Source organism: Bubalus bubalis, chromosome 4 (assembly GCF_019923935.1).
Source record: "Bubalus bubalis isolate 160015118507 breed Murrah chromosome 4, NDDB_SH_1, whole genome shotgun sequence".
Taxonomy (NCBI): domain Eukaryota; kingdom Metazoa; phylum Chordata; class Mammalia; order Artiodactyla; family Bovidae; genus Bubalus; species Bubalus bubalis.
The window spans coordinates 53,337,579-53,398,526 of NC_059160.1; the positions used below are offsets into that span (position 1 = coordinate 53,337,579).

General features: G+C 44.3%; 1 protein-coding gene, 1 long non-coding RNA gene and 1 pseudogene across 2 annotated transcripts; 1 reads left to right on the plus strand and 2 right to left on the minus strand.

Moving 5' to 3' along the window:
* Nucleotides 1-6,136: 6,136 nt before the first annotated feature.
* On the plus strand, nt 6,137-6,398 carry LOC102402839 (annotated as a pseudogene).
* Nucleotides 6,399-48,334: 41,936 nt separating this feature from the next.
* On the minus strand, nt 48,335-50,665 carry ASCL1 (achaete-scute family bHLH transcription factor 1). The gene is made up of 2 exons (XM_006058815.4): nt 49,820-50,665; nt 48,335-49,476 (listed from the first exon to the last, which is right to left on the minus strand). The coding sequence occupies exon 1, from the start codon at nt 50,525-50,527 to the stop codon at nt 49,868-49,870; it is 660 nt and encodes a 219-aa protein (XP_006058877.2). The 5' UTR covers nt 50,528-50,665; the 3' UTR covers nt 48,335-49,476; nt 49,820-49,867.
* A 1,300-nt stretch (nt 50,666-51,965) lies between these two features.
* LOC112584532 lies at nt 51,966-58,407 on the minus strand. Its single transcript, XR_006550459.2, has 3 exons — nt 58,290-58,407; nt 55,281-55,639; nt 51,966-54,601 (listed from the first exon to the last, which is right to left on the minus strand). It is a non-coding gene; the product is annotated as an uncharacterized LOC112584532 (long non-coding RNA).
* Between the last annotated feature and the right edge of the window lie 2,541 nt (nt 58,408-60,948).

The window sequence follows — 60,948 nt, forward strand, 5'->3', positions numbered from 1 at the left end:
GTTAACATCTTCATCATCTCTTGTTTTTCTAAGTGAATTTACAAATGTCAATATCATGTATATCACATTTATCCTCTCTTCTATGTGTACAAACCACCCTTATGTCATAAAGAACCTAATTCAAGATTGTTGAGCCTTTCGTTTTAGCTATATTTTCTCTAATATTGAATTCTATTACAAATTTAAAATTAAGCATCATGTTTTGTAATTTTAAGTATTTTCATTAAAATAAAACATGAAAGAATATATTCGTGTCTTTTTTTAACTTCTACTTTGTATTGGGATATGGTTGATTACTTGAGTGTGTGTGTTCATGGTCAGTCATGTCTGACTCTTTGCCACCCCATGGACTGTAGCCCACCAGGTTCCTCTGTCCATGGAATTTTCCAGGCAAGAATACTGAAGCAAGTTGCCATTTCCTACTCCAGGGGATCTTCCCAACCAAGGGATCAAATCTGTGACTCTTGCATCTCCTGTATTGCAACGCATACATCTCATGCCTGAAGAATCCCATGGACAGAGGAACCTGGTGGGCTACAGTACATGGGGTTGCAAAGAGTCAGACACAACAGAGTGACTTGGGCTTCCTCGGTGGCTCAGATTGTAAAGAACCTCCCTGCAATTCAGAATACCCGGTTCGATCTCTGGAAAATATAATTATTAAATATATAAATACATTTGTAGTTCAGTTTTTTTAAAAAACAATCTTTACCATCTCTTTCCTTCTAAATCTCCTTACCCTCTCCAGACCATCCTCTGCCCAACTGCCAAAGCGACATTTTTTTTTTTTTCCAAAGCAAGAGACTTTACTAGGAAGGGGCCCCCAGGTGGACAGCAGGGGGATAAGAGAACCCAGGAGGACTGCTCTAAAAGTGACACTTTTAACACAAAAGCCTCCTCATGCCATTTGTTCCCATGCTCACCCTCCTCCAACGGTCCCCTTCCTAACCTCTGTAGTTTGCCTTGACATTTCAAGGGTTTAAAAAACAGTACTCACTTGAAAGGGGTCAAAAACAGACAGAGATCAAAATGGCAGTTTTATTAATGAAAATACAGTCAAAACCAGGCTTAGGTTTGGGGAAACAATAGCTCCCTAACCCTGTGCCCCAGAATTAGATTGCCTAACAGCTGAACACCCACAGTTAGGTTTTTCCATGTAAGGACAGACTTCTATTACAGGTGGCTGGGAATACATCAGAGGGGCTGCTCTATACAAGACAGAAGAGAAATGAAGCCCAACTCCCTAGGCTTGACAGGAGTGAGGGAAGAGACAGAGAAGCCAGGAGAGTAACGCTAATAGAAGTCCCCACTAAGGGAAACAAGAGGCCAGCAGAAATGAGGTTTCTGCTCATCACCCCAACCTGGAGAACAGACATAGCCAGCAAAGCCCTTTATGTTGTCACCAGTTACTTCTCCCATACCTCCCCACCCCAGTCCTCTTGACAGCCTTCTCTGTCGGACTCCCAGATTCTGAAGCTGCTCTTGCTGAAGGACTTGCAAGCTCCTGAACACATCAACTCTTCTCTTGTTTCTCTGCCCTTGCACAACCTCTTCTCTCTGCTAGGAGTGTCCCCTGACTAGGTTTCTGCTCACTAAAATGTTCTCTCTTTCTCAGCCTTAAAGTCACAGCTGGCTCCTCTTGAAGTCTCCTTCACCTCACTCTGGCAGGATCCCTCTCTGGTGCTCCCAATATATGTGCCACCCACTCACATCCAGCTGCCTGGTTATCTTTCCTTTGCAAGGTTAGAAGCTCTTTGAGGAGAGAGACCTACAGTTTGATCTTTGAATTCCCAGGACCTAGAACAGCGCTTGGCACACAGAATAACCTCTAATAAATATGTGATGGCTGAATGAATATATACTGGACCTTCATTATTTTGCCCCTTCATCATTCCATTCTCCCATCTTATGGAAACAACAGCTTGATTTTCTCCTTGGGGAACTAACAACTTCCTCCCCTGCCCCATACAGGGGCAAGAAGATCCAATTTGAGTCTGGAGCAGAGGGTCACAGAAATCAAGAAGGGTGGTGCTTAATAATTTTGATAAAGGTGCCCAAAGGCAGCTAGTTGATAATGAACGATGAATGTTTGTTGAAGTAAAGAAGGGAGTGAAAGGGAGAGAAGGAGGGAGGAAGGGGAGGAGGAAGGACAGGGGAGAGAGGGGAAGAAAGGAATAAGAGAGGGAGGGAGGGAGAGGGAAGAAGCAGCTTAGGATAGCGCTCTGGTCAACCCTAGAGATCATTGGAAAGAATCTGCGGGGCTGAGCTGCAGTCTGGGAACTGTAAACCCTGGGGTCTGGACTCCTCTTACCTTCTCCACTAAACAGCCCTGTATTTAAATGGCTGCTTTCTCGCCTGGACTATTTTGGTACATCTATTATTGGCTCCCATTTAGTGTCTGTTTATTTAAATCTGCTTTCAACTGGAACATAATTCTCTTGATGATCCGTTGATGCTGCGACACAGTAGGAATACAGATAATTGTCACTGTGCACATTCTGCTGGAAATATAAAATTATTATCTTTAGAGCAGTGGAGTAGGGTGTTTGAGCACGAATGCTAGGCAGCGCGGGCACGTGGGATTTGCACAGTGCTAATTTGCTGGCTGCTCTGCCGGGCTCCGCGGGGTGTCATATGAGCCTCCCCTACCCCCCGCCCCGGGAACTCGGGAAGACACCCAGCTCCCCAGCACCCTGCCATCACTCCGCTGCCAAGAGAATGCGGGTAGCCACTCTCTCAGAGACTTGAGGATTTCTTCATGGTCATCACGGAACAAAGGGCGGGAGGCCGGTCACCGTCTCAGGCTCCACGGCCTTTTGGAGTGTTGCTGGAACCAGGGGACAAAGTCTGAGCCGCACAGCCCAGCAGAGAGCAGCCTGAAGGCGTGCAATTAGAGCCACGACTGGCTGGGGTGGAGGGCTCGCCGCTGTCCACCCCTCCACGACTCCCTGGCCTCCCGGTCCCCTCACCCATCCCACGCCTCACCCCTTCTCCTCACCTGCTCCCATCACACACCCCCCAACCTCTTACCGGCCTCCGCACCTACCTTCAGCCCTCAGCTCCCCACCCCCAGCGCGCTGCCTCCATTTACAAGCAGCATCACTAATTGCTTTTTAGGGTTCCTTTTCTGCTCTCTGTTCAAAATTCACGGGGCGTTCCCCGGCCCTTTTATGCTACTTTTCTGAACCTTTTCAGCCTCTTTTACAAACTTAGCACTTTCTGTGCCTCTTTTAGTCTTTTCGAGAAGAAAGAGACTTGAGAGAGCTTTTTTTTTTTTTTTTGGCAGTAAAGCTCCTTCTCCTGTACCCCCTCCCCCGCCTCTCCCCACCCCCCAGTCCCACCGCCACCCCCTCCAAAAGCACACGCATTGACCCTCCTCCCACTGAATGGGGCTTTGTGCAGGGAATTTCCGGAACATAGCCCAGTGCCCAGGCCTCTGTGAGGAGAGGAGGGGCCCAGCCGGGCAAGGAGACCCTTAAGCCCACCCCATTACCACGGTCACTGTTTGCCCTGGATTCTCTAAAAGGCCTATTGTTGCCGGTTGCCAGGTATTCCATAGCAACACTTAAGCCAAGCTGCCTACCCTATTTAGGCCCAAAACTTTTCAATGGCCTCCAAAACCCGTGCTTGTCAGCGCCGCAGACCGCTCCTCAAACAGCCTCAGAGGGGAGGGCGAAGCCAAACCATCCCCCAGCCGTCTCTGCCTTTCAAATATCCGTGTTTGAGGCTGCTTGGGGGCTCCTTGTCATTTGCCTAGGATCAGCAGGCCAAACAATCGCAATTAAAATTTCTCTCTCCCCCGACCCTGGCATCTCCCCCTCTCTCTGCCCCCCGGCCCAGTTGCAGACCTCTCTCTAACTTAATATTCAGCTGGGACTGGGTTTCATCATTTTCTGCAAGGGCCTCCTGACTTTCCTTGTCAACCATCTCAAAGGAAATTGCTTTATTATTTTAGGAGAGTTTGGGTGCACTTCCATGCACGGTTTATGCTCCTTCTCATCTCTGGTGAAGAGGAAGATAATAGAATCAGAGTCTATGTTCTAGAAGGAATCTTAATCATGGTCCCAGATGAGGGTCTGGAGGCCCAGATCCAGGAAGAGACTGGCTTGTGTCACAAGTTATTTAGAGTGGGGGTCCAGAGCCCCAGGTCCCTGACCTCCAATCCCATGCTTATGCTCACTAGGAAGCTCCAATGTAACATGAGGAGGAGATTGGCAGAGTGAGGAAAAAGTACTCGGTGCATCTCAAAAATGAAAATGGGAGGAAGGCAGGTTCCACATTCAGAGGAATGCATGAACCAGCCCTTCTTGCTCCTTCCTTTCCAGGTGAAATGTGAATTTGCCCCAGCCCAGTTATAAGCAAGCAACCCTGGAGATGTCAGTTCAGTTCAGTTTTCAGTTCAGTTCAGTTCAGTCGCTCAGTAGTGTCCAACTCTTTTCGACCCCAAGGACTGCAGCACACCAGGCTTCCCTGTCAATCACCCAACTCCCAGAGCTTACTCAAACTCAGGCTCATTGAGTGGGTGATGCCATCCAACCATCTCATCCTCTGTTATCCCCTTCTCTTCCTGCCTTCAATCTTTCCCAGCATCAGGGTCTTTTCCAATGAGTCAATTCTTTGCATCAGGTGGCCAAAGTATTGGAGTTTCAGCTTCAGCATCAGTCCTTCCAGTGAATATTCAGGACTGATTTCCTTTAGTATTGGCTGGTTGGATCTCTTTGCAGTCTAAGCTTTACCTGCTACCTTACTTTTCTCCCACTGGAGATTTATGGCATCTCTCACAGGTCCTGAATTAGATGAGGCTCAACTTAGCATTCTAGAACATTCAGCTGCTCCACCCCCACCAACCCCACACTCATCGTTTGACAGAAATCATCAACTAATTTGCCCAGAGTCACAGAGCGCTTAGCATAAAACCAAGCTCTGTCCCACAGCCTGCGTGGCCCTGCATGATCTGGACTGGCCCATCTCCTGTCCACCTATTGTATTTATTACCATCATAATTATTATTTATAGATATTTGGATCTTATTTCTTATTTGCTCCATTCTCAAACATAACCTCAATTAGAACTCTACATCTTGTTTATCTTGTACCCCCAGAGCTTAGCATAGTGTCTGAAACATAGAAGGTACTCAATGAATATCTGAATAAATAAATGAAGATATTTGCTCATTGGTGGTAGATATGAAAGTTAGAACTCAAGTCTTCTAATTCACAATGCAACATCCTTTTTCCTGAGGGCATTGTAAAATAAGAAAAGGAATAGTGTTCATGTGTTTTTAAGTCCTTCCTTATAACCCAGTGTTTCCCAAACTTTAAAAAAATTATTATTACTGCTCCACTAAATGAGTTTTAAAGATTGTCTTTACCTCATTGTCTCCTATGAAATTATCAGAGATATGTTCTATATCTAATAATGTACTGTGGTCCTTTAAAGGGCTGTAAGTCAGTGTAATGTTTAAGATTTCCCCACCCTAAGGACCAATTTTTGCCTCTTTCAGAGTGATGTCACCTCCCTTGAGAATGCATGTGATAACCAATGACAGTCACTTGGAGTAAAAGCTTATAGATATCTGATGGTGCTATAAAATCAGTGAATTAATTCTGTGCCTGATGAAAATGGAGGAGGATTGTCTCAGAGCTTAGGTATGGAAGAATTCTAACCATTGAAAGTGACAAGAATGGGCAGAAAGGATGGTGGATGTGTTAACTTTGGGCTTCCAGCCCAGCCCTCATATTACATACTTCACAAAAGTTTCTAAAAGGATCTTTAGAAAAACCTTTTCAGCTTAGGTAAATGTGGTGTTAAACCACTAATCGTTAACCCCTTTCCTCTTCTTATTCAGCTCTTAATCAGATTATACAAAAGCTTTCAGACATTCTTGGTTTCCAGTGCCAGTGTGTGAGGATAAAGTAGATTTTCTAAACTACTGCCTCAGAAGTCAAAAATTTTAAACTTTTACTGCTGGGTGTAGGTCCACAAAATAAATTCTTCATTAAGAAAAAATGTCAGCACTGGGAGCACCCGTGCAAGCTCAGTCTTCCAGACAGACAAATGGGTTCAGCCATGGAGCCTGTAAGGAAGTCATTGCTCTTCCGAATTGCTCTCTTCTAGGCTCAGTGTGGTGGTCAGCATGGCCTGTGGAAATCAAGGAGAAGTTGCCCATCAGAAATATGTAAAGAAATCCCAGAAAATTAGTAAGGGGAAAAGGAAAAGCAGGTAGTTTGATACCTCTCAGAGGAAACAGAAGGAATCTGAAATCATACAACAAAAGCAGAAAGCAGCCAATGAAAAGAAGACTATGCAGAGAAGAGAAAAATGATGACTATTTGGAAAATCTGGGTGCTACTGCTAATTAGGTGTATCATAAGTTCTATGATGAAGATTTTGTAGAATGAACAGCCATACATGTGTTATATCCTTACGAAACTATTTTAAACTTAAAAAAAAAAAAAAAAACCCAAAACAGCACTGCCTCCTGGAAGCATCTGTAGATTAAGAGCTGGCATATCTATATGCTTCCCTGATAGCTCAGTTGGTAAAGAATCTGCCTGCAATGTGGGAGACCTGGGTTCGATCCCTCAGTTGGGAAGATCCCCTGGAGAAGGGAAAGGCTACCCACTTCAGTATTCTGGCCTGGAGAATTCCATGGATTGTATAGTCCATGGGGTCGCAAAGAGTTGGACATGACTAAGTGACTTTCATTTTCACTATCTATATACAGTATGTTCATTTATGCATTCATTAATTCACCAAGTATTCACTGAATCCTTCTTATGTCCCAAGCAGTGTGCTAGGAGCTACACAGATATATTATTTTCACAGCATTTTATATGAGTACCAGATACTAGGGAGCTTCCCAGGTGTCTCAGTGGTAAAGAATCTGTGTGCCAATGCAGGAGAAGCAGGAGATTCAGGTTCAATCCCTGGGTCGGGAAGATCTCCTGGAGGAGGGCATGGCAACCCACTCCAGTATTCTTGCCTGGAGAATCCCATGGACAGAGGAGACTGGTGGGCTATAGTTCATAGGGTTGCAATGGGTCCGACATGACTGAGTGCCTGTGCACGCATACATGCATGGACTAGGTTCTAGAGAATGGACTGTACTCTTTGTAGGTTTCATGATTAAAGGAATGATTATTACTTGGCCTTGCTGATACATATTATCTAAGCATGGAGTTCTTGATGATGCTACATGAACTCCATAGTCTCCTTAATAGAAAAGTTAGAAGTCTATCCCCAGTATAGTGGACATCTGCTTTGTTGCCTGCCCAGCATCCTTCCTTTCCTTCTTGTCATTATAGCAACCTCCTCTTCTTAGGGGAAATAGCTCTCTTATTCCATGTGGTCCTGCAATTATTGCAATTCCGAGTACCCTTCTGTTCACCTGGATGGAAGACAGATATCCTAGGCACAGACAATCCCTGGCCAATTCATTGCACCTGAGATGGAGAACATAGCACCAGAGAAACAGAGAACAGCCTTCCTGTGAGTGCTTCTACCTTTTTAGAGATCCAAGTGACACCTCTGGAACCCAGGTTTCCACTTCTACTCAGGAGCCTGAGGGAAGGAAGAATGAATTTTAGAAGTTGAAGGTCCCCAAGACTCTTGAAAGCCACTGTTACTCACTGCTACCACATTGAGAAACAATGAAAGCAGAGGGCAAGTCAGCCTGAATTCTGAAAGGAAGGTCAAGGACCACATTTCTGAAAATCAAGTCTAGAGTTGTATCTGAGAGTCAAGTTAGGAGTTTGGGGTTGATTGGAGAAGGTCTGGAGAGCTAATATATCAGGAACTGGCAAAAAAGGTCCTGGATGATAGAATCATATCCAATTTGGTGCTTTTGCTCATTTTATAGGTCAGCAAAAGGTAAATCCAGTGACTAGGAGATCCTGATGCTGGGAAAGATTGAGGGCAGGAGGAGAAGGGGGTGGCAGAAGATGAGATGGTTGGATGGCATCGCTGACTCAATGGACACAAGTTTGAGCAAACTCCAGGAGATAGTGAAGGACTGAGAAGCCTGGCATGCTGCAGCCCATGGGGTCACAGAGAGTCAGACATGACTTAGTGACTAAACAACATCAACAGGAGGCTTAGAGGGTCTGAGGAAAGATTGTCAGAGAGTTTTAATTCTTTCTTTTAGAAATTTCTTGACTCATTTTTTTTTCCTGAGAAACACTTATTGTCCAGGTATTTCTTTCTCTTTCTGCCATTGATGTGCCCCAGATATTTGCATTCAGCCCTTCTATTTCCTCATTCTATTGCTTTTTTCTCATCTACCCTGTGGTAGGTTGAAGAATCTCCCTCCAAAGTTGTTCACATTCTAATCCCTAGAACCCATGAACACGTGTCTTTCTGTAAAAAGGGGATTTTTCAGATACGCTTAAGTTAATGTCTTAAGTTAAGTTAATGAGAGAATTACTCTGAACTGTCTAAATCAGAAGGGGAACCAGGATGCGACAACAAAAGCAGAGAAAGCAGACGTTTGTTGATGGACTTTGAAGATAGATAAAGGGGCCATAAGCTGAGGAATGGAGGCAGCTTCTAGAAGCTTGAAGGGATAAGGAAACAAAACCTCTCGCTAAAGCCTCCAGAAAGAAGGCAGCTCTTCTGACATCTTGATTTTAGCTTTGAAAGACTCATTTCAGGCTTCTGAAAGATAATAAGTTTGTGTTAAGCCCCTGAGTTTTAGTAACTTATTACAGCATCAGTCAAAAGCTAATATAACCCCCATTTCACTCAAATCCATTAATCTGCCATTCTGACCTCTATCCTGAGCTCCAGTAGTCATTTGTAACTCGTGGTTTGGACATCTCCACCTTGGTGTTTTCCAGGTACTTTAAATTCAACACATGAGTGTTGTCTCCCACTCTTGCTCCTCTACCTGTGCATACTCTCATGTTAACAGCATCACCACCTGCCTGGAAGAGGCTTATTCAACCAAAGAATTCTTTGGTTCTTCTTTTGTTCCTTCTTTTCTATGAAATGTTGCCCCATCATGTTCTCTACACCTGCCTTCCGCTCCAACTACTCTAGTTCAGACCTCTACAATGTAGATTATCCTGACAGCCTGCTAATAATCTCCTTGCCTCCAGTGTCTCCCAACAAGTCTACTCAACAATCTTCAGTCTTCTACTTGAAAACATAAATTGGTTATATCACCTGGGACCAATACACCTACAGAATAAAGTCCAAACCTGTTATCATAATCAAATACCCTTGACATTTTGCTCTACCCTTTTTGGTCTCATACATTATCATTCCTTCTCCATCGTATGCACATGCACACATGCGTGCACACACAGACATGCACTATTATCATAGTAAACTTCACACAATTCTGCCACTCAAAGGTTTCTGTTTGTAAGTACAGCCTACTATATATAACCCGCATGCCTGTTTACCATCATTCAGTCTTCTTTGCCGGCAAACCTCTTCTAACCTTTCACTGTCAATGCCAGGGTGAAGACTTCCCAAGACCCTCTGCATTTCCAGCCAGAATGAAGAGTCCATTCTGTGATTCCACACCATTGAGTTTATGCTGTTATGAAGTTTATCACATAATATCATGGTCTTTCATTTGTACATCTGTGTTTTCCCCAATAATAGGGACTGGGTCTCATTTCATCTCTCTGAAGTTTCAGTTTCACCACCTGAAACTCAGTTGGTAGCATTACCTGTAAGAGGCTAAAGGAGCCAAGTGGACCAGCAATGTACTTTTTCCTTATTCCTGGAAGGCATGAGCGGGTGTAATTTAAGAGTAATGGGGTAAAGTAAAGGAACTCAACTTCTCTGTATAACAATTTACATTTTCTTTCTCCATGGCAAGAGGTGCTTTGCAAGCAATAAGACCATTGGGTAAGCATTTTATTCTTTCTTAGGGGTTTAGTGTTTACTGGCAGTGAGAATTAGTGTTTGCCCTTCAGAGATACGTTTATGTGCTTAATGAAATAAGTTAATCTTTGCATATAAAAACCAAGAATGGGATAGCCAAATGAAAATTTGGAATATGTCCCCTTATTAAATAGATCTAACACTATGCCTAGCATAGAGTATGTGTCAAATAAATAGTTCTTGAATTTAAAAAGTGAAGGATTTAGTGTTTTATATGTTTTCCCTTGGACTCTAGAGAAGTCACAATTATTGAACAGCTTTTAGATTTTTTCCCTCTCAACATTATAATTTCCCCTAATTACTCTTCAATGATTCATTACAGAAAGCCGTAATCACTCTTGCAGCTCTATGTGAGGTGGTGCGGGGAGGTTAAAGCAGCAGGACTGTTAGAGAAGAGAGTGGTCCACCCTCATCCATTTCTCTGGTGTTCTGTGGGAATCCAGGCAGTGACCCAAGGCGGAAGTGGGAGTGAGAGAGAATACAGGACACTGAGCAGCAGATTCCAAAGCTCAGTTCCAGAGAAATATGAGAGGAAAATCCCATTGTTTCAACCACATACTAAAGGAAGAAAGTCTAGAACGTGGGTTGGGGAAAGTAGGAGATGGGGGGGTATCAAAGTTGGCTGATAATCTTTTACAAGAGCCAATTGCTAAATTTTTCTGGATTTGTGAGCCAGTTTTTAAATATGACCACTATTAAAAGTTAAATTCAGTTCAGTTCAGTTGCTCAGTCGTGTCTGACTCTTTGCAACCCCATGAATCGCAGCACGCCAGGCCTACCTGTCCATCACCAGCTCCCGGAGTTCACTCAGACTCATGTCCATCGAGTCAGTGATGCCATCCAGCCATCTCATCCTCTGTCGTCCCCTTCTCCTCCTGCCCCCAATCCCTCCCAGCATCAGAGTCTTTTCCAATGAGTTAACTCTTCGCATGAGGTGGCCAAAGTACTGGAGTTTCAGCTTTAGCATGATTCTTTCCAAAGAAATCCCAGGGCTGATCTCCTTCAGAATGGACTGGTTGGATCTCCTTGCAGTCCAAGGGACTCTCAAGAGTCTTCTCCAACACCACAGTTCAAAAGCATCAATTCTTCGGCGCTCAGCCTTAGCTTACACCAAAATAAACTATTCCAAAATAAGTTATATCCAAAACTGATCATGTTCTTTTTCACTACACATTATTATCTGTGCTCTTGGGGTTATGTCTATTATATCTGTAGCTGTATGGTAGAAATATGGAATGCTGTGTCAACTCTTCCCAGCTCTGTGTTCAGTGATATCATTTTGATTGCTTGAAATCAACTGCAATGGAAGGATTTCCAGATAACAGAGAATACTACAAATCAGGCTGCTATTCCCCCCACTACAGAGCCAATTGTTAAATATTTTCTAGAACATCACTAGTGAATCTGGATTCTAGGGCTATAGAAAAATTTAATGGAATATTACTGTACTTGAGATAAAAGGGGATTCAGGTTTGTTAAGACCATAGCATGTGAAGGCACTAGGACATACTTTTATTAATGCATTTTCATTTTTTTTACCTTTTTATTTTATTTTGGAGTATAGCTGATAAACAATGTGGTGATAATTTCAGGTGGCATTTAATAATCATCATAATAACCTGATAATATTATTGCTATTTTTATAAACAAGGAAATTGAGACTCAGAAAAGTTTTTTTAATGTTTCCAAAGTCATTCAGCCATATACCTCTTTTAGTTGCAAGGGGAGACAAAGCGATGAAGATTTGGTCCTTGATCTGTAGGAATTTAAACTTGAAGTGAAGAGTCAAGTATAGTCGAGTCTATAGAAAAAGTTTAGTCTAAATTTAACATTTAACATAAATTGAGCTTATCGAGATAAAAATTATAATACCTCAGGTGAAAAGAAACACTGATAGGATTAGTGGCAGATTGAATGTTACTGAACTTGAAGATATAACAAAAGAAGCTATTTAAAATTAAATGAGAAGGAAAAAAATGACTAGAAAAATAAATAGAACATCAATCAATAGGCTGTGAGAAAAAGTGTGTAACCATGTACATACGTAAAAACTCAAAGTATCTGACTCTGTGACCCCACGGAGGTAGCCCACCAGGCTCCTTTGTCTATGGAATCCTCCAGGCAAAATACGGGGTGGGTAGCCATTCCCTTCTCCAGGGGATCTTTCTGACCTAGAGATTGAACCTGGGTCTCCCGCATTGCAAGCAAACTCTTTACCATCTGATCCACAACCTGTACATATGTAAATGGAGTCCCAAAATTGCAAGGGTTTGGTGAGGGGAGTATCTAGAAAAAAAAAATATTTAAAGAAATAATGGCCAATGCTTTTTCAAATTTTAAAGAAAACTGTAAACTCAAAAGTCCTAGAATCTCAACAAGTCCTTAGTAAAGAAATGTGAAAAAATACCAAGGTACATCATAATCAAATTGCTTAAAATCAGTTATGAAAAGAAAATCTTAAAATCAAACAGTGGGGGGAAAGAGAAGCAAGCATACATTACATACAGAGAAGCAAACATAAGGATTACATCAGAAAACTTATCAGAAAAGGATATAAGTGAGAAAATAATGGAACAACATCTTTATAGCACTAAAAGAGCAAGGGCAGGGCGGGTGTGTGAAACTCTGCCAACCTAGAATTCTGAACTCGGTGAAAATCTCTTTCAAAAACAAATTTGAAAGCCTCCAGGCTTTCCTGGAGGCTCAGTGGTAAAGAATCCTCCTGCCAATGCAGGAGACGTCAGTTTGATCCCTGTTCAGGAAAGATCCCACATGCCCTGAAACAGCTAAGCCCATGTGCCACGACTACTGAGGCTGTGCTCCAGAGCCCAGGAGCCACAGCTACTGAGCCCACATGCTGCAACAACTGAGGCCAGAGCACCCTAGAGTCTGTACTCCACAACAAGGGAAGTCACCACAATGAGAAGCCCATGTGTTGCAGCTGGACAGTAGCCCACGCTGCCCACATTAAGAGAAAGCCCGAAGACAACAGCAAAGACCCAGTAGAGTTAAAAATAAATAAATAAAATTATTTTAAAGACAAACTTATCAGTAGATCATGACCAAGTGAAATTTATCCTAAAAATGCAAAGATGGTTTAATATTTTAAAATTCATCAATGTAATTCACCATATTAATAGACTAAGAAAGACAAAAATACAATTAAGTCCATAGATACAAAAAACTTGTTTGGCAAGATTTAACATTCACTCCTGATTAAAAAAAAAAAAGGAAAACCTGCAGAACATTAGGACTAGAGGGAAGTTCTTAAACTTGATGAATGGTATCTGTGAAACACTTATGGCTAATGTTATAAATTAATGGGGAAAAATTAGATGCTTTTCTGCTAAGAACAGAAAAAAAAGAAAGACATTTTCAACTTTTATGTATGTACATGGTTACACATCTTTTTCTCACAGCCTATTGATGTTCTATTTATTTTTCTAGTCTTTTTTCCCTCTCATTTCATTTTAAATAGCTTCTTTGGTTATGTCTTCAAGTTAAATAATCTTCAACCATTTAATCTGCCACTGAGCTTATCAATGTTTTTATTCACCTGAGGCATTATAATTTTCATCTCTAGAAGTTCAAGTTAGGTAAAAATTTAAATTTAGAGTAAACTTCCTCTATGACCCACCTCCTAGAGTAATGGAAGTAAAAGCAAAAATAAACAAATGGGACCTCAGATCAGATCAGATCAGATCAGTCGCTCAGTAGTGTCCGACTCTTTGCGACCCCATGAATTGCAGCATGCCAGGCCTCCCTGTCCATCACCAACTCTACCTAATTAAACTTAAAAGCTTTTGCAGAACGAAGGAAACTATAACCAAGGTGAAAAGACAGCCTTCAGAATGGGAGAAAATAACAGCAAACAAAGCAACTGACAAAGAATTAATCTCAAAAATATACAAGAAGCTCATGCAGCTCAATTCCAGAAAAATAAACAACCCAACCAAAAACTGGCCAAATAACTAAACAGACATTTCTTCAAACAAGACATACAGATAGGTAACACATGATAAAATGCTCAACATCACTCATTATCAGAGAAATGCAAATGAAAACCACAATGAGGTACCATCTCACACCAGTTAAAATGGCTGCTATCCGAAAGTCTACAAACAATAAGTGCTGGAAAGGGTGTGGAGAAAAGGGAACCCTCTTACACTGTTAGTGGGGATGCAAACTAGTACAGCCACTATGGAGAACAGCGTGGAGACTCCTTAAAAAACGGGAAGTAGAACTGCCATATGACCCAGCAATCCCACTACTGGGCGTACACACTGAGGAAACCAGAACTGAAAGAGACACAGGTACCCCAAAGTTCATCGCAGTACTGTTTACAATAGCTAGGACATAGAAGTAACCTAGATGTCCATAGGCAGATGAATGGATAAGAAAGTTGTGGTTACATATACACAATGGAATATTACTCAGCTATTAAAAACAATGCAATTGAATCAGTACTAATGAGGTGGATGAAACTGGAGCCTATTATACAGAGAGAAGTAAGTCAGAAAGAAAAACACCAATACAGTATATTAACATATATATGGAGTTTAGAAAGATGGTAACAATGACCCTATATGTGAGACAGCAAAAGAGGCACAGGTATAAAGAACAGACTTTTGAACTCTGGGAGAAGGTGAGGGTGGGATGATTTGAGGTAATAGCATTGAAACATGTATATTACCATATGTGAAACAGATCACCAGTCCAGGTACGATGCATGAGACAGGGTGCTCAGGGCCAATGCACTGGGATGACCCTGAGGGATGAGATGGGGAGGGAGGTGGAAGGGGGGTTCAGGATTGGGAACACATGTATACACATGGCTGATCCATGTGAATGTATGGCAAAAACCATTACAATATTTTAAAGTAATTAGCCTCCAATTAAAATAAATAAATTAATAAAAAATTTAGACTAAATTTTTCTATTCCTCCAACACTGATTGGAAGTTCTACCAAGTACAATAAGGCAAGAAAAACAGGCATCTAAACTGGAAAGAATAATGGAAAACTGCATTTGTAGATGACATGATTGCCAATGTGGAAAATCAGATATTAATAGTACAAAAAAAAGTTACAGTAAACTAGAACTAATAGATTGTAGAATACAAAATCAAATACAAAAATCAAGTGTATTTTGATATATTAACAATGAACAACTGGAAACTGATATTTTGCAAAAACAATACCATTTATAATCACATAAAAAATTGTTGTTCTTCAGTTGCTAAGTCATCTCTACATGGACTGCACCAAGCCAGGCTCCTATGTCCTTCACAGTCTCCCAAAGTTTGCTCAAATTCGTATCCATTGAGGCTGTATGCTATCTAACATACATGTATGCCATCTAACATAACATGTGTGCTATATAACTATGTCATCCTTGATCCTCATCTCCTTTTGCCTACAATTTTTCCCAGCATCAAGGTCTTTGCCAGGAGTCAGCTCTTACCATCGCGTGGCCAAAGTACTGGAGTTTCAGCTTCAGCATCAGTCCTTCCAATGAGTATTCAGGGTTGATTTCCCTTAGGATTGAGTTTGATCTCCTTGCTGTCCAAGGAACTCTCAAGAGTCTTCTCCAGCACCACAATTCAAAAGCATCAATTCTTCAGCATTCAGCTTTCTGTATAGTCCAAATCTCACATCCATACATGACTACTGGAAAAACCATAACTTTGACTATACAGACCTTTATCAACAAAGTGATGTCTCTGCTTTTCAATATGCTGTCTAGATTTGTCATACTTTTCCTTTCAAGGAGCAAGGGTCTTTTAATTTCATGGCTGCAGTCACCGTCCACAGTGATTTTGGAGCCTAAGAAAATAAAACTTATCATTGCTTCCACACTCAAAAATGATATTAACAAAATAAAAATAGATGGAAAAAAATTAAGCAGAGCCTCAAGGATTTGTGGAACAACCACAAAAGATCCAATATTCACATCAGAAAAGGGAGGAAAAAAAGAAGGGTCTTACCAGATGGTCAATAATGAAATCAGATGGATTATATTCTCTGCAGCCAAACATGGAGAAGCTCTATACAGTCAGCAAAAACAAGACCATGAGCTGACTGTGGCTCAGATCATGAACACCTTATTGCAAAATTCAGACTGAAATTGAATAAAGTAGGGAAAACCACTAGACCATTCAGGTATGACCTAAATCAAATCCCTTATGATTATACAGTGGAAGTGACAAATAGATTCAAGGGATTAGATCTGATACACAGAGTGCTTGAATAACTATGGATGGAGGTTCATGATATTGTAAAGGAGGCAGTGATCAAGATGATCCCCAAGATAAAGAAATGCAAAAAGTCAAAGTGGTTGGCGAGGCCTTGCAAATAGCTGAGAAAAGAAGAGAAGCTAAAGGCAAAGGAGAAAAGGAAAGATATATACCCATTTATGCAGAGTTCCAAAGAATAGCAAGGAAAGAGAAGAAAGCCTTCCTCAGTGATCAATGCAAAGAAATAGAGGAAAACAATAAAATGGGAAAGACCAGAGATCTCTTCAAGAAAATTAGAGATAAAAAGGAAACATTTCATGCAAAGATGGGCACAATAAAGGACAAAAATAGTATGGACCTAACAGAAGCAGAAGATATTAAGAAGAGGTGGCAAGAATACACAGAAGAACTATACAAAAAAGATTTTCATGATCCAGATAATCACAATGGTGTGATCACTCACCTATAGCCAGACATCCTGGAATGCAAAGTCAAGTGGGCCTTAGGAAGCATCGCTACCAACAAAGCTAGTGGAAATGATGGAATTCCAGCTGAGCTATTTCAAATCCCAAAAGATGATGCTTTGAAAGTCCTGCACTCAACATGCCAGCAAATTTGGAAAACTCGGCAGTGGCCACAGGACTGGAAAAGGTCAATTTTCATTCCAATCCCTAAGAAAGGCAATGCCAAAGAATGCTCAAACTACCGCACAATTGCACTCAACTCACATGCTAGCAAAGTAATGTTCAAAATCCTCCAAATCAGGCTTCAACAGTACCTGAACCATGAACTTCCAGATGTTCAAGTTGGATTTAGTAAAGGCAGAGGAACCAGAGATCAAATTGCCAACATCAGCTGGATCATTGAAAAACCAAGAGAATTCCAGAAAAACATCTACTTCTGCTTTACTGACTACACCAAAGCCTTTGACTGTGTGGATCACACCAAACTGTGGAAAATTCTGAAAGAGATAGGAATACCAGACCACTTGACCTGCCTCCTAAGAAATCTGTATACAGGTCAGTAAGCAACAGTTAGAACTGGACATGGAACAAGAGACAGGTTCCAAACTGGGAAAAGAGTATGTCAAGGCTGTATATTGTCACCCTGCTTGTTTAATTTATACGCAGAGTACATCATGGGAAATGCCAGGCTGGATGAAACACAAGTTTGAATCAAGATTTCTGGGAGAAATATCAATAACCTCAGATAAGCAGATAACACCACCTTTATGGCAGAAAGTGAAGAAGAACTAAAAAGCCTCTTGATGAAATGAAAGAGGAGAGTGAGAAATTTGGCTTAAAACTCAACATTCAGAAAACCAAGATCATTTCATCCAGTCCCATCACTTCATGGCAAACTGATAGGGAAACAACGGAAATAGTGACAGACTTTATTTTGGGGGTTCCAAAATCACTGCAGATGGTGACTGCAGCCATGAAATTAAAAGTCGCTTGCTCCTTGGAAGAAAAGCTATGACCAACCTAGACAGCATTTTAAAAAGCAGAAACATTACTTTGCCAGCAAAGATCCATCTAGTCAAATCTATGGTTTTTCCAGTAGTCATGTATGGTTCTAAGAGTTGGACCATAAAGAAAGCTGAGCACCAAAGAATTGATGCTTTTGAACTGTGGTGTTGGAGAAGACTCTTGAGAGTCCCTTGGACTGCAAGGAGATCCAACCAGTCCATTGTAAAAGAAATCAGTCCTGAATATTCTATGGAAGGACCGATGTTGAAGCTGAAACTCCAGTTCTTTGGCCACTTGATGCAAAGAACTGACTCATTGAAAAAGACCCTGATGCTGGGAAAGATTGAAGGCAGGAGGAGGAGGGGACAACAGAGGATGGGATGGTTAAATGGCATCAGCGACTCAATGGACATGAGTTTGAGTAAGCTCTGGGAGTTGGTGATGGACAGGGAAGCCTGTTGTGCTGCAATTTATGGGATCACAAAGAGGTGGACATGACTGAGTGACTGAACTGAACTGACTAAAATGGATTTGAAGAAATAATCTCTCAAAGTGTCCCAAATTTAGCACAAATCTATAGATCTAAGAAACTGAGTGAAACTCAAGGGGAACAATCCCAAAGAAATTCATATCAAGACAGAATATAAACTTGTGAAAACTAAACACAAAGATAAAATCTTGAACATACACAGTACCTGTGTGTGCACGCACACTCAGTCACTTCAGTTGTGTCCAATTCACTGCGACCATATAGACCTTAGCCTGCCAGGCTCCGCTGTCCATGGGATTCTCTAGGCAAGAATTCTGGAGTGGGTTGTCACGCCCTCCTCCAGGGAATCTTTCCGACCCAGGGATCAAACCTCCATCTCCTGCATTGCAGGTAGATTCTTCACCACTGAGCCACCAAGAAACCCCCACAGGACCTATAGGGAAATACCAACTTATTGACTAGATTTACCATCTGAAACTGTGGAAATCAGAACAACATTTTTGAAGCGCTGAAAGGAAACTACTGCCAATCATGTTTCTGAATACTAGGGGATCTAAAATAATCTCAACAAATAAGAATAAAGTGGAAAGAACCACTCTACCCAATAATAAGGTTTACTATATACATATAATAATTAAGATAGTGTGGTACTGATGGAGGGATCAATACATAGAATAATAGAACAGAAGAAAGAATCCAAAAAGCCCTACATAAATACTCCCAACTAATTTTTGGCAAAGATGCTAGAACAAAACAATGGCGGAAAAATTGCCTTTTCAACAAATAGTACTAGAGCAATGGCACATCCATAGTTATAAAAATGAACCTTAACCTAAGCTTCATACTTTATGCATAAATTAACTCAAAATAGAGCATGAATGCAAGCATAGAATGTAAAACTATGGAACTTTTAGAAATAAAAATGAGAGAAAAATCCTTGCAGCTTAAGACTAGGCAAAGAGTTCTTAGACCTGACACCAAAAGAATGATCCATAAAAGGAAAAGTTAATAAATCAAGTGGTAAGAAAATTAGAAATTTCTACTTTATGAACACCATGGGAAAAGGATCAAAAGATAACCTACACCCTGGGGAAAAAAATATTTGCAAACCACATATCCAACAAAACACAGCTATGTAGGATATATAAGCAAGTTTCAAAATTCACCAGGAATCAATCTATCAATCAACCATTAGCCATCTGAAAAAATGCATATTAAAATCACAATGAGGGACTTTCCTGGTGGTCCAGGGGTTAAGAATCTGCCTTCCAATGCAGGCAACGTGGGTTCAATCCTTGGTCGGGGAACTAAGATCCCACCTGCCACAGAGCAACTAACCCATGTGCTGCAACTAGAGAGCCCACCGTGCTGCAACTACTGAGCCCACACTCTAGAACCCAGGCTCTGCACCTAGACAAAGGTGAAGAACCTGCACACTGCAGCGAAGGCCCAGCACAGCCAAAAAATAAAACAATGATAATAATAATAATAACCATAATGAGATATCATTATACATCTGTAAGAATGACTAAAATTAAAAATACTTATGACAAAAAATGATAGTAGGGATGTGGAAAAACTGAATAACTCATACGTTGCTCGTGGGAGTATAAGAGGGTATATATACTCAGGAAAAGAGCAGACCACTAGAAGAAAGAGAAAATGCCATTTCAGAATGGGATCTTCACGACCCAGATAATCATGATGGTGTGATCACTGACCTAGAGCCAGACATCCTGGAATGTGAAGTCAAGTGGGCCTTAGAAAGCATCACTATGAACAAAGCTAGTGGACGTGATAGAATTCCAGTTGAGCTATTTCAAATCCTGAAAGACGATGCCGTGAAAGTGCTGCACTCAATATGCCAGCAAATTTGGAAAACTCAGCAGTGGCCACAGGACTGGAAAAGGTCAGTTTTCATTCCAATCCCAAAGAAAGGCAATGCCAAAGAATGCTCAAACTACCGCACAATTGCACTCATCTCACACGCTAGTAAAGTAATGCTCAAAATTCTACCTATGGCAGATTCATTTTGATATTTGGCAAAACTAATACAATTTTGTAAAATTTAAAAATAAAATAAAATTTAAAAATAAATAAATAAATAAATCTTATTGATAAAGTGAAAAAAAAAAAATTCTCCAAGCCAGGCTTCAGCAATATGTGAACCGTGAACTTCCTGATGTTCAAGCTGGTTTTAGAAAAGGCAGAGGAACCAGAGATCAAATTGCCAACATCCTCTGGATCACGGAAAAAGCAACATCTATTTCTGCTTTATTGACTATGCCAAAGCCTTTGACTGTGTGGATCACAATAAACTGTGGAAAATTCTGAAAGAGATGGGAATACCAGACCACCTGATCTGCCTCTTGAGAAATTTGTATGCAGGTCAGGAAGCAACAGTTAGAACAGGACATGGAACAACAGACTGGTTCCAAATAGGAAAAGGAGTACATGAAGGCTGTATATTGTCACCCTGCTTATTTAACTTATAAGCAGAGTATATCATGAGAAACGCTGGACTGGAAGAAGCATAAGCTGGAATCAAGATTGCCAGGAGAAATATCAATAACCTCAGGTATGCAGATGACACCACCCTTATGGCAGAAAATGAAGAGGAACTAAAAAGCCTCTTGATGAAAGTGAAAGAGGAGAGTGAAAAAGTTGGCTTAAACCTCAACATTCAGAAAACAAAGATCATGGCATCTGATCCCATCACTTCATGGGAAATAGATGGGGAAACAGTGGAAACAGTGTCAGACTTTATTTTTTTGGGCTCCAAAATCACTACAGATGGTGACTGCAGCCATGAAATTAAAAGACGCTTACTCCTTGGAAGGAAAGTTATGATCAACCTAGATAGAATATTCAAAAGCAGAGACATTACTTTGCCAACAAAGGTCTGTCTAGTCAAGGCTATGGTTTTTCCTGTGGTCATGTACGGATGTGAGAGTTGGACTGTGAAGAAGGCTGAGCGCTGAAGAATTGATGCTTTTGAACTATGGTGTTGGAGAAGACTCTTGAGAGTCCCTTGGACTGCAAGGAGATCCAACCAGTCCATTCTGAAGGAGATCAGCCCTGGGATTTCTTTGGAAGGAATGATGCTAAAGCTGAAACTCCAGTACTTTGGCCACCTCATGCGAAGAGTTGACTCATTGGAAAAGACTCTGATGCTGGGAGGGATTGGGGGCAGGAGGAGAAGGCGACGACAGAGGATGAGATGGCTAGATGGCATCACTGACTCGATGGACGTGAGTCTGAGTGAACTCCGGGAGTTGGTGATGGGCAGGTAGGCCTGGCATGCTGCGATTCATGGGGTCGCAAAGAGTCGGACACAACGAAGCGACTGAACTGAACTGAACTGAAGATTTGCAAAACTGAAGAAGATAAAGGAGTACCACTTCCATAAAACAGACTCAGGTGGTCTCACGTGACTGGAGTTTACAGATGAAAAGATGAAAGCTCAGCAAGCACTATCAGCAGCCACACAGTCAGCCCTCAGAGGACAAGATGGCAATTTCATTGGCCCTGCCAGCATCCAGATCCACTTATTTTAGTTAAAGAAGCCTAATTTCTGCCAAAAAAATTATTTCCTACAATTCTCTAACCTTAAGCAGGTCCAGATAAGGCATTCAAACTCCGTGATTTTAACTCTTGAGTGAAGAGAAGTTGGAGTTGAACTTGACTCATTGCAGAGGCAGAACTCGGCAGGATCTTGCTTCCTGGGTTTCCAGAGAGGTCTGCCTTGTGCACTTCACCAAGCCTAGGTCTTCAGTGACGCTTTAGTTTTCAAAGCCTTCCAGCATCTTGCCAACACATTTCCTTTTTCTCCAAGTTACCAGAGTTCATTTTTGTTGTGTGGTTCTAAGAACAAAATAGTAGACTCTAGATTAGTCTTGATTATTCTTTGAGATTCTTTGAAAAGCTTCTGAGGACTCAAAAGCCACATGACTAACAATCCCCTTATAGGGTCCTATTCACAACTCCTCTATACTCAGGACTCACTTCCTTTCTGCCTACTTCTATTCCATTTCTCTTGGGACAGGACTTCTCTCTGTCTCTTAGTTTCTGTTTCCTAGTTGCTTCTGTTTGGGCTTCCCTTGTGGCATAGCAGTAATCGCAGTGCAGGAGCTGCAGGAGTTGGGGTTCAGTCCCTGAGTCAGGAAGATCCCCTGGAGGAGGGCATGGCAACCCACTCCAGTATTCCTGCCTAGAGAATCCCATGGACAGAGGAGCCTGGCAGACTACAGTCCATAAGGTCTCAAAGAGTTGGACTGGCCATGACTGAAGTGACTTAGCATGCATGCATGCAGTGGCTTCTGTTTACTACTTTGCCTCTTCTGATGCCATTTCATTGTTCATATTTCTTTTCAGGTGTCTCCAGCCCAACCTCCTTAGGAGAAAAGAGTTCTCTGGGTGCTGTGTTCACCTGAAGGCTTAGAGCTCCCTTGCTGGTCAGCAATCTAAAGCCATGCTATTTCTTAGATTGCCTACAGATCATTCCTTTGGGGGGAGCATTAATCTCCAATCTAAATAGCTGTGGTCATATTCATGTGGCTAGAAAGCATCAAGATTTCTGCATAAAGTGATTTCCCTCAAAGAGAGCAGTTGGTACAGCAGGTTTCGTACCAGCCTTTGTCTGAGTGAGAAAGAGTTGAGAGTGAGATGAAGAAGAGTTGAGGATGGACACTAAAAGGCTAAGTTTATAAATGAGGGGTCCCCAGGGGTATCAGCAGAGGAAGCCAAGCAAATGCTTTCAAGGCTGATTAGAGAACCCTAGAGAATACGTTGATAGACATTTTGTCTTGCCCTGAGTTGCTCAGGCTGAAACTGGTCTAGGGAAACCAGTCACGTGGTAACTTGGAACAACCCCAGACTGATGGGAGCCAAGCAGGTCACAGAGTGTGCAGACTAGGAGGAGCTAATGAGGGACTTGTCAGAGATCCTGAGTCCTCGCAGAGCCTAAGATGGGCTGACAGCCTTGCCCCTCCCCCAGTAGTGGAGCTTTCAGGAACTTTTGTCCTCCTATGCGGCCAGTCTCCAGCCAGGAGAGTAGCTCTGCCTTTGAGGTTGAGTCATGAAATGGTCAAACCTGGGTGATGCTCAGTTAGGAAAAAACCCAGAGAAATCACTGGCTTCAGAGAGCACATGATTCCATCAAACCAAAATAACATGGAATTTTAATAATTGGTATTAATTAGAACTTTACCCTTTGCTTTTAAACACCTAACTATAGGTCATCTTTGAGGGATTACTATGGCCAGATAATGAACTAAGCATGATATAATATATAATATTATATATCACTATATATATACATTATATGTCATTATATATATATATATATGTATATAATTTTATTTCATCTTGACAATAAGTCTTAAAAATAGGGGATATCATTCCTTTCTTACAGATAAAAAAATTAAGACTTAGAAAGGTTATATGATGTGCCCAAAAGCACACATAGCCAAGACTCCAAATTAAGGCTGTTTAAATGAAAATCTCAGCCCTTACCTCCACGTTCTACTTCATCTTTTAGACACTAAAGAAAGCCAATAAAGGTAACATTTATCAACTCCATTTTTTAAGAGGAGAGATTTTAGCAAAATTAAGAGATCGTGAGTCTTGTTCCAGGTCACAGTACTTAGTAGAAACTGGACCAGGACTAGAATCCAGATCTTCTGACACAAAGGAGATGGACAGGCTTTGAAATCAGACAGGCTTACATTCAAATGCCTGTGCAGAATGTATTTGCTGTGTGTTTTAGGCAAATTTATCAACATCTCTGAGCTATAAAATGGAATTTTTATGCCTATACAAAAGGGGAGTTGTAAGAATTCAAATCAATGAGACAATTTATGTACCATTAATGTTACCTTTTTTCTTCCTCTCCAAATTCTCTGTTCTTTGCACCACTCTAGATAAAATAGCACAAGCTTACATGAATATACATATAGGGAAAGGTCCAGCTTACCAATGGATGGTGTTCCAGAGGTTCCATTAGCAAGTATTATTTGGAACCCAGAATGAATCTTCCAAGACAAGAAACTTTAGCATGTGTGTTGTGAATTGACTTGTGTCTCTCAAAAAAGATAGATTGAAATTCTAACCCATGGAATCTATGAATATGACATTATTTGGAAATAGTTTTTGAGCATGTCATCAAGTTAAGGTCATATTGGATTAGTTAAGGTCATCATGGATTAGGTTCCCTGGTAGCTCAGCTGGTAAAGAATCTGCCTGCAATGCAGGAGACCCTGGTTCGATTCCTGGTCTGGGAAGATTCCCTGGAGAAGGGATAGGCTACCCACTCCAGTATTCTTGGGCTTTCCTTGTGGCTCAACTGGTAAAGTATCCACCTGCGGTGTGGGAGACCTGGGTTCGATCCCTGAGTTGGGAAGATCCCCTGGAGAAGGGAACGGCAACCCACTACAGTATTCTGGCCTGAAGAATTCCATGGACTGTATAGTCCACGGGGTCACAAAGAGTTGGACACGACTAAGTGACTTTCACTAATCTAAGAACTGATGTTTTTTATAAGATATGGGGAAATGGGAGAGACATATAGAGAACTGAAGACCATGTGATAACAAATGCAGACATTGGAATCATGCATCTATAATTCAAAGAACATCAAGAATTGCCAGCGACCACCAAAGTGGGGAGATAAGCACAGAACAGATTCTCTCTCAGACTCTCCAGATGAAATCAATCCTGCCAACACCTTGCTTGCAGATATGTTGTCTCCAGAATGGTGAGAGAATAAATTTCCATTGTTTTAAGCTACCTTGTGTATGTGCTACTTGTTACAGAAATCCTGGGAATCTAAAGTACATGATAAATTACAAATCCTGAAAAACTATGGTACATTAAGTGGAGTGTCAGCTTCTATTACCAGCAAAATAAAGCCAGCACAATGTTTAGTGGGTTAAAATAGCACCTATCTATTTAGCTAATGATTGTATGGGTCAGCAATTTGGGCTGGGCTCAGCTGAGCAGTTCTTGTCCTGGCTACACATGATCATGCATGTTCGGTCAGCTGCTGAGTCATCTAGAATGTAGCCGATCTCTGGAGGCCAGAGCAGAAATAGCTGGTCTCTGCATCACTGACTCTTATCCTCCAGAAAATTTGCCTGGTTTACTTCTGATGGCAGAAGGTCAGGGTTCCAGAGGCACACGGAACAGAAACGCACAAAACCTTTTAAGCTCTAGATTTGGAATTGGCAGGGAATTTTTGTCATATTATGGCCAAACAAGTCACAAGACCAGTCCAGATTCAAACTGGGGAAATAAATCCTATTTTTTGATGGGAAGATGGCAAAGTCATGTGGCAAATGGACTTGGATACAGAGAGGGGAACAATGGTGACTCCTTTACTGAGAATTTACCTCAAGAGGTACAGAAAGCCACTGTCGCTGCCCAAGAGGAATCTCCAGTAGATCTTGTTCAGTCCCTCTACCCCTCACAGATTTCAGAACAAAATGAGTGCCTACCTTCAAAATGCCATTCACCCCTATGGTCCTGTGTGTCTGCTGAGCACCTCAAAACCTGCTCCCTGTATCTTCCACCTCTCCGTTTTATGTAGTTATTTCCAACTAGCTTTCATTTCTGCATCTTAATAAGAAAGCTCTCCACTACTCTCAGGAATAGTGTCTTCTGCATTAGCAAATATTTGGCTAATGGGTGTTTCATTAATGACCAAATGAGGCTTTTGAGTCAAGTACAGCAGCTGACAGTGGCTGTTCAGAGTGTGATTTTTATGAGCCATCTACTCTGTTGGTTCTTGAGTTCTTCCCTCTTTGACTTTCTATAATAATTCACAGCATTATGTGTGAGTAAAAAGAGATCACATATATGAACATGCTTTGTAAAATATAAATGACTGCTGATATGTAATGAGCCCTGTTCCCATGGTTGAGACACCAAGCAATGGCCCTTTTGACATATGTAGCAAGATTGCTATTGTCTGCTTGTACCTGCTCTCATCTTGTCCTTCATAAATAGTAGACCACTAATTTTTTTTTCAGACGAGTACATGGCTATCAGAAAAAAAAAAAATTCTCCATATCCCTTTGTAGATGAATGTGGCCATGTGACTACATTTTGTGTATCAGCAGATCAAATGGGATTTCTGGGCGCATTCCCTTCTTCACCTGGTCAGAACGTGGATGTGGTCATGCACCATCTTGGATCAGATGGATCGGGACAACAACTTAAGAGAAGTGACTCTTCAGTACCATCCCTGAATTTATTACACTTGGACAATTATGTAAGAGAATTCCTAGTCCAAGCTGATTTTAGCCAGTAGTATTTTGGGGGTCTGTTCTATATCCTACCGCCTTATATCTTAATTAGTGCGACATATATATGCCAAGAAGGTGTCACAGTTACTGTGATTTTCAGTCCCTTATTCTAAGATGCTGGAACGCTGCTCAACTCAGTTGGTCAAAGCACAGTGCTCAGATGAGGACTGCCACCCCTCCCTGGACTAGATAATACTGTACTGTTTCCAGCCACCTCTAGCAAACTCCTCTGGGCTGCAAATAAGAACATAGATACATGTGGGCAAATACATCCCTACTGTGATAGATGAGAAGATTTCAATGAATGTGTCACCTGTAAACAGTGGCACTGCTTGAAAGGCACAAATGAGAAGTGCCACATGATCCTACAGCCTGGCATAAGTTGGTTAGGTTATTTGGGAGGCCAGTTTGGCAGTATATATTAAAGTTAAAAATGCTAATGCCCCATAAGCCAGCAATTTTACTTTTCAGTGTCTATCCTAGAGACAAACTCAAGAATGTATGACGAGGTGTGTGCTAAAGGAAGTATCTGCAATGGATAGTCAGGCAACATTGACAAACAATGGCTGTCTTTAGGATGTAGATGCATACTTCGAAACTTTGTGCAGCTGTTTTTTAATGAGGTGATTCATTTGACCTATAGTAGACATAATTAGCACATCAAACAAGGGATTTCACAGATACTATCAATTAGGACTATGACAAAGTAAAAATTTAAATTAAAGGCATGAGTCAATTTTACATGGATATGGCGAATGTAATGATGTCATAACTGAATTAGTTATGTTTGAGAAAAACTGACCTTCAGCGTTGCACAACAGGCTCCATTTTTCTGTAAAAACCACAGTGTCTGAAGAATTGAATCGTGTTTGTGTCTGTCTTCTCCGTACTCTGTGAACTCCGCAATAGCCTGGACCATCTTTCTCTCCTTTGCAATGGCCAGGGCTATGCACAGAGCCTGTGCATAGAAGATTCTTAATGAGATACTGCCTGTGGACTGAGTGACAATCGTTCTGACACAATGAATTGTAAGATGGCTTTTCTCAATGACAAACAGCCCTGGAAAGGTTATGGCGGAGTTGACCTGCTTGCTCTAGATCTGTGGTTCTTGACCTTGACACCTAGGGAGCTTTGTAAATTCTTGATGCTCAGGATACACCCCAGAACAATGAACTCAGAATGTCTGTAAGTGAGACCCATGCCTCTATATTTTTCTAGTTCCCAAGATACTTTCAACATGCAGGCAGAGTTGAAAACCATGGGGTTTGGTGATAAAGCTGTCACCAGCTAGGTAAGTAATTGAAAGCCAGTCAATCTCAAAGAAGATGACAGCATCAGTAGATTCTTAGACTGTTAAGGACTTTGTTCTAGAGTATTATTTCTACCAGATTTCTTCCCCCTTGGATATATGCCTGGCTGACTCCCTCATCTCCTGAAGATTATGGCCAAAACCCACTTTCTCACCAAGGCCTATCCTAACCACTATGTTTCATAATGCAGTCTGCCTCCAATGCCCAACCCATGGTGCTTCTGTTCCCCTTTCTTCTGCCCTAATGTTCCCTTTTCCGTGGTATTCATCATCCTCTACATAAACTATTTACTTATTAATTATCTTTTTTGTTAATGATTATCTCACTCCATTAGAATGTAAGCTTCTTGGGTATAGGGAACTTTGTCTTTTTTTCCCCCTAAATAGCTCAAGTGCCTGGAAGAATGCTAAGTACACGGTGAGCACTCAGTGCATATCTGCTACATGAAGAAAACTCAGAGCCAGGAAAAGCCTATGGGCTTGTTTGCTAAATCCAACTTTTTCATTGAACTGATGAGAAAATTATAGCCCAGAGAGGAGAAGAAATGCATTCCCAGCCATAGAGCAAAGCAGTGGCTGAACCGAAGACCAGACCCATACCTTTTCTTTTTTCTAAAAGGTTTTTTTAAACTTTTTATTTTGTATTGGTGTATTGCCCATTAATAATGTCAGTGGTAGTTTCAGGTGGGGATTCAACGATTCATATACATGCATTCACTCCCACACACAGGTTTACCATTTAGACATGTGCACACAAACACTTCCAGACGGTACACGTGAAAGAGGAGCCTTTGTTTCCACCAAGAGTGTTTAGAACTTCACTTTTTGCTTTTGGAGGGCCTTATTAGCATTAGGCCTTGATGAATCCTATTCAAAATTTGGGAACACCCCTGCCTGCTGTCTGTGTAATCACTCAAAACCTAGAGATCAGTTTTTATCAGGCTTTTTTTTTTTTTTGGAGTGATTTTTGTTTTGTTTTGTGTTCCTTAATCTGGGCTGGGGGAAAAAAAAAAAAAAAGCCAGGAGATCTGCGCTTTGGATTTTGTAAATGAGCCCACTGCTCATCGCACTCCTCAGCCAGATAAGGCCCAAATGGCATTTGCAGCAATGCTTTGCTATCTCTCGAGCAATCCGGCTCCTACACGGGCCCCTTGGTAACAGCTTGGCAAATCCGCAAAAGGAATGCGACTATATGGCTTGTGTGTGGACCTCGGAGTTATTACGGCTTCCAGATTGCCAAGCAGGTCATTAATCATAGGCCAAGCTAGGCCATCACAGCCTCAGCACGGTGAAAGCGCCCAGCATAATGCCAGCGAAATCACGTTTCACATACGGCTCTTGCTGGCATAGATATGGCAGGGGGAGAGGGAAGGAAAAAAATCAGTCCCCTTTTAGGAAAGAAAACTTCTACTTATCTTTGATTTGCATTCAGTCCTCCCTCAATAGTCCTTAAGCCTGTTATTTAATTCATTTTGGTGCCAGGGTTCATCACAAAGCAAAAACCCTAAGCGAGACCTATGCAGTCTGTGACCTCCAAACCCCCTGTCTTTTCTTGTCAGTTCTATGTCATTTGTGCAGTTGAACTCCACCAATTTGAAATGCTGACCTCTTCCACAGACAACCTTATTCTCCTCCAGTGAAAGAAAGGCCTGGAGCTGACAAACCACTCAAGCGGGAGATGCAAGAAAAAAAGAGGTTGACTCGAAAATCAATTTCCATAGCCCACCCAAAACCCACATGCACACACTAAACTTGTATAATTTTTTTTTTAATTGCTGAATGGATTTATAAAGAGAGGGATCCAAGAACAAAATGTAAAATTATGAATTAGGATGGAAAGAATGGAAGCCTAAACTCTGGCCCCCAAAGGACCAGAACAGAGCCCAGGATCTCTCCACTTCCTTATACCTGGACTTCTTGAGTTTGTTTGAAAAGTTGAAAATAAAAAATGTAAGAAGATAGCACCACGTCACTGGCAAAGGCAATAGAAGATAAGGGGGCTCTGGGGACACCAGAAAAAGAGGTTTTAAGCTATGCATATGTGTACATATATTCTATATATGGCTCATCTGCATTGCAATATCTTTGTGTACATGTATTGCTGGGCACAGGTCCTGACTGCCCCAAATATAGAATGAGGTAATGCCCTGTGACCTGCAGTTTTACATAGTGAATGTATTTTTCATGTCATGTCTATCACTTTTGTTAAATTTTAGATCTTTTTCCATCAAAACCAGGCACCAGCAACATACTGTCATTTAATTAAAATCTGCATTTATTGAGCACCTACTATGTGTCTTCACTAAGCATTGAGTATATAAAGAACAATCTCTTTTCCAAATATCTAACAGTCTAGTGTGCAAACAAAACATAAAAGCTCTTTTTTATAAATATATATACATTTATATAATGTATATAAATGGGGTTTTCTAGGTGGCACAGTGGTAAAGAATCTGCCTGCCAATAGAGAAGATACACACGATGAGGGTTTGAGGTGGGAAAAACCCCTGAAGTAGGAAACAGCAATCCACTCCAGTATTCTTGCCTGGAAAATTCCATGGACAGAGGAGCCTGGAGGGCTACAGTCTATGAAGTCATAAAGAGTCAGACACGACTGAGCACGATATATATAAATACATTGTATACAATTTGCATTTATATAAGGATATAAGTGTGTGTATATATATATATTCTATGAATAGAAATATGAGTTTCTCCTTTACATGAATCAGTTTTCCTTAAATTTTCTCTCCATGCCTCTATTCTAATGCTAGTATTTTTTTAAGCTGAGGAAAAAAAAAACTCTCAAGTCAGTTTGCATTTTGCCATAGACTATTCTTTCTGTTCCCTAGACTTTCTGACACCTAAAGAGAAAAAAGGAATAGTTCTTTTCTGTGTTCTGAAACTCAAGGGTTTGTCCCTATTATGAAGCATACGCTAATGATCCTTTTTATTTCAGTTACTTTTAGACAATAAATGAGAATTCACAAATTGTTATAGTTGAGTGAGATGAGGCATCATGAAATTCCTGGCTCCTTTTCTTAACAGCCATTGTTCTCAGAGCAGCAAAATGCTCAGTGTTAACTCCTGGTGGTCAATATGAAAATTGTCATCATTTCTCTTCTTGATACAGTGGAGTCTACTTTTTTAAAAAAGTGATTCTGGCAACTGAAAAAAATTTTTAATGCAATAAAGATCCTTTTCTTTTTCTCAGTTCTCCACTCTAAAAAAAAAGGAAGGACTGTAATCAAATGAATTAGGGAACATGGTGATAAGGGCAACTAAATAACAACAGAATATGTAAAAGTTCCAGAAAAAAGTGATTCATCTGTGTAACATGAGGTCAAGGTAGGCTTCCTGGAGAAAGTGATGTCTGAGCTGGAATTTAAAGGATAACTGAATATACCAGACCAGCAACAAGGATGTATGCAAATGTAGTGAGGAGGAAAAGTAGGATGTGTGCAAGACTGTAAGCTGTTTGATATTGCTAGGATATAAAGATCAACAAGGACGTTGGAGATTTGGATGAGGCTGCAGAGAGAAGCTAGGTCATCGGCCATTCATTAGAGTAGAAGCTCCAGTAGAGTAGCTGTCCTGTTTGCCTTATTCAGCCTCATATAGCTTAATACTGGCACATAGTGGGAAGCTCTATGGATGTTTGTAGACACAATAAGGTAACTACTTTCATGAACAGTGGGGAGACCATAGGAATGTTTTAAACAAGAGAAATGGATGATTATATGTCAGAAAGATCACTTTAGTGGTAGCATGTGACATGTGTCTACATATTATTTTTCAAGTACTCAGGTGACTGCAATGTGGAGGTTTGATTGGAGTGACAAGAAAAAGGAGATTAAGAGTCAGGGGTCCAGGGAGAAATGATGAAATCCTGAACAAAGGCAGAAACGATGGGGCTGAAAAAGCAGGAGCTTAACTAAGAGATAAATACAGGAGACCTTGAAAGTCCTGAAACAGTGAAAAATATATTTAATCAATACATTAGTTACATTTTCAAATAACATGCTTTATATGTTTCGTATGTTTCCTTCAACTTCCAGATCAAAGTCTTAGGGTATAATCATTAATCTGGGGGGATAGTCCAATAAATAATGGAATATTCTCCCTATTTCTATAAAATTTTCAGACTTTTTTCAGGCACCAGGTGCCAGTTGAAAGGATGAAAGAGAGGATTAGAAATAATTCTTGGATTTCTGGTTGAAGATATTGGGTTAATAACAGTATTAGAAACCAAGATTCGGAAAGCAAGTTTGGCATGTTCTTTCAACCAACATATTCAGAGCCTACTAAATACCTAATGAAGGATGGACTGAGACCCTGAGAGGTTCTAGGAATGGGAAAAAAATAGGAAAGACTGAGAATACAATTCAAACATTAATGCCAGTGCTATGGGCTTAATTGCAGGTTCTATTAATGAAAGGAACTAGTTAGAAAAGATTCTCCCAGTCTTGACGGTTTGAAATTCTTGTAATCTTGAAATCTGATTGAGAACATAATTTTGAAAGAATATATCTGGCATTCTCTCCACTCAGTCTAATTTTGGGTATACCGCTTACTAACTGTGATGTTGGGCAAGGCATTTAATAACTCTGGGACTCGGTTTATCATCTGTAGCTCAAAAGTTTGATAGAGGTTAAGTGCTTCCACCTTTAAACATTCAATGGCACTGTCAATGATATCGATGACACTTAAAAATACAGAGAAACATAGAAGACTGAAAGGCCTGGGAGCAGAGCCAGCTTTGCTGGTGGGGGTCCATGAACTGGTACAAATCAGCTCCCAGGGTGCTGTGATGTGCTCAGCCGCTAAGTCGTGTCTGACTCTTTGCAACACCATGGACTGTACCCTTCCAGGCTCCTCTGTCCTTGGGGATTCTCCAGGCAAGAATACTGGAGTGGGATGCCATGTCCTCCTCCAGGGGATCTTCCCAAACCAGGAATAGAACACAGGTCTCCCACATTGCAGGCAGATTCTTTACCATCTGAGTCACCAGGGAAGCATCGTGAGTCTCTTTGAAACCCATTATCCAGCCTCCCCTTCTTTCTTATTAACAGAATCCCACTTGCAAACTCTGGGAGATAGTGAAGCTGCAGTCTGTGGGATCACAAAGAGTCAGACATGACTTAGCAACTGAACAACAGCAACAACACATGTTTGCAGCAACAACATTCCTGGCTTAAAAGTCAATTCCTGGCTTCTTTGGCCCCTTCCACTAGCTGTTTGATATAGTTTGTTTTTATTCTTTTTTTTTTTTTTTGTCTATTTTCTAATATGTTTTATTATTTATTTATAACTTCTAATTGTATATTGGGGTATAGTTGATTAACAATGTTGTATTAGTTTCGGGTGTACAGCGAAGTGATTCAGTTAAACATATACATGCCTTTTTTTTTTTTTTTTTTCAAATTCGTTTCCCATTTAGGTTGTTCCATCATATTTAGCAGAGTTCCCTATGCTACACAATAAGTCCCTGTTGGTGATCTATTTTAAATATAGCAGTGTGTACAGTTCTGACCTGAGAGATATGATTGGGATTTACAGAGGGGGCTTATAGGAAAGCATTTTAGAGGAGAACAGCTTTAGACAGCACAACCTTTCTGCTCTTTATTCTTCCCCTTCTTGCCTAGAAAGCAGACATGATCTGGAACCAAGGTGGTTATCCTGGGACCACAAGGCGCCAAGCCAAACACTAAATAAGGATGGCAGCTTGTCAGCACCTGTGGCCTGAGAGTGTTGTGGGCCAGCATACAACCCCAATAGCTATATCTGGACCTCCTCCTTGGGAAGCAGGAAGGAAGATCTCTCACAGGTTGGATTTTCTGATCAAAGTGAGGATGACCTCCCTCATAGAGGGATGAATAAGCCCACTTCCCTGCAACATGTTTTGGGGAGAAACAGATATAACAAATGAGTGCTCCCAGGGGTACAAAAGAAGAAAAGCTTGTTTATAAAGATGAAATTAATTGAACATCCTCCAGGATAGAGACCATGTTTTCTTCATCTTTATAGCCCCAACATTCATTAGAAGGACTGATGCTGAAACTGAAGCTCCATTACTTTGGCCACCTGATGCGAAGAGCTGACTCATTGGAAAAGACCCCGATGCTGGGAAAGACTGAAGGCAAAAGGAGAAGAGAGTGGCAGAGGATGAGATGGTTGGGTGGCATTACCATTCAATGGACATGATCCTGGGTAAACTCCAGGAGATGGTGAGGGACAGAGAGGCCTGGTGTGCTGCAGTCCATGGGGTTGCAGAGAGTCAGACATGACTTGGTGACTGAAAAACAGCAACATAGCCCCACTGCCCAGTGTAGACATGGCATACTTTAGGGTCAAACTTTCTATGGTGTAAATAAATGATGAAAAGAAGGAAACAATCTTTTTCCATCAAGGAGTTATTTTACCTCTATGAGAGCAAACATTCACGTCTGATGATTTGTCATTAAGTCCACTGGCCTGACTCTTCCCTCCCCAGGTCACATAAAACCAACCCATGGGGACCTCACATAGAACACATAGGAAGCTACTGACTATTTTATCAATGTGACTGACATCCCCTTAGGAAGAAACTAATACCCAGGCTCCTGGAGTGAACTAACTGCCCTTCTGAGACCATCCGTGGCCAGCAATGATGACACTGGCCCTAAAAGGTGTGATAATGCCACAGAGCTGAGGAAAGGAGCCACTGGGAGACCAGGGGGCACCCTGGGTGGTCACGCAGGAGGGCAGAAGATAAAGGACGCTTCTCTTCTCCTCTCCTCTGCCACACTCCTCACCTGGAGGGGGCGCTCCACTAATGCTCAGATCTGAATTATCATTCTATCTGAATGCAAATATACGGTTGGTCAAAAGTTTCATTTGGGGGGTTTCATACCATCTTACAGAAAAACCCAAACAAACTTTTTGGCCAATACAATAGTTTACTTGGGAAAATTCCAGGAGATAGTGAAGGACAGGGAAGCTTGCCATGCTGCAGTTCATGGGGTCTCCAAGAGTCAGACATGACTTGGCCGCTGAACAACAGTAGTTTAATGCTACTAAGCCCCTACCTAGGAAACAGTTTTCATCGTAAAACCAGCAGTTACCAGAAGTAAGGTAAAAAGATGAGAGGAGCAAATTTTAAAGAATTTCTGTGTTCTCCACCTGTGCTTATCTCCAGCCAGGACACAGAGGCAAGTTTCTCAAATTGCTTTAAGCTGTCACCACCATCCACACTCCAGAGCAAGGATATACAATCTATGACCTGAAAGCCAAAGCTTGTTTATGTATAAAAAATGTATTGGAACACAACTATATTTTTCAATTTGCATATTGTTCCTGCTTCTCTCATACTGCTACAGCAGAAAATATTTACTTGTGACTCTTTATAGAAATAGTTGGCTGACCCCTGCTCTAAAAGCTGTCTTGCCTTGTTGTTGTTCACTATTTGGTTTGGTTTGGGGCTGTCCAGCATCTGAGCACCCTTCCATTGGAGGTTCTTAAGCATTTTGGTAGGAAGCAGAGTCCATCTCCTGCTCTAAAAGTGGGCAAGGTCAGACACTGCCTTCTTGGCCTCCCTTGCGTCTCTGTGTCGACTAATCAGAAGCTCCCACCCTACATGTAGACTGGATACACACATGCCTGTTAAGTCGCTTCAGTCATGTCTGACTCGTTGCGACCCTATGCTGTGGACTGTAGCCCACCAGGCTCCTCTGTCCATGGCATTCTCCAGGCAAGAATACTGGAATGGCTTGCTGTGCCCTCCTCCAGGGAAATCTTCCGAACTCAGGGATCAAATCCATATCTCTTATGTCTACCTGCATTGGGAGGTGGGTTTATTTTTATCACTAGTGCCACCTGGGAAGCCCATAGACTGGATAGATAGTGTCATAAAGAAGCAAGGACAGCAGAGAATCCATTTTTGTCACAATGGCAGCTGGGGCTATGTGTCCAGCCAACGAGTTTCCAAGCAGTGGCACCGTCTCTGCTGGCAGGACATCCAGGACTGTTCCTGGAGATGGTGTCAGTCTAAACAGCAGAGTCCAGAGGCTGGAGGCAGGGTGGATGCAATCTTACCCAGCTACAGTGTGGGGTGATTTTATCGATGATTTTGGCTGCTGCTCAGCCCCATTTTTTCCTGGTCACCTTCTGACTCTGCAGTTAACCTTTTCAGTAATTCTAGGAATGGTTCAAAGCCATTTGATAAGTTTCTTTCCAGTTTAAATCAGCCAGAGTTGATTTCTGTTGTTTGCACCTAAGAGTTCTGACATTAAAAAAATATCTATTTTTTTTTTTTTCATATTGATAGGGTGACTAGCAGATTACAAATCAGCATCACATAACCTGTTTTGTTCTTGTGACAACCCTGGGAAGTATGGTTTTCTGCCCACTTAACAGATGAAGAAACTGAGGCTAAGTGAGGTTAAGTAATCCCTTTGAGTCAACACTGGAATCCCTTTCTGCTGTGCCAAACAGGCAAAACTTTCATAACGTCAGGCACATGATCATTGGTTTTACTTTTAAATTAAACAAACCCCATCTCTTCTTCAAAGCCCACAGAGGGCTGAAAGCTCTGTTGTGCCACTTACCAGCATCTTGTCATTTTTCACCTCTTTTATTCTAAGTCCAGGTGGCTTTATTTTTTCATTTGAAAATGTCATCACCACGTCATTAGCAATGCACTGTTACCTGACAGAAGGAAGAAGCGTCCCCGGGCCATATGGCTGGGTTTAATCTACATGGTCACGGTGTAATCCCATTGAAATGGCTTCCCTTTGCAATCAAAACTGAATTTCACACTCTACCAAGATGGGGACAGCTCTCGTCTTCCCCAGAGTAATATAGATCTCCCCAGGCAGCCAAGGCCAATGGAAACGGCTTTCTTCTTGAGGCCAGCAGCAGGTGGGGGGCAGAGCTGGGAGGTCAGCGTGAATAGGAAGAAGGGGGAAAGGAGACGTAGGAACACTTGGGGAGTCAGAGTCCAGAGTAATCCTTTGCATTCCCCGCCTACAGATTACCACTGGGGGCATTCAACCTTTGGCACCTGGGAAAAGTAAATTTGGAACAGAAGTCACCTTTATCCAATCAGTGGTCTTATCACAGTTATTGCTTCTAAAGTTATCTGGCATATCTCCCCAGAAAGGCTAAAATTACAGTCACTGTCCAGAGCACGCAGTTAATCAGGATTTATCTGTATTTTAAGGAACATGTATTTTAAGTAGACATCCTCCTGTGTTCATTATGAAGCAGTTCATCTCAGTCCAGCATATGAGAATCACTGATGTAAACAGATATGAAAAAGTAATTGACCATTATTGGTGATGTAGCAGAAAGAAGGAGGCATAAATTACCATTGGCAACATTGTTTGCTTATTTAAAATGCAATAAATGTAATACCTGATGTGTACTCAATCACTGCTGGTGAAAACCACACTGTCTATATTAATATCTGCTGAAGGCAATTGTAGGTGATATGAATCTAAAAGTCTTCAGAAAACACATTCCCTTTAACAAAACAGTTCTTCAGCTGTGTGTTGGGAACATAGTCTTGTGTAATTGTTTGGTTATAAGATTTTTCATCACAGGATTTATTCACAAATAGCAAAAAATAAAATTAAAAGAAATCTCTGTGTAAAATTACAGATCGGTTAAAGATGTTATTCAATTAACATTTAAAATTATGTTGTAGAAGACTATGTGAGGATTTAGAAATGTGTAACTAGCAGATTTTGGAGTGTTATTCTTACCTCATTAACTATAAGGTATGAGATTGCGTTGGTCTTTTCCACTACTGCATTCTGAGGGTATGGAATAGGGCCTGGGAAAATATTTGCTGAATTAATGACTCAGCTGATTAATGGTCATATTGGGTTGGCTGGAAAGTTCATTCGGATTTTTCTGTAAGATGTATGGGAAAAACTTGGATTAATTTTTTGGCCAAGCTAATATTTTAAGAAGAAAAGTGAATTATATGGTACCACCTTGTCAAAAAAACCACACATGTAATTAGACACTGTCTGGTTTCCTTTGGCTGGCAGAATTATAGGTGATGGCTATTCTTTTCACTTATGACAAGATACTTATATCACAGATTATTTCCATGATGTGTGTGTGTGTGTGTGTGTGTGTGTGTATTCAGCTGCTTCAGTTGTGTCTGACCCTATGGGCTGTAGCCCACCAGGCTCCTCTGTCCATGGGATTCTCTAGGCAAGAATACTGGAGTGGGTTTCCATGCCCACTTCCAGGGGATCTTCCCAAAGCAGGGGCCAAACCTGCATCTTTTACATCTCCTGCATTGAAGTTTCAGTTTGTGTCATATTCTTCAACACTATGAAAAATACTACTATTACTACTACTATTACAAAAATCACTATTTGCTGTGTGTCTTTTGAGCATGTCTGATTTTTTTTTCCTTAGAAAAAGTACCTAGAATTAGAATTAGCATGTCTGTTGTCATCTGTACAGGCTGCCTAGCAACCAATTAGCTCTTCTCTGAAAAGTATGCCCTCTTTCGATGCCACAGAATAAATCCCCTTCATGTGTGTGTTCTAGGGAAGCAAGGTAACAAACATTCCTGGGAATGGGGAGATGGGTGTAGAGCAGGTTTCTTCTTGATCGGTCCAACAGGAAAAGACTGGGGAAGGTGCCTGCCCAGTGCAGGTGCTGCTTCTCTCCCAAGCTTCGCTTCCATGTCCTTGTGAAGCAGAGATATTATAAAGTGTACGAATGCTGATGCCAGGCCGGTGCAGCCTCACCGTCTCCTAGGGCTGCAGTGCTGGCTATTCTGTCTTTTCACGGGAAAGACCCCATCGCTAATTAATATAAACCATGAGTGTTAGACTCTCAAGAGTCTTCTCCAACACTGCAGTTCAAAAGCATCAATTCTTCAGTTCTCAGCTTTCTTTATAGTTCAACTGTCACATCCATACATGACTATTGGAAAAACCATAGCTTTGACTAGATGGACCTTTGTTGGCAAAGTAATGTCTCTGTTTTTTAATATGCTGTCTAGGTTGGTCATAACTTTTCTTCCCAGGAGCAAGCATCTTTTAATTTTATGGCTGCAGTCACCATCTGCAGTGATTTTTGGATCCTAAGAAAATAAAGTCTGTCACTGTTCCCACTGTTTCCCTATCTATTTGCCATGAAGTGATGGGACCAGATGCCATGATCTTGGTTTTGTGAATGTTGACTTTTAAGCCAACTTTTTCACTCTCCTCTTTCACTTTCATCAAGGGTCTCTTTAGTTCTTTGCTTTCTATCATCTGCATATCTGAGGTTATTGATATTTCTCCCGGCAATCTTGATTCCAGCTTGTGCTTCATCCAGCCCAGCATTTCTCATGATGTACTCTGCATAGAAGTCAAATAAGCAGGGTGACAATATATAGCATTGATGTACTCCTTTCCGATTTGGAACCAGTCTGTTGTTCCATGTCCAGTTCTAACTGTTGCTTCCTGACCTGCATACAGATTTCTCAAGAGGCAGGTCAGGTGGTCTGGACTTTTGAGAGTCCCTTGGACTGCAAGTAGATCCAACCAGTCCATCCTAAAAGAAATCAGTCCTGAATATTCATTGGAAGGACTGATGCTGAAGCTGAAACTCCAATACTTTGGCCACCTGATGCGAAGAACTGACTCATTTGAAAAGACCCTGATGCTGGGGAAAATTGAAGGCAGGAGGAGAAGGGGACAACAGAGGATGAGATGGTTGGATGGCATCACTGACTCAATGGGCATGAGTCTGAATAAACTCCGGGAGTTGGTGATGGACAGGGAGGCCTGGTGTGCTGCAGTCCATGAGGTCGCAAAGAGTCGGACACAACTGAGCAAATGAACTGAACTGAACTGAACCGGTGATAGATCACTGGTTATAAAAACTGTACAGTTTTCACTTTAGCAGTCTTATATCATGTTCTTGAGCTTCCTAGGTGGCTCAGTGGTAAAGAATGTGCCTACCAATACAGGAGACACAGGTTCAATCCCTGGGTTGGAAAGATCCCCTGGAGAAGGGCATGGAAATCCACTCCAGTATTCTTGCCTGAAAAATCCCATGGGCAGAGGATCCTGGTGGGCTATAGTCCATGGGGTCGCAAACAGCCAGACTTCACTGAGAATGCCCACATGGTATCATGTTCTTGGGGCATGGCATATTCATATAGTTAGCCTGCCTTTCAAACACGACTGCATTCTGAACATCTTCAGCCAATGATATATTTTCATGAAATAGCTCAAAAGTAGACCTCGTGTTTACACTCCTCCATTATTTTTGGCCAGCAGTCCATGAATTAATGATTATATATCCAGGACAGAATCTGTCTTCAGGAATACGAGGAAGGTGGACCAGGGAAGGAGGAAAAGGGGGAAATGTGACACAGAGAAGGCCATGGAGAGCATCCCTGATCTCTGGAAGCCAAACAATTCACACTTGGAATCAGTGGGAAAACAGTCACTGAGAAGCTGACCACCTGTTGCACAATTATGAAACTTTATTGGGATTATAAACTTTTCCCACTCACTTTCTTTTTTTTTAATTGGTATCTTGGAACTTGGAAAAACTAATTGTTGGGAGGCAATAGCAGTACTGGAGGTTTGGGAGTTGATGCAAATCTAAATAATCTAGATAATCTTGAGAGATGCAATGGAAATGCTGGCAATCCCTTGAATTTCTATAAATGTTTTTTTTTTTTGGAAAAATTTGCTTCTAAGACTTGGGAAGAGGCCACAGTTCTGAATCACTTCAGAACACTGAGAGGACAAAGCTCCTGCAGTGGATCCCCATGGCCAGTTCTTACGCTAGGGCTCACTTTCTCCCAGCAAAGTCATCACTCCTTGGGGTGTCTTTTTTGTCTTCCATGAACTGGGGTGACAACCTCCTCCCTACATCACCAGGGGCAGTGAGCAACAGCACAACTATTCTGCTCTTACCAGAGGAGGACCGCTCACTTCTCAGAGCACTGAAACACTTGCGTGCCACCAGGCAGTCCCCTTAACATCCATGAATGTGGACTCTGCTTTCACTCACCATCCTGTGGTCTGAGTACCATAGAACAACAGAAGACAAAATTCCCGGATGTCATATGTTTCATGAATGTAATTGGATGTGTGGCATATAATTTTCTGATACACAAAAATAAAAGACCAAATCCTATATCATGTTCAACTAAATTTTCTTGAGTACCTACTATGTGCTAGATACTATGCTAGTCACTTTTACACAGTCTATTTCATTCTATCTTTATAATTAGCCATGCAGACAGGTGTTATTATCTCCATTTATGCAGATGAGGAAACAAAGATTTGTGATGATGCATGGAGAATCCCAGTCAGGTCTCTTAATCCCCAAGTTAAGTAGCTTCTAGAACAACATTTCATTCAAAGAAAATCAAAAGGAATCTAAGGAATCCCTCCCTTCCTCCCTCTTCTCCTGTCTCCCTTTCTTTTCTCTTCCCTTCCTTTCATATGTTTTGAGTATCCAGCACATGCCAGAATATTCTGGAAGCAGGAAATATTCTTGGTAATACAAGGAAGATGGCAAAGAAATGCTCACATATAGTAGCATTTTCAGATGCAGACAGCATAGGTCTTTGGAGAAACTATGGGCTGGATTATGGTGGAAAGAACTTGAAATTTGAAGTCAGACAAACCTGAGTTCAAATTCTGACTCTGCCACTACCTAGGTTTGTGATCCATCCCTCAGTTTTTTCATCTATAAGGCAAAATATAATAATGCATCACCTTATAGGATTGCCCTGATTATGAGCAAAATAAGATGCCCAGAGCTTGGGAAATGCTCAGTAAACAAGACATGAAGTAGTAGCAATTTAAACCATATCCACTGCAGAAAAAGGTCCTGCTCTCCTGCCCAGACCTGGGAAGTCTGTTTATCTGTCCATCCTCACATCTATCTCCTAATGACCTCTTTCAAGTATCTTGTGCTGACTCTTCCAAAGAAGAAGCTGAGTGTATCTCCTCACATCCTGATACTGCAGAAACCACACTCAGGCGGCCTCCAGCTTCTTTGGCTTTGAAATCCCTGCTCTTTTGGCTGGCGGGCGCTTCACGGGGTGGATGGCCAATTCGCCATGGCGGTTTGTATCTGCAGCCGGCCTGACAGGCTGGGAGAGGAAGGCGTTAATGTTTTCTGACAGGCGACCCCTAATTGTGGGAGCTTTTCTTCTCGAGCTTTCTGTGAAATTCTGACTTAGGCGAGCAGCATAACAAAATGGCAGGGCATTGAGCTGGGCTTGCACTACACTGAGCTGGGTGGTTGGGCGGGGTGAAGGGGTGTATTGGGGGAAGGAGTGCTGGCCCAGCATTATTCATGAAGACTTTCAGCTGTTTTTGTCTTTTAACTAACCTTTGAGTTTGATCAGAGGGCTGACCGGCCTCCCTTTCGCCAAAGGCCCCGCTGGCACCTGGACAATGGAGGCAGACTGTTTTTCCTGGTAAAGAGAAGAACTGGGGGAGGCCAGGGGCTGTGTGTCCTAGAGGTAGGAAGGGAGGGTTGCAGAGAGCAGCTTTACTTCTGTCCTGGTCCTGGGCAGAGGGGTGGTTATTGATAGAACTTCCAACTGCCCCAATATAGGCAGCCGCCCTCCTACTGCTGACTTTCTAGGCTCTACATCTTTATCCAGGAAAATGCAAATGCCTCTAGTTCTCCCATTTGATGTTCAAATCCCCTCCCTTCCCCTCCAAGTAGCTTTCTTCTGCTCTTTCTCCCCCCATCCCCCGCTCCCTCTTTCCAAAGGGCTCATGGGCTGGAGTCTACAAGTATTTGGGTAGTGCTGGTTTATTATTATTATTATTATTGCAAATAATGATGCAAAGTGGGTGAGAGCAAATAAGTCAAGAAAAAACAAGGAGAAAGTGACCCTTGGATGAGGTCAGAGACCCAAAGAATGCTTAGTGGCTCAGTTGGGCCGGACTCTTTGTGACCCCATGAACTGTAGCCCGCCAGGTTCCTCTCTCCATGGGATTTTCCAGGCAAGAATACTGGAGTGGTTTGCCGTGCTATGGAGAATCTTCCCAACCCAGGGATGGAACCCAGGTCTCCGGCATTGCAGGTGGATTCTTTACCCTCTGAGCCACCAGTGAAGCCCTATTATTGTAAATAAGAATGCAAAATGGGAGAGAGCAAAAAAGTGAGGAAAAGAGAAGGAGAAAGTGACTCTTGGATGACGTTCGAGACCCAAAGAATGGTGGCAAGAGGGTTCAGGAGCATGGAAGTCATGGTGCAGCCTCCCCACCTGCAGGAGAGGAGGGAGGAGGCAAGGATGACTTGCTCTCGCTTTTGGCAGGTGCCAGGCTTTTGTCCCCTGCATCCACTTCCTGCCCGGACCCAAGGCCCAGTCCTCTCCAACGCACTTTGCACAAAAGTGACTCCCTTCAAGGAGTGTGGGTTGGCGCCTTTCCCCCATCTCTTCCCCAAAATAGTCCTGATCGCCAGCGCATCAAAGGCCGCTTTGTGAGCGGCGGCCGGCAGGCTGCCTGGAGGGGGGCGCACGTGGGACGTTCTGGGAGCGCGTCCCACTGCCCTCTCCAACCTCTCTGTCTTCTTTCATTCATTCTCCTCTCTTCTCTTGCTTTGTCTCTAATTCCTTCTCGTTTTTTCTGCCTCCTCTTTCTCTCTCCCTCCGTCCCTTCTCTCCTTTATCCTCCATCCCACCCTCTCTTCTTTTCCTCTCCATCTCTTCTCTCTCCTTCCCTTCCTCCACCTTTGGCTTCCTCTCTCTTTCTCTCACCTCCGTCCTCTCCCTTTTCCCCACCTCTCGCCTCCGAGCGAGTGACAAGCCTCTTCTCCCCGCCACCCCCATCACTGCCATCAGGTAGCCGGGCGAGGTCCCGGCGCGCGCAGCTGACAGCGGACGCATGCCTGCAGCCAATCACTGCCCGGATGCGCTGCAGCCTGAATAAATCATTAAGCCTGACACGCGCTCAGGGCCTGCTCTGTGCTGCAACTTGCTTCCTGCCATTAACCTACACACCCTCTTTTGTAACAACCTAATCTTGCATACAAAGGAAGTAGGAATATAACTTCGACCTGAGTTTAGAGCCCAGCTCTCATCATTCCCGGTGGGAAAAGAACGTTAGTGTCAGCAAATCCACTTCCCTCCCTCCCTTTGACTCCAGATAACCTGGAGTTTCTGGGGAAATCTGAAAACAGATCATTTCTGGGTCCAGGACTGGAGAGAAGGAGAAAAGAGTTCAGAGACTTCTCAACAACTGGGAAAGGAAAATAGCTTGGAGGGCTTTAGGTACCTCAGAGAAGCATCCATTGTGTTTGAAAACAGGTTGCCATAAAACAAGCTGAGAGAGTTCACTCTAGAAGATATAAATTAAGACAATTAAGTCCTAGAAATGTTGACGAACCTTAATCATTTGTCCCTCCCCTTTTATTTATGAGTGCATACATGGATGAGTGAGTGAATGGGTGAATGAAAACAAGAATAGCTTCCCAACAGCAGCATTGTCTTAGTTTATCTTGGTGGCAAGACCTCTTTCTTCACTAGGTCTTGCCCTCTGGCTTCCTGTTGGGTTTGGCCACTAGGAAGCACCACTAGGAGTTTGTGAGGTAGGAGGGAAGGTAGGTCTGACCATGTTAATCCCTGCTCCTCACTGACAAGGTCCTCAGTTGCTTTAGCAGTGGCTCTGCTCTTTGGTCTCAGGCCACAGCTCTTGTCAGGACCCTTCTCTCCCATAGCAACAACTCTTGCAGAGATGCAGTGACAGCTTCCTCCTCTGTCCCCTGAAATCCAGAGATGCTAAGGATCCTCCCCTTGTTTCTAGTCTCTGGGTGCTGCATTTTTTTGGTTCCTTTATTTCCACCCACCTCTGTCTCTCCATTAGACTCTTTTCATTTGTGCTTTCAAGTGCGCCGGCTCCTGCTGACCCAGTCTGGTACCCAGACTGTTTTCCTGCAGAATCTCAGGGATGTTCTTGTTTTGAGTAAGATTCTCAGGGATCATATTACCATCATCATGAAACTTCCTAGGGCAGAGGTAAACCTAGCTTTATTCAAAACCAGACTCTGGAAGAGTACTTCATCTTTTGGAACTGGGAATGACTTACTTGAAAGTTCGCAAAGTAAGTCAATTTCAGTTTTCTCTTCTAGAAAATGAGGATTTGTCCCTTGCATAGACAGATGGATAGAAAATGAAAGGGCTTTAGAGCTGTCCATGATTATAGCAGCATGAAGGGATACCCACTTCTCATGATCTTCCAAAACCAGGTAGAGCGATGGTGCTGGGGACTTGCCACAAAGGTAAACAAAGACCATGCTGCTGTTGGGAAGCTATTCTTGTTTTCATTCACCCATTCACTCACTCATCCATGTATGCACTCATAAATAAAAAGAGAGGGACAAATGATTAAGGTTCGTCAACATTTCTAGGACTTAATTGTCTTAATTTATATCTTCTAGAGTGAACTCTCTCAGCTTGTTTTATGGCAACCTGTTTTCAAACACAATGGATGCTTCTCTGAGGTACCTAAAGCCCTCCAAGCTATTTTCCTTTCCCAGTTGTTGAGAAGTCTCTGAACTCTTTTCTCCTTCTCTCCAGTCCTGGACCCAGAAATGATCTGTTTTCAGATTTCCCCAGAAACTCCAGGTTATCTGGAGTCAAAGGGAGGGAGGGAAGTGGATTTGCTGACACTAACATTCTTTTCCCACTGGGAATGATGAGGGCTGGGCTCTAAGTTCAGGTCAAAGTTATATTCCTACTTCCTTTGTATGCAAGGAAGAGGCAGAGCAGGGCAGGAGCTGGAGTGACTCCAGAGAACAAGACAAGTAAGCTCCCTATCCTCATGGAGTTTACCTTCTAATAGAGGGCAATGGATAGCAACTACATAAACAAATAGGTGGGTTTTTGTTGTTTGTTGGAGTTTGTTTTGTTTCTGGTTTTTGTATAGTAGTAGATGGCAGGAAGGAGAAACAGAAAAATGGATAAAGAGTGACTATAGCCAGCAGAAAGTTGCTTTTGATACGATGATCATGGAAAGCTTCTTGGAAGAGGTGGTATTTGAGGTAAGCTGGGCTGGGCTTTCCTGGAAAAACTACATCTATTCACAGATTTCTTTTTCCTGTGGGTAAACCTCAAATCTAGGTTGAATTGGATGCATCAACTAACTGACCAGTTCCCATAAAAATGAGATACTAGAATAACAACACCAGGTGCTCACATTTACATATAGCTTGTAATCTCCCCCACAAGGCCATGCGCTAAGTCCTTTTACATAGCATCCTGTTGCTGTGGTGGGTACCACCAGCCCCACGTTGCAAACAAGAAGATGTGGATTCTCTCATCTCACATCCCCAACTCTGCAAGAACAGTGAAGTGTTAATGCACATTGTATTCCCTCTTTCTCAGTCCTAGCCCTTTGGTGCTCTAGGCAGAGAACAGACCGGTTATTTTACCCTCTTCTTTGGTGGGCCCGGCTGCTAACCGAAGATATTTCTCCACTCCACGCACATCCTCCTCCTCGCAATTTAAAATTTTGAAAGGTAGTGTCAGGGAAATGAGATGTGCATCCCAGGAGCTCCAGTACAGCCTCTGATAATACTCGCATTCAACAGTTTTGCAGCCAGCGGCGGGTCTATTTTTTTATCTTTCCTCTCCCGCCTTCTTGCTCCTCCTGGTCAATTTCAGGCGACTCCAGTCTTAACTCGGTGGTCTCCAGGCTTTTTTTTTTTTTTGAATAGTTAAGATTTCTAAGTTAATAAAGTCAAGGCAGTTTTTTTCTCCAGCATCTCCCTCCCCCAGAAGAAAGCAGGAGAGGGGGCTCACGCTGGGGAGAGGCCGCGACTGCTAGCCGCTGGGGTCTACATTTTGTATTTCGCTGACAGCCCAGGGCCGCTCCAAAGCCCGCCGTGCAGCCAATGGGCAGCGGTGATTTATGGAGCTGACTAATACTGGCTGAATGCGGCCTGTCAGAGCGCCCTGAATGGCTTCCCTTCGCCGCACAAGCCCCGGCTTTGTGTTGCTAAGCGATTAGAGCAGATGTAATGAGATTTTGCCCAATCCCCGCTTTGCCCTTTCCTAGCTTCGGCAAAATTGTGTGTGTTTTTGTGAATTTTTAGAGTTTGCCTCCGCATTGTGGCAAACAACGGCTAACTTTGCCCCGAGTTTAACGAGACTGGATATTTCCCATTCAGAAGTGAGTAAAAGAACACCTGTCTTCACAAGGAGAAGGGGGAAAAATCCCCTTTGTGGGGGCTGAAACATTATCCTAATGTTATATTCATAGCCATAAATGACTTGCTACACTTTCTTTGCGTACCTTATCTGGAAACTTGCAAAGGAGCTAAATTAAAAGAAAAGGAAATGCATGAGGGTCGGGAAGGGGTCGGGGGGGGGGGGGAATCGAGGTCCGGTCCTACAAATGAGAAGATAAAAATAAAGCAGGCATCTCAAAAGCATTACTTCCCTCAAGTAAGCTCTAAATTGGCCCACTGCTGGCAGAAAGTCCGATTATTTATGGCGATGAGGAATTTACTGATTTTTTTCCCCCCTTAATTACGCTCATCTCTTTGAAAGGGACTGAAGCCTCAATGTGCATTCTATAGAGGGTCATTTAGCAAAATGACATCAGACGCTGGGGCGTGCTCTGCGCATCGCGGCTTTAAAAAATGATTATTCTGTGCCACTAAATGGTATAGATGTACCAACACAGACTAGATTTTTAACTCTGGAAGACGTGCTGGCCCCCCGCTCTTTGTTGGGTTTTGTAAGATGCATTTTGCGCTCGGCTTTCCGCTTGGCTGGAGACACGCTAACTGAATCTGCAAGTAATGCAAGCGGCAAGCGAGGAGCCCACATGAGGCGGAGTGGGATTCTGATCACGTCCTTGCTAACTGACAAGAAGCAAGCCAGCCAAAAACCCACCAATTTCTTTTTGAATCTTGGTAATTGGGTACTTTTACACGCAACTCACGCCATTCGGATAGAGTCACAAGCTTAGATAGGCCAGTGTCTCAAAGCGACCACACATTTCTAAGTCTTTTATTTATTTAAATCTAACTCCTGTAAGAAATTTATATCATACGTACCCTTTACTTAAAACCGATATGGACAGTGTGTGCAGTGGGAGAAAGGAGTAGAAAATGCATGGCTGGCAGTGAAGGGAGAAGAACACGCCCACCCCTGGCAGTGTGGACAGGGCTACCTCCCCCAAGCCCAGACTCAGGCACCACCATCCTTTCTCCCACTCCTGATGTTCATCATCTCATCCAGACCTGCCACAGTTTCACATTGAGAAACTCAAGAGTGGAACTATGGGTTAGAAAGTGGGGTGAGGACCCTCTCCTTCCAGTTCATTTTGGGGGGATTTTTTTCAGTGTACATTTTATCAAAAGATGATGCAGCTGTTAATCACCACCTATTTGCTAGGTGTCTGCATACATTTGCAGCATAAATGTCAAGGAAAACTATCTATATATGTAGATATACAGGTAAAGATATATCTCCTTGTACAAGTTTCATAGAGTCACCTCAGAGAGGCCTGGTCACGGCACTTATCTTTGTCATTTCTGCCACTTAGCATCTTTCACACCACCCTCTCCCCCTCCCTTCCCTTTGGCATTTTGATAATAACTTGGATGGGGCAGTAGCGTCAAAGAAGACTTGGAGGCAGCTGATTATTTTCATTTGTAAAAAAAGAAAAAAGTTTTATTATGAAACTAGTTTGTATAAAACAGGGTTATACACGGGGTATTTTCTTTTGTAAGTTTGTAATAAAACAGTAAGAAAAAAAAAAGGGCAGTGGTAGAAATTTCCCCAAAGGCAACCTATCGAAACCAACTGGCTGCCACTTTGTGTTTGGACAGTAGCTGCATAAACTTTGTTCTTCTTGAACAGTATTTAATAACATCATTAATACATTAACAAAGTTTCTATAAAGTAAGACACATTGGTGCTGAAGTACATCTGATGGCCTTTCAATCTCACCTATGAGGACAGTTCTTTACAAAACCACATAGGGGAAATGGCAGTTGTAAGGTGAACTACACATCTAAAATATGCAGAGGTAATAGCATTACATGTTAAAGTATCAAGATATACACATTTTAAAACATTTGTACAAAACTCTATAAATTTTTTTCTTTCTTTCTCTCTTATGTACAAAAATATCTTAATATATCCCCAAACTGGTTAGGATAGATACAAATAGATTTTTCTTATAATAAAAAAAAATTCACAAAAGATTGGAAGCATTCTATGATGAAAATGGTGGAAAAGATGGTGTGAGGGAGTGAAGATTGGGGAGGGGGGCCCCAAGAGGCTGGGGATTTTCAAAACCCCCAGAGGGTCGGGGTTTCAAAAAGCATACTTTCACTGCAGACAAAAATCCACAGCTTTATCAGGGTGGGGCATACAGAGAGGAAGGACGCCAACCCATTTCTAGAGGGCCAAAGAACTGCGCTTTCAAGAGAGGGCGGGGAGGTCAGCTCTGCCTGTTAGCGGTGGGTGGGTGTTCCTACAGGGCGTGTGCTGCTCCCTTACGCCAGGAACCCACTGCTTTGCACACAAGCTGCAATCCGTGCATCCTAGTCATCCTAGGGTCCTAGTCACTCTATCTCCGTGAATGATTGGAGTGCAAAGATACTGTTCTGAGCGCATCCCTGTTTTGCCAGAGCCTTGCTTCTCAGGCGTGCGGCGCTTAGTTGATGTAGGGGTTGGGGTGCCTGGATTTGTTTGTTTTCTTCTTATTCTCTTCTTCTTTCTTCTCCCTTCCAACATCGCTGAGGAGAAAGCACTGAAGATGCAGGTTGTGCAGGCCCTATAACATAAGAAGAAGGGGAGAGGTTAGTGTCAACTTGGAGGCCAGTGGCGGGAGGAAGTGGAGGTTGGGAGGAAGATCTGTCAGGTAGAGCGCCTTTTGTGACAAGTCTAGGAGTCTGTATACCACCTCGGTACCCCTACCCTGCAAGTCCTTGGAGACCAGGGCAAAGCCACTCTCTGAAGCCAAGGCTGAAACTTACACGCCCGGATTTGAAAAGGACAAACTCACAAATCCTTTCAATCCACCCCTCCCCTCATCTCCGTGGGGGCAGTCGCCCTCCTACAGAAGAAAAAGAATGAAGACAAGAGAATCCCCCGGTTCAGGCCCCTATGCCACCTACCTGCTTCCGAAGTCCATTCGCACCAGGGCCTGACCCAGGCCGAGCCCCTCAGAACCAGTTGGTGAAGTCGAGTAGTTCTTGTTCCTCGGGGCTGAGAGGGTCGTAGGAGCCCTCGTCCGAAGAGTAGGATGAGACCGGCGAGCCGGCCATGGAGTTCAAGTCGTTGGAGTAGTTGGGGGAGATGGTGGGCGACAGGACGCCGGCCTGGAAGGCGGCGCTCACCGCGTCGTGCTCGTCCAGCAGCTGCTGGAGCGCGCGGATGTACTCGACGGCGGAGCGCAGCGTCTCCACCTTGCTCATCTTCTTGTTGGCCGCGCCGTTGGGTACGTGCTCCCGAAGGGTGGCGAAGCCCAGGTTGACCAGCTTGACGCGGTTGCGCTCGCGCTCGTTGCGACGCGCCACGGCGGCCGGCTGCTGCTGCGGCAGGCTGTAGCCAAAGCCGCTGAAGTTGAGCCGGCGTTTGCAGCGCATCAGTTCGGGAGACGAAGAGCGCTGGCGCTTGACTTGCTTGGGCGCTGACTTGTGACCGCCCCCTGAGGGCTGGCCGTCGGCCGCGGGGCTCAGCTGTGGCGGCGGCGGCGGCGGCGGCGGCGGCTGCTGCGCGCTCTGTGCCGCCGCCGTTGCAAAGAAGCAGGCTGCGGGCGGCAGGAAGGGCTGCTGGGGCTGCGGGCCGGCGCCGCCGCTCTCCATCTTGGCAGAGCTCTCCATGCACAGCGGCGGCCAAGGAGTCGCGCGATCGGAGCGAGCGGGGACACGAGGTGCGGGACGCACGCTAGGGGGACACAGACAGGACCGGGGAGGGGCACGAACAGAGAAGGGAGAGAAGGGGAGAGATAAAGCTGGAGTCCCGAGGTAAGTTACAAAAATACAAAATCCCCGGGAGAGACTTCTTAGGGTGGGAGCGAGGAAGGTGCACACGTCTCCTCCTCCCTCCACCCCGCCTCCTCCCTCCCCTCCTCCCTTCGCAGGTTGGCTTCAGGAGCCTCGCGTGGCGCTCGCGTGTGAGGCTGCCGCTAGCGCCTTCTTTTTTTTTTTTTTTTTAAAAACAAGCAGCAGCAGAAGCAAAAGTCGGCGGTGAGCGCGCTCTGCTGTCTTCTGTTCTTCTCCCCTTAGGGTTGCGCGCTCTTGCGCCCGGTCTCGGTCTCTCCAGCCGCGACTCGGGCTGTTTGTGTTATTTGGTTAACCCCCTTTCTTTGCTTATTTCCTTCTTTTCACTCGCCCTCCTTGGCCGGCTCCCTGTCGCTGCGCCTTCCACGTTCCCTGGCCAGAAGTGAGAGAGTGCTGGGCGGCCGGAGTGCGGCCGCCTTTTCAACGGGACACCCAGCCCCACGCGCAGCGCTGGCCCCGCCTCGCCCCCCACTCCCCGCTGCTGCAGCGAGCGGCTGCAGCCCCCACCCCCCTCATCTTACCGCCTCCTCCCACCCCACTCTCTAAACTCCCCCTCCTCCCCTCCCCACCCCTTCCCCCCCCGCCCCCGCCCCCGCCCCCTCCCGTTCCCTGCGCCCGTTCCTTGCAAACTCTCCATTCAGCCGGGTTTGTTGTTGCAGTGCGTGCGCCTGGCGCGTGCCGGACTCCCGGCTGAATAAACAGGCGGCGCGCTCAGGGCGGGCTGCAGCCGGGGGGTGGTTCTGGAAAAGGGGGGGCCAGCGTCACCGGATAGGCGGATAGCTCTGAAAATTGGAGGGGTAGGGGTAGACAGGTTTGGGGTGACGCGTCCCGGGATTCTCCTGAAAACTTGGAAAAAAGCACAGGCAAGGGTTTGGGCAGAAAAAGTGACACAGGGCAGTGTGGAGGTTAGGGACAGTAGGGCTCCATTTTTCCTGTTTTCTTCTCCTACCCTACTGCCACTCTCTTTGGGGGGGGGGGGGGTCCGATGTCATTGGGAGCAGAAGCAAATTCGCTCCTGAAGTTCAGAAAGATGGGGAGAATTCCGTGGAACTAAGTGACTGTTAAAACTTAGGTTCTGGTACCAAGGCATCCTCTCACTAACTCTGTGACCCTTGTTGAGCGGCATCCGCACCGAGCCTCAGTTTCCTCGTTGGGAACCACAGAAGGTTGGGTTAGGTGGTCTCTAATGTCCCATTCAGTTGTGAGAACTAGAATATGCTCCCCAAAACTGAACAAGTGTGGAGGGGGTCAGGAAGGGAGGTGATCACACCGCGGGGGGCGGTGATCAGCACTTAGACAGGTGTGTACAGCACGGATACTCTTCCAGGGTGACCTCCCGCCTGTAGCATCACCCCCAGCGCAAGGATTATTTCCCGACCGGCTAGGGGGATGCGTAAAGAGGGGAGTTCTTGGAGTGTACCCACGGGGGATCTGAGAAAAGAGATGCGGGAGGTGATGGAGCTGGGGAACGGGGTTAGGGGAGCAGCTTCGCCGGTTGTCCGGCGCCGCCGTAGGCACCTCGGCTGCCTTGGCGCAGCCTCCATCCCGCCCCAGGCGTGTGCCCGGCGGGCCGGTGGCAGGCGACTGGGAGCCGAGCCCGGCCGGGCCGCGTGCTGGCGCCGCGAGGGGGGAGGAGACGCTTGCAGCCGCCGCTCGGCCGCTTGGACGGCGCCCACCCAGGCGCCCTTTCTGGGCCCTCGGCCCTGGCCCTCTCTGGCCAGAGCCTGGTCCAGCTTCGGGGCTCCTTGGGACACAGCGCTGCAGGGAACGCGGACGCAGACGGAGCCACGGGTCCCATATCTGTGCCGCTCCGATGAGGGGAGAAGTCAACTGGGTCGCGTCTCAGGTCACCTTTACATAGGCTGAAAAAAGCAGAGCGTAACCATCTGGTTGATTTGTCCACTAGAAATAGGCAGTTCGGGTTATGGGTGCAGGAATGCTCGTGGTGAGGCATCCTAAGAATTGCTTCTCACTGAACTGCCCTTTGTAGAGATGGGTCTTTCTAAATGATCGTGGGGTGACCGATCCTGGGAGCCGCCTTTGGTATGTGTGAGTGGCTGCGAGTGCTGGGGGTGGGGGGGTGGGGCCTCCGGAGATGAATCACCTCTCTTCTCGGCCTCAGTTTCTTCTTTTGAAATAGACGGATTTAGGAAACATAGGACTGCATCGTGCCAACAAAGCTCAGTTCTGTAAACCTCCCACCCACGCAGCCCTCTCCCCGACGGGAACCTGCGGCTCGCTGACCCTGACAGGACTGAGCTGAAAACTCCGTCCTCTGGCCTTTCCCTCCCCGAGTCCCACCGCAGAAAAGGAGCTGAGAGGGCTCCCAGATTACACTTGTCTCCTCTTCTGGGAAGGACAAGAGGCCATGAGGCCTAAAGCAGAGGCGCACCCCCACGTTTTCTAACAGGAGGAAACCTCGGACCACCCGGCAGAGTAAAGCGCCTTCAGACACATCCCGCCACCCACTTGCCCCAGTTGGAAATGTCGGGTGCGGCCGCTAGGCGGCGTCCACTCCTCCTTAGTAAAATAGAGGTTGAGGGCAGGGTGCAGGGTGGGTAGCCAATAGCAATGCATCGAAGTGCATTTTCCTTCACCTTAGGGTACATCTTGCGCCTTGAGCTCCGTTCCAATTCAGATTCTATCCTTCCACACTTGACAAAGTGTTTCGAGTTGTGACCTTAAACAGTCTCTACGGCCCTCAGTTTCCCACTCTGAACCAGACATGCATCCCCCAGCTCATTTAGAAACGTCTGGGAGCGGGGAAATTTGCCGATGGCCAGCACTTGTTCTCAGTTTCCTTCCAGAGTGTGCGCTCCACAGGTACACAGAGATCCTCATTATCAGGAATGTCAAGGCCAGAGCCTACTCCCAACCTTACACACTCGTACGTGCGCGCGCGCACACACACACGCCACGCAATGGGCGCTCAAATAGAAGCGCCAACTAGTGAAGCCGCGCATTGTAGTGGCCCTACGCTTTGGCCTCCACCCAGGAGCAAAGACAGCGGGTGCTGCGATCCTTCCGGCCAAAGCCACAGAACATTTGTCCCTATTCTTCCCTCCCCAGTCCAGAGCCAAAATCCCTCCCTACTCCTGCATCATCAGCCTGTTTCCTTATAGGCTTTGCAAAATCTCCAGGCTTTCTCTTTCTCCTACTCAAGTAAACACAAAGAGTGCTCCCAGCCACCAACCCCCCTCACCCCAGCACCAACCCACACACACTCACAGACCTAAGAGAGCTGCCACTTCCTGCCCCAGGGGTTAAGGCAGAGGGACTCGTTTTGGTATCCAGGCTCTGTTACTTAAGGACTGTGACTTTGAGCTAATAGGGGACACTCTGTCTCAGTTTCCTCATCCGCATGCCCATGGTTAGAGCACCTACCTCCAAGAGGTGTAAGTTTCAGAGAGATGTCCCTGGAGTACTCAGGAGGAGGTCAAACAGAAAGTGATGAATTTTAATGGCCTTTTTCAAATAAGGAGGAAGGCCCTGTTCACAGAGCTCACCCAGGAAAGCGTTTGTGGGAAGAGGATGCTTGACCCCCAGCTTCCTAGAACCACACTGCCCTAATGCTCCAGCCCTTGGAGAGTCAATGCCACCATGTCTTACTGTCCCAGCATCTGGGAGTCTTTTCTGTCCTTTTTGAGGAATGGTGGTGATGCTCACTGGCAAATGGTGGTGATAGAGAAACCAATTTTATTTTATTTTTTAACACACACAAACAGGAACAAGTCAGATCAAATACAGACAAGCTTCATGGCCAGCCCAGGAATGGGCTTCAGCAGAGCCAGTGGCCCTGCCCTCCAGCTGTCTGTGGCTCCAATGACACCCAGTGGGCCTGACAGTGTAAATCTCCAGGCTTTACTTGACAGGGATGTTCAAGGTCCCATTTATCTAGAAATGGAAGGAGAAGAAGATAACTCATGAAAGAAGGGTTCCGTGTGAAGTGCTCAGATGCATAGTCATGTCCAACTCATTGAGACCCCATGGACTGTAGCCCACAAGTTTCCTCTGTCCATGGTATTCTCCCAGCAAGAATACTGGAGTGGGTTGCCATGTCCTCCTCCAGGGGATCTTCCTGATCCAGGGGTTGAACCTGCATCTCTTATGTCTCCTGCATTGGCAGGCAGATTCTTTACCACTAGTGCTACCTGGGAACCCCCAGGGTTCCATACTTTCATCCATAAATGGAGTAGTGGCACTCCCTTTGCTTACCTGTCAAGGAAATAGGATGTTGTCTGTAAATTCACTTTGCAGATCCCTTCACAATTTACAGGGGTTGCCATTGTTGTAATAGGGAGGCAGGACACTGACCCCCTTTTGTGTGAATTACTCAGAATATAGAGCTTCCCACATGGCTCAGTGGTAATGAATCTGCCTGCCAACACAGGAGACACAGGAGACATAGGTTCGATCCCTGGGTCAGGAAGATCCCCTGGATGGGAAACTAGCAACGCACTCCAGTATTCTTGCCTAGGAAATTCCATGGACAGAGGAGACTGGTGGGTTATGGTCTGGTCCAGAGGGTTGCAAAGAGTCAAATACAACTGAGTGATTGAGCATGCACACACACCCAGAGAAGTGGGGAGGTTCCTCTTTCTCCTCCCATGCAAAAAGGTCTTAGTTTCTGGATCTTCAGATCCCTCTTCTATGTTAGGGAATCCTGGAGGTAGATCATCCCTTAGATGAAAACTGCATTCGACATCAGGATCTACATGGGGAATTGATGTTCTTGGTGATGCATAGGGATCAGCCACCCGGGACACGTGAGGTGCTGGGACCCTGAATCTCCTTCCATCTTATTTCCACCCTGTTGGAGGCCAGGCCACTTTTTCTCACAGGCTGCACTCCCGCTCCCTACTTGTTCGCCTTCTCTCTGTGGAAAGGAGACAGGCCTCATCTCTTTCTCACAGTGGCTTCTGTGCTTTTTCTCTGGAGGGAAAGGAGTTCATGTTAAAAGTGAAACTAGGTTTCCCATTGAAGGAATCATTAATAGAATTCTATTTAGAGTGGATCCCGAATAAAGGGCAAAGAGAGTACAAAGATGAACACAGGCCTTAGAGCCTTGACTTGAACAGGAAATTTTGGGTGCAACCTTCAGTGTTGGGGAGTGTGAACCCCATAAACCAAGGGGAACTTTGAGAAAAGTGAGTGTGCAGGAAATTCATAGCAGACATCCCATTCCCAGTAGCTATCATCTGTCTTGGGGTCTTTGCTGCCCCAAGCCTGTGCTGACACTGTCCTACCCAGCAAAAAGGAGAAGTTCATTACTATGAAGTCTACTCTCTCCAAGGCACCCTGCCCAAAGCTACTTCAGAAGCTGCCCAGCCTGGGTTGAGTCAACCAGGCTGGGATGGCCTGTGGGAGTAGGGGAGGGGATTTGGCTGAGCCTCTGGGTCGCAGCAGCCAGGCCTGCACCTGCATTAAGGAATCCAGGCTCCAAACCCATCTATTTGCTTTTTCAATACGCCTAACAAAGGGAGGGGAGGGGGGAAAGCTGGAAAAACAAAACAAAAAAAGCACAAACTATTATTTTCTCGTGGCTTTTTGGTGAGGGAGGGGAGCTGTGGGGAGAGGAGGAGGCAATTTGCAGCCACCCTCACAAATCCTTTTGAAGTTCTTCAAATAAGAAGTGATGCTGCAAAGTCTTTATTTATTTTTTTCTAAAGCCCCATTTACATTATGATTAAATACCTTCCTCGGATAAGCATAAAGAAAGTCGTTAATCTATATAGCTCTCCAAAGCACCAATACGTTCTGAACTTTTGTAGGATTTGTTACACCCTATTTTGTTACAGTAGGCCAGCTCCTCTAGGTCTAGGCACATGGCTCTCCTCCCCTTCCCCCTTCCCCACCTCCTCCAAGAAAGGAAATAAAGTGAAGGTCTTTCACGGTAAACAAAACCAGCTGATTCTTCACAGAGAACCCATGAATAGCTGGAGAAGGAAAAAAAAAAAAAAACTTACAATAAATGGTGCATTTTTTCTCTGCTGGGTATAGTATTCAAGGATCGGGGCAGTATTCAAACAGAGGTCCATTTTTTGCTCAGCAAGAGAGTTTAGAAAGGGAGCGTGGGGTCCATTCAGCGCTTTCCCCCCTTCACAATCACTGGGTTCTATGAAACCTATCTTCCGTGCCTTGTCCGAGTGTTTCTGGGGACCAATTAGTGCTTTGTTGCACGGCTTCTTTGCTGAATCTTTGAGCAGCAAGAAAAAGCGCTCTCGACTCTCCCCTTATTTTGACCATTTCAGTCATTACTCAGTGTAATAATTAATATGACAACTGGACGCTCCGGTTTGTATAGAAACACCTCAGCGACAGGAGCGAGCGTGCAGTGGGTGGTAACGAGCGGCACATCAGCCCGGAGAAGCCACACACACACAAAAAGGAATGAATGGCCAGGGAGAAAGAGAAGGAATAAAGATAAAATAGTTGGCACAACGCAGAAGAACAGAAAACAGACGCGAATGCAGAGCGGGAGGGGGAAGGGGGGACAATTAGAAAGGGAGGGGGAAAAACACCCGACGGAGGTTAACTTATTTTGAAACTGTTTTCTGAATAGGACCCTGGACGTGAGTGGCCGGCTGTCAGCCCAGCGCGTCCTCCCCCTCCCCCTCCAACTTTCTGAACTCTCTTGGAACTCGGTGGGGAGTGGGGGGCTAGGGTGGGGAAGGGGGGTGAAAGGAGGACTCTTGTATCCTTTAGGTTCTCCCTGAGGTCGCTTTAAAGGATGCATCCAACACACCACTCCGCCCAAATCCTCTACTCCTTGTTTGCCTTCCATTTTTGCAAAAATCTTGCTTTCGGCTAGCAATAGAGAAGATGTGGCGCGAGTACAGAAGAGAGTTGAGTGCTGAATTACATCCCTGAGGGTAAGTTTTGGGGAGAGGGCGCTTCTGATACACCCCCAACAACTCTGCGACGCTGCCTCCTGGAGCAGCGTCCCGCGGGGGCCCTGGCAAAAAGGGTCTCTCCCGGGTAGTGCGCAACCAGCCTGCGCTCTGCGCCTGCGTCCCCGCAAGTGCGCCCTGGGGTGGCGACCCGCTCCGTGACGGCATAATAAATAATTAGAGGGTTTAAGCGCGTTAGACACAGCTCATGCTAATGAGCCAGATAAGGGCTCAGTCTAACCCGAAGTGACAGTTTGCATATCGCAGGAAAGAAAAAAAAAAGCCCGGTTATTTCTCCTCCGCCTAACTTGATCGCCTCTTCTCAAATTCAGGCGTCCCCAAACCCATATTCACCTGATTCCCTCTCCTCACAGCCCCCTGACCTCCTGCCACACACGCAACACGCACACTCCACCCCCATTTTGACCCTTCCTCGTCTTTCACCCTGCCCGGCCACCTGGTGACAGGGCAAAATCCCTGAGTGTCTCTATCTGACCTGCCAGGAAAGTTCACTCCCAGCGCGTTCGGGCCAGACTCAACCCCCAAGCGGGGATGGTTCGTGTGCCTTTCTTTGCCAAGTAGGGAAAGCACCGAAATACGCAGCCTCAGGGAAGGACTTTGAGACTCAGGGTCAGAGGCCTCTGAGAGCTCCGGGGGCCCCAGCGCTCACTAGTGCGGGCGAGGGGCGCTACCTGCTGGGGAGAGGAACGCGGGCGCCCCGGGCCCTTGAGCTGGAGCTCCCGAAACGCTCCTGCCGTCTCCGGAAAGCAGGGGCAGTTTGCCGAAGTGACTGAGGTCAGTCGTGTGTCCCCATTGTGTGGCCACGTGTCCGGTGTCCATCATCACCTCCCCGAAGTCCGAGCTCAGCCCGACTCCTTGCGGCGCGGCCTGGGAATGCTCCCGCCTATAAATCAGCCGGTGGCTGCGAGCCGTCGGCACCTCGGCGCAGCCCTGGACGCCCGCCCCGCGGGCCAAGGGGAAAGTTTGCTCGCTCCAGGTTAGCTAGAAAGCCGAGGCTGCCAGGGCCCAGGGTCCGCTTGAGCAACTGTAAGCCTCCGCGATGGGGCAGTAAATTATTTCCTCCCTCCCCACCTTCTTCCCTGGCATTTGCAGAATCTTTGGGGGGAGGAGGTGGAGGGAGGGGAAGAAGGTAATTTTTGATACATGGTTATTCATTGTCATGAAACCTTCAACACACAGCAATAAAAACAAAATTAAATGAGTTAATATTTGTAAAACGCTGAGAACAGTGCTGGGCACTGAGTGAACACTGTTTATACATTTGTTAAATAAATGCAGGCATCCTAGGAGATGCTTTGCTCATCTCAGAGGTTAGAAAATATTGTTTTGATCCCAAAATAATCAAGGTGGATATGCTCACTGATTCGTCAAATAACTATTGAACAGAATCAGAGATAAATAAGACTATCTGCCTTCAGTAACCTTCTAGTTTAGCAGACAAAAAAGGAAGAGTAAAAGACAAGAATGTCCATTAAAACACAGTTTGAAAACAATGGAGAGCCCTCTGCCCTCTTCCCTCATGGACTGTTAGTGTGGACTCCACCCCCCAACCCCTGCCCCGTGTTACCCTCTTGGTTAATGCAAATAAATACACAGTCTAGGTAAAAAGTGGACTTGTTGATGCAAACAGAACCAGGCCCTCTTCCCCAACCAGATGGTCACTCCCAGCTTCTCCTGTGTGACAGTTCATGAGCAGACACTAATGAAGTAAACACATACATCTTTAACACCTGTTCAGTTCAGTTCAATTCAGTTGCTCAGTCATGTCCGACTCTTTGCGACCCCATAAATTGCAGCACGCCAGGCCTCCCTGTCCATCACCAATTCCTGGAGTTTACCCAAACTCATGTGCATCAGGTTGGTGATGCCATCCAGCCATCTCATCCTCTGCCGTCCCCTTCTCCTCCTACCCCCAGTCCCTCCCAGCATCAGGGTATTTTCCAATGAGTCAACTCTTCGCATGAGGTGGTCAAAGTATTGGAGTTTCAGCTTCAGCATCAGTCCTTCCAATGAACACCCAGGACTGATCTCCTTTAGGATGGACTGGTTGGATCTCCTTGCAGTCCAAGGGACTCTCAAGAGTCTTCTCCAACACTACAGTTCAAAGCATCAATTCTTCGGTGCTCAGCTTTCTTCACAGTCCAACTCTCACACCCATACATGACCACTGGAAAAACCATAGCCTTGACTAGACGAACCTTTGTTGGCAAAGTAATGTCTCTGCTTTTGAATATGCTATCTAGGTTGGTCATAACTTTCCTTCCAAGGAGTAAGTGTCTTTTAATTTCATGGCTGCAATCACCATCTGCAGTGATTTTGGAGCCCAGAAAAATAAAGTCTGACACTGTTTCCACTGTTTCCCCATCTATTTGCCATGAAGTGATGGGACCAGATGCCATGATCTTCGTTTTCTGAATGTTGAGCTTTAAGCCAACTTTTTCACACTCCTCTTTCACTTTCATCAAGAGACTTTTTAGTTCCTCTTCACTTTCTGCCATAAGGGTGGTATCATCTGCATATCTGAGGTTATTGATATTTCTCCTGGCAATCTTGATTCCAGCTTGTGCTTCTTCCAGCCCAGCATTTCTCATGATGTACTCTAACCACCTGTAGTGAATGTCAAATGAAGTGAAAAGGCAAGTCACTTGAAGTCAGAGACTCCAAGTTCTGGAATTTTCCAGCTCTGTGCCCTTAGGCAAAAGGCTCACCTTCTCCTAGACTATTCTCATGTACCAAATGAGGGGACTGAGTAAACCACCCCCCAATCAACCCCCCTCCCCCGCCTTCACCTCTAACTACACACCTACACAGACAATAGAGGCATGGCCATCTACCCCTCTACTGACAACAGCTTTCCTCTTTGAGCAAACAAACATCTTTTGCTGATCTTTACTGCAAGAACCTTCAGAAGGCACATGACCTCATCCAGAGTTTCAAGATAGAGGCCAGCCCTTGCTAGTGCCAAGATTACAGCTCCTAGTGGCCAGAGGCTGAATTATAGGGTCAGCATAACTTTAGCCCTGGGGGTTAGATGGGCCATTGTCTAATGGGGATTCACATGCAAAGAAAAGAATACCACCAGCCTGGGAAACAGGATTCCCCTCGACTGCCTGAGCAGATTTTGGTTTGGGATTTGGTACTCGGTAAAACGCGACGTCTTCCTTGCTGGGTTGTGTGAATCGCTCGCCACCTGCTGGTCATTTCGTGAACTGCGGCGAGAACTGCAATTCCATACCTTACACGTCTGTTTTGCAGTCTCGTATGTCGTGTCGACTCTTTGCGACCCCATGGACTGCAGCACGCCAGGCTTCCCTGTCCCTCGCCATCTTC

Excerpts from the sequence above, each read along its gene's own strand:
- ASCL1 (XM_006058815.4), bottom strand. The coding sequence starts at position 50,527 with ATGGAGAGCTCTGCCAAGATGGAGAGCGGCGGCGCCGGCCCGCAGCCC.